We start from the raw sequence: 72,089 nt of genomic DNA, 5'->3' as shown, positions 1-72,089 counted from the left end.
ACTCTATACAGAAAATTGTAGATTAATTTTCCCTCAGAGAAGCCATATAGTATTTCAATCCTGTAAGATAAAATTGCCTTGGAGACAATCATTCAGGTACCTTGTAGAAATTCTTCAATAATAAGAAATAGGTGTATATGCACTACACACATAGCCTGCATCAGTAAGGGAAAGATATTCTTGCCCTGTTTTATTAAAAAATTGTTTTTTCCGCTGTGGGGGTCTCTTTTCCTCATTTTAATTAAAGCAGGCAGAATCCTGAAGAGAACTATTATTTTATCCTCTCAAACAAAATTCTTCTCTTCAGATGGATGTGATGAAACCTCCTATCTCTGGACTGAATATAGAAGAGAGATCCCATGAAAGGCAAAAAGTGAGTAAGTAATCATCAGTGATGCCTCACACACATCATCCCCCACCCCCCATTCCACCCCCCAAACCACACCCATGTCTCAGAGCTCAAGAGAATCCTTAGATCTTCATGAAAAGTCTGAATTGAAATGACAATGGAAGAGAGTTTGGATTTTCAAATAGAAAAGGGGGCAACTTGGAGAGGTGCAGGGCCAGCTCCAGGGGTTTTGCCGCCCCAAGCGGCGCAAAAAATAAAAGCCGCGATCGCGATCTGCGGCGGCAATTCGGCGGGAGGTCCTTCGCTCCGAGCGGGAGTGAGGGACCGTCCGCCGAATTGCTGCCGAAGAGCTGGACGTGCCGCCCCTCTCCGGAGTGGCTGCCCCAAGCACCTGCTTGGCAAGCTGGTGCCTGGAGCCGGCCCTGGAGAGGTGTAATATTTATAAAAATGTGAGTTGCAGAAAGCCTGGATCGCTCTTGGCATACCTACATGCAAGCACCTTCTATGAGTAATGCATCCACTGATTGTGCCAGTGCAGTAGGGGAAAAGAGGAAGATGCCGAGACAGAAAATAAATATCTCACTAAGTGAAGCAAATGCCACATTAGCTTTGCTATGAACCTCCATGAACTATATGGCCCTTCCTGATTTGATTTATCACCAAGTAAGCTTTAGATTGCATTGAGAAATATCATCCTGGGATCATTTACTTGCTAACGGTAATCAGATCAGTTTAGGGGCCAAATTCTGAGATATGCTGTTTCCATGTGCTAAGGCATAAAAAAAACCTTAGAAGAGTAAGCCTTTTATTACCGACCTTTGCAGGTCACATGTCTTGGACACAGTACCAATTTGGCAATGCTGGCAGGCCATAAAACAGAGATTGTTATATCATCAAATATTATGTTTCTGGCCATGTAACACATTAAGGGAGCATGGTAGCCACAGAACTTACCAGATATGTGACATCACACCTGTGTATGCTGACCCCCCAAAATAATGTACCAGCTCTGATACTTTTGAGGGCACAGTACTTTATTCCTGCTAAGTACTGGAGTAAACTAGTGAGCAGCATTTCACAGGGCCCCTTTGTTATAGAGCCTGCCTCTGGCAGAGATGGGAGGCATGAGGTTAGCACCTCCACTGGAACTAGTGGCCGCAGCTTTGGAGGGAAATGGATATTGATCAAGTGTCCAACCTGTTGGAGCTGTGCCTCTTTTTTTGTGGCTTTCAGCCAATCACAGGACAAGCTCAAGACTACTGATCTGTCAGGCACAACTCCAGCAGCTTCTGTTCACTCACAGATTTTGCATGTGGACACAATTTTTGCCAACTTTCTTGCAGAGGTTCTGTTGGTTTCAGTGACAGTCTATGAATTTCTGGTGCATTGACATTGGAATTTGGTTCTACTTTTTATAACCACAGGTCCAATTTTTTTTTAATAAAATAATTTAAAAAAAAAGAATGCTATGTAAAACAATAAATAAACTCTGCCTTTTAATGTGAATCACCAAGCTGTCTATTACCCTTCAAGTCATCTGTAGATCAATGCGCAAAAACCACATGAAGACCCAGCTTTTATATCAGGAGACAGGCCCAATTTCTGTGCTAACGTACCCCCTGCAATCTCATCAAGGTAAATAATGTACAGGGTAAATGGTGCATAGCTATTTAAAAATATATACAATATTTACATTTTAAGCTGACTTATTTTTCTTTTAATCTACAATGGAAAACATCATCTCCTAAACGAGGTAACACACAGTTGCCACCATTTCGGAGTCAGCACTTAGACACTTTGGTAGTTGAGTATTATAGTATTATAGCTGAGTATCCAATTGAAGTATCTCAAATTCTGTCATATGCTGACTGCAAATGTTGACTTTTTAAATAGTGACCAGTGTAGGACAACTACTGAAAGAAACAAAACCATACACACACTTGAACTGTATGTGGTTATAGTCTTGGAAAAGCAACTTATATATGTCACTTCCAGACTTCAATTATACTGTACCTGACTCTCTAATCTCTAATTAACTGGAACACTAATGTGCCAGAGTAGATTAGTACCAACACATTTCTGTCCATATTTGCAAGCTATATTTCCGAATTGTTCACTTGACATAGAAACTGTGATAGAACTAACTTAAGAGAAATTTGGCGGTAATAAAATTATTTCAGATCATGTACTAAAATGCTGGGAACGTCTTCCATGATGTTTTTTTTTTTTTTTTAAGATTCCAGTGAAAACATAGTAAGAACTGTAAGAATTAGAAAAAGCATTAAGGGAAGATCTTGAAAAGCATGTAAGGGATTTAGGAGCATAAATCCCATTCACTTTGGACTTGTACTCCCCCCTTTTTTTTTAATCTTTAACTAGAGTATCAGCATTGTCCAATGTCTTTTCCGCTTTGTTTACATGGAAAGAATTATTTCTAGAATGGATTGAGGAATGATTTTTCTTCTTGCCAAAAAATTTCAACATTTTTCCGGTTTTTAATAACCATTTTAAAATTTCAGATGCTGAAACCAAAACACAAACATTGATTTTCAATTGCAAAAATAAAATAATTGTTTTTGTGTTTTCATCAAAACCACAGAACATGCTGACAAAAATGGATTTTTTCACAAAAAAATCTATTTTTAAAAGACATTTTTCAAAAAATGTTAAAACCAAAATTAACATTTTTCAACTAGCTTTAACCATTAAATAATTCTTCCCAATGAGGGAAAGAGCAATCTGTGATTTCATATAAAGAAGCAATATTGCTGAAAGATATATTGATCTTCAGATTGCATGACATCTTATCTGTCTGTGTAATTAACTAGCTTGGGCAGATGGGAGGAAGGTCAAGGCACTTATATGTATCTTTAGGCATCCAAATACCTTTAAAAATGTACCTCAGTTCCCCATTTGCAAACCAGGATTAATAATACTCTTTTACTGCACTGGGGTGTGTGTGTGTGTGGGGGGGGGGGTTATGAGGATAAATAATTGAGAGGCATTCAGATATGATTGTGATGGTGATGCAATATAAGAGATTGCTTTTCATTTTTCTCAGGATAATACCAAGGTTAGGAGGATAGTTACCGTTTTTATAAGTAAATATTATATGAAAAGCTCACATTTTCTGTGTACAAGTGTGTTTTATTTTATTATAAATATTTGTTCCAGTTTACTACTTATCCTTTTACAATCTTCTCTGCACTGTAAACTACTTCTTCCTCTTCTTTTTCCTAAATGTTGCCTGCGCAGAAATCCTAGTATAAAGATAGGTGACCATCTTTGAATTTAAGGGCTACAGCATTATTTCACTAAGCTACTAATGCATTTAAGCCACATAAATTCCTTTTGGGTAAAATCCTGGCTCCACTGAAGTCAATGGCATTGACTCCCATTGACTTCAATGGGGCCAAGATTTCTCCTTTTCTAATTAACCGAAGACGGCTCAGACTAGGGTAACTAACCTTATTAAAACTAACTGGATACTGATTGTCTAAAGCCGTACTCTAATTGGCTGATTGGGTCTTTTAACAATGTGACAGTCAAGCACCAACTCTCAATTGTTCATGGCTAGTGGTTTATCACCATAACGTAAAACTGATATTTCTGTTATATGAATTGGAGTGTCAGTGGTTATATACGAAGCTGAAGATGAGAGAGAGTGAAAACCCTTTTTCTCTATCATTTAAAAGTAAATCTAACAAGATTTAGGTGCAAAAATATCTATCTAGCCACATCTGTTTTCCTCCTTCAGCTAAACTGCTGAATTTTACAAGCAGCTTGGTTTCCTTAACTTTGCTCTTAAAGCTGAATTTGAATCTGATTGAGGGTTTCCAATTCAGTTTCTTAAGTAAAGGCAAAAGTTTAAAATAGCCCAGTAACCTCTGACACCGTTCCTGGATGTTGTGGAAAAACTTGAGAGGAAACACAATTTTCATCTTCCAGCCTTAGTCTCATCTATATAAGGTTGGCTTTTCGAGTCCTTCTTCCATAGAACACCCTAGTTTTCATATAGGGCGTGTAAAGAACTCATTTCATGGGTTTCTTTGGCAAAGTTTTATAGCCAGCTGCCAGTCTCGTACCAACCCTCCTCCTTTTTCAACTGGGCTTGGATCCAGCTACTGCAGAGTTAAGCGGAAATACAATGATTTCCATTAAAGATAATGGCTAAATTTTGCAGTTACTAGTCAAGCAAAGATCCCAGTGAACTCACCAATAGTTCAATTCTCTATGGGCACAAGCACTTCTCACTCACAATCCACCTAAGCATTACACCAGTATATTACCAATGCAAAACACAATCCATGAGAGTTGTATTTTTATTAGAAATTCCGCACATCATCTTTTTTCTCTCAGTTTCAAATAGATCATCACATTTTTAACACATTGTTAGCTTTGTCATCCAAAAAACCATGATTTTATATGTTAAAAAACATGAAAATTCATTTTTCCTGAAGAATAACATAACAGATACATGTGGGTATAATTTCCATTATATTTTGTGTATATGTACATCTTTGGATGAGAGAAAATTAACTGTATGAATGTAACAGCTTACATTTTTATACCCCTTTTCAAAACACGTATTAAGGTTAACTTTATCCTGAGATAATTTATTAGCCCAAATTGTGTCTTGCTTCACTTATGCACAGAACTGACTATTCCTTTTATAACATAGCTGTTTTTATGGATATTACATCTTTTTATAGCTGAATTATTTGTTTTTAACATGGCTTGTTTTGAAGGTGAAACATTTAGAAAGAGGGGGGTTGTGTGTCGGGGGTTGCTTGGTTTTGGAGAAGTGAGGAGGTTGGTGTTTGTTTGTGGGAGGCTTGCTGTTTTTTGAGTGGAGGTTAAATTATAAAGTTAAAAGAGTTTGTGTATATTCTAACTGACTGGAAAATTGTATTTGATACTTTAATAATAGACCATGATTTCAATCCACTTCCTTTGCTGTATCCTTTCCTCCATTTGGGTGTAGTTTTTGGATATAGTGCTTGGGAATATAGAGGGATACATTTTGTTCACTGCAGAGATCCCATTATCCCTTGAAAAAGAAGCATTGAAAATTACCATGGGAAATTATAGTATAAATATGTAAAGGCTGTGAAGTTCTAGTAGAAACTAAGTAGACTGTCCTACTCATGTATAGGTGCCCAGTGTAGGAAGAATGCAAGCAGCCTTCATCCTCCCCTTTAGACTGTCTAATCCAGCTGTCTCTTGAAGGTTTTTATATAATGCCCATCACCTTGGTATCTGAGCAACTCTTAAGAATGGCACCTACATTTGCAGCTCTTACACTGCTTCAAGTGCAAGGGTTACTGTTCCAAACATGGAAGGAAGGAGGCTTGTGGAACTTCACTTGGAGTGTGGATAGTGCCTTGGTGTCACTCTGGTGAATCTGGTTTGTAGTAATATCTCTGATCCAAAAGCATGTGAAATGTAAACAAAGCCAAACATTGCACTTACTCCTCCTGGCCTCGTGCAGGACAGGAATGAAAACATTGGAATTATCAAGCTATGGCAGATTTCAATTAGCATGGGTAGTAGACATGAGTGTCTTCTTTTAAACAGTTGTACACTGTAGCATAGAGAAGGGATGGGTCCCTTTTAAAGGCTTTTACTCCTGAGGTTATGCTCCTGTTCAGACATGGTTCCAAAGACTTAGCATTTTGAGATCCTTAACAAAGGGATAATATTCTCTGAAGATTTTCCTATATTTCAGAAAGATGTCCCTTCAGGAGTTCATCTCATGAATGCCCCCCATAAATAATTTCTCATCATAGAGGCAGCCTTCCCCGGAAGGCTGTTTCATGGTGAGAGTGTCTTCCAAAAGTTCTGCTCATCAGTGTTTGGGCTTCCATGTTTATGGAAGGAAAAATTCTTTTGAGAGTCTCAAGGCATTGATATCTTGCATCATTGCAGATTGCCATAGGGTAGAGTATTCTTGTGTTATCTGTTAATACCAGAAGGTTCAGTCTTATAGATTTTTATGTTAAGATGCAAAACTGTATCACCTGTGGAGGACTCCAGCTCCTTGAGCAGAAACAGCATTTTTGTATTGAGTTTGTTCCATTCTTATAGACATCAGGCCATTTTGCAGTGCAAGAAAGATCAGTTAATTTTTGGCCCAGCTTTCAGCACAGCCATATTAATTAGAATTTTCCATGAAGGATTTATAGAGCACAGTTAAAATGAAATATACTTGCTAACATCTCTGCAGTGGAGATATTAAAAAAGGGGCTAGGACTAACTAGATTCTCTTTAGAAGACAAATGTATGTGTATACACTGCATATTGCAAGCCAAACAACACATATTGTTTTGGGACTAAATTAGGCTGCAAGGAAGGGGGGGCGGAAAACATGGATCAGGAACCCAAAGCCTATAAAGCTCCCAATAGTTTTATCCCCTTTCCAGTAAAATAATAAAGCAAAATATTTTCTTACTTGTTTTTCCACAAGGTATCCACCTCCCAACCATCATGTGGTAAAGTTTCACTCTAAATAGAGCATTGACTGTATGAAAAAACAGCTGAAAAAAACAAATGACAGCCTGTTCTGACTGTCAATCTACAAATTTAATGAGAAACTCTGCTCAATTTAATGAATCCTGGTGCTTCACTCTGGCATCATTTTAAGCAGAACTTGCATACACAACTATGTAGTGTCAATTTTAGGCCTACATTATGGCAATACAATACACCTCTAATGGGAGAACTTCTTCCTCTGAACTATTAACCATATGAACAATTGTTACTAATTTACTGTGAGAAATGCGTGTGGGAATGTGTGTGCACATGACTGGCTTGGTGAGACAGCTTGAAAATATTTAATTAGGACTAGAATAATTTTGTGTGTACATTAGCAGTTAGACTAAAAACAATAACAAGAGGGGGGAAAATACTGTCACATTACCAGTATGTTGGAGGTGAAAAGAAAATCAAAGGTCAGTTGGGTTATAGCTGAAGATAAATTAACTTTACTGTGGATTCATTAGCCGAGATTTTTTGGGACTCAGTATCCAGTCCAGACTGTACATTTCATTTTTGGGAATAAGGAAAGGTGATTGTTTTTTAAATTTCCATTTAGAAGCAGTGCTAGCTTTCTTATTAAAAGTTCTAGGTCAAGGCTGTTCTCCCCTTATTAGTATCTAGATTTAAACTAAAGTAGCTGGGACAAATCCCGATGTCCATGTGCAGCATGTCATACAAACAGAGTTAAGATTAACATAAACAAAATACTTTGTGTCAGCTGATTTTAGAAAGCCCAGTAAAGTGCTTGATTAAGAGTTCTGCAGAGAATTATAGGTTTAAACAACAGCATTTTAACACTAATTTTCAGTGAGTAAATTTACACCTATACAGGGCACTTTACATAAACAAGTCCAAACTTCCTTCACTACAGTCCACTTCCTCTCAGCTTCGCAGTTTTGGTAATGAACTATAACCAGGTTCTTCTCTGTGTGGGGCTGAGAACCAGCCAGTGTATACAAGCTGAAGAATTTAGGTTGTGTCACGTAGCAAAAACAATGAGTGGAACAAATAATTCAAGCAAGTCAGCTCAGAGAGTTGGAAATCCCTAATTACTAGACCCAGTCACAGACAAACAATGAGGGAGGAACAGGCTACTTGCACCTACTGTCACTCAACAAGGGTGACAATAAATTTATGAAAGGTCGACGAACTCTCCATATATAAAACTTCCAGTGGAAATGATGAGTCTCTGTCACCCAGCTAATGTTGTTAGGGCTTTGACAATGCTGCCACCTGCTGATATATTACAGTCCTCTGAGATTTATTTCAAGACAATATTTTATCTTTCCACAGTTACTGTTCCTAAAGTTAGCCTGAGCTGTGTTTGTTCATCTCAACTGAAAGAATTTCTGGTTATTCATTTAGTAATTGCAACATTTATTTGCAATTGCTCAGTTCTTCTCAGGTCAACTTGGGATTTTTTTCTCTCACAAGAAACCCTTTAAATTATCCTCCTTTACATCAGTGGTACCATTTAAGGAAGAGACCATTACGGATTTTAGACAAACAGTACTTGCTCTTGTTGGGCATATCTTCCTGATTTCAAAAGCACTCTTAACACATAAATGCCTATTGATGGATCCTCTGCCAATGTGGCCCTCTTATGGCAATACTCTTGATGTCCTATTGCTCGCTTACTGAAAATAGCTTTGTGATGGAAGCTTTTCCACCTAGTATAGAAGTTTTGCATCAAACTGTCTCTAAATCAGAACTATTGTAATAATGACCTGCCTTCATTTCTGAACTTCTTATTTATTTAATTTTTTTAGGAGCAGCAGCAGGTAAGTAAAAAGTAAATAAGCCAAAAGAACATCAGCAGATAGCACAGTGTAACTGAACCCAGTAATAGATAGGCCTGAATTATCCCCTCCGTTTATGTGTGCAGAGTGGAGTCAATTCTAGAATAATTCCTCTTTGGGGCCCGGAAGGAGGAGAGGAACCCGATGACATCATGTCCGTATGGATTCTTTTGTATCTCTGTGCATATGGGACTCTGACAAAGTAACCGGGGCACAAGGGGTGAATAATGGGACAATCTGCTTTGTATGGCATCAGCCCCTGCAGTTCAACTGGATTGCAGTGCAAAAATCAATTTTAGAGTTGCATTAACTCCCTCTGGGTCTGTTCTGCAAGGTTTCGTACACAGCTGCAGGGGGCAGGAGGGCCAGTGAAGCTTTAAGAAGAGGCAGCCAACCATGCAGATGGCTCCTGATTCTGTGGATCATAGGGGACCCTTTCCCATGGGATCCCTAGATGTACAGGCTTGGGAGGCCTTGCCTCTTACAAACTCTGTGGCCCACCAAACCCTTCCCCCTTGAGGGAATGCTTTACAAGAAATTCTGCAAAGTCAACCCCTGTAATTTTCATGCCTGTCTGGTCTGATTGTGCATGTTTGTCCGTATCATGTGGTGCTCTGGCTCATCAGCAGGGTAAAATAGATAATGCTTTATACCAGCGGTGGGCAACCTGCAGCCCATGTGTGGCCTGTGGACCACAGGTTGCCCACCACTGCTTTATACAGTATCTTTTGAGTAGAGAAATCTGTTGTGAGACACTCAACATGAATTCAGATATAGAGAAATTGTTTATATTGAATTTGATTGAAGATTTGAGACTGATTCAATGCATTGCAATTTGCCATTTGTAAATCTGGTCACAGTAGACCTTGCCCTAGAGATGTTCTTTGAAAAACATTAATTTCCTTTTGGGCTGCTTGAAAATTTTTAAAATTAAAAAAAATTAAAAATAAGAGAGTATTTTTGAAAAATGTTTTATGAAATTTCATCCCATTTTTCAACTAGCATCTCTCTCTCTCTCTCTCTCTCTCTCTCAGTGCACTCCTTGGAATAAAAATGTGAATGAATTTTAATTTTACACACATTGTTTTTCTGCCTTGCACTTGTGTAATTTGTTGCTATTACTGCATCTCAGTTGTGCCGGTACAAAGAAGCCATTACCTCCCCACTGCTACAGGATTCATACAGGACCAGAGCAGGCTAATAAAGACTGGCTAGGAAGGAGGCTGTTGTATTAATTTTGTTGGAACAAATGAGCCCAAAGAGTTAAAGTTGTTAACATGACCCTATCACTGTCCAACATTAAGCAGTTTTAAACAAGGTATGGAGGTTGTACACAGAGACCTCAGCCTGCTTAGTGCCATGGAAAACACACCATTTAAAATGTTTTTATACCGATACAAAAATAAAGAAGGGGGGAGAGGTTAAAACGTTTGAAATGCAAAGCATTAAGTTAGGCTTTCATTTTAACAACTTCCCTTTCCCTTCAGCCGCAGAGAGATTTTAGATGCAAAACCCCTTCTTTGCCAGTCTTTATGATAGCATTAAAGATTGCAATAACTGATCTTTTTGTGGAAAAGAGACGTTAGTAGAGATGGGGTGGAGCTGTTGTTGTTGCTGCTGTTTGTTAAAGTCCAATCCCTCTACCTAAAAGACAAAACAAGACAAACACACACAAGAGGGAAGAGAAAAAAGCAAAGATGAAAATTCAGCTTCTATCTCTGGGGTTGAGTCTCACTCTCATCTTTACTGCTGGAAAAACACTGGCACAGCATGGTCTCTTAGCAGCCACTCAGAGACCTGGTTACTTGTACCAGCATCAAGCTGTTTAGGGCACTGCTTTTAGCTACATCTTTCTGGTCACACGCTTAGAGCAGTTACTGCAAAATACACAGTCTTGGCTGGCTAAGATAGACTCCTATTAAACAGAAAACAAAACAAGAGAGACAAGAAAGGAAATAACTAAGGGGGTCAGGGTAAAGGATGGTGTTTGTAACCAGGGGTGTTTTTGACAAAGTCTAATGTCCCAGGTGGAGTATGGATGTAGAGGTGGATGCAGCTGAAGCTGGTGCAGATATCAGTGTCATCTGGCTCCCTCTCTCTGGCCCGGTCTGGTCAGGAGATCTCTCAGGACCAGGACAACGAAGACCCAACAGTGTTATGGTAGGTCCCAGAAGATGATGGGCAGCTCTGAGGATGAAGCTTTCTGCAGCAGTTTTTAGCCCACAACTTATTCATCTTCGCCCCAAAGTCTTTTCTTTTAAGACGAAAAGAGGGATTGATGAGCAAAATAGCCCATCCCATCATTACTTTGTTCATGAATTAGACCTAATTTATGACACACCGGTCCATTGATTTCCAGTTCCACACTTCTCTTGTTCATCAGTCATGATCTGAGCACAATCCTTGCATTATATCAGTTGGCCTTTTGGTTTGAACTAATTCTGTTTTTCTGTCTCCCTTTCACAACTTTTTCCCATCAGCATGTATTATTATAGGCTATTTAGGTTAGTTTGACACTTTCTGAACTTTCACTCACTTCTCACAGTTAAACTCAGTTAGGGTAAATTTGTAGGCCCAATTATTACAACAGGTTGTTGTTAAGGGAACCAAGGAATATGCTAATTCAGCACATCTCTTCAGCAGAGTCCAACACGAGGGCATCTAGCAAGTTTTCCAGCTGTTCTCTTCTGAAAGAAACCCCACAAGAGGGCAGGAAGTTCCTTAGGTCAGGGTGAGTACCCTATCTATGTCAAGTAGGCAGGCTGGCACAAGGTATGAATTTTATATCCTGGTGCCAGTTTCAGTGAATCCGTGGCAGAATCTTATTTTTTATTTCAGAAAAGTAAGTGTGTGTGTGTGTGTGTGTGTGTGAGCGCGCGCGTGTGCAAGCGCATGTGAATGAGAGCAAGAGAGAGAGAAAGATCTTTATTTGTGCCCTAGAAGGAATTTGTACAGTAATTATGTGGCCAAAATCCCCAAATTCCTGTCATGCCTTCCAAGAACAAGTGTTTAATCATTACATCCAAAGATGGGCTGGGGGCAAAGATTAGTCGCAGTGGACAAGCCCAGATAGTTAGCTAAATTGTTTTTTGTACCTAAATGTACTGTATTTTGAAAGTATTTGCATAATGATGTGAATGTTTCAAAATGACAAACACAATAAGAGCCATAGGAAGCAATAATTTGGGTTTCCTGAGGAGATCCCATATCTCTTGAATACCTTCATTCTTCTTTGAACAGTTTGCCCACTAGAAATGTATGGACATGTTTTTTTCAACTGAAGTGACTCTCATGAATTTTTCTTGAATATAAGGTCTAGGCCTGGCTGCACACTGCTTTCCCAAAGAAGACTTTTATACCTTGTAGCATACGAGCACCTCTATGTCACTGCCACAACAATTCCAGCTCTTATAGTTTTCCAATTTATACTGAACCCAGCATCATTTTTCCCAGGGGCAAGTGAAGTATAGGCTAAGCATCCTGTTTTAACATGTATACGGCCCTACAGGTTGTATGGATCTGAGATTTGCTCTTTAAAAAGGAAAAAAAAAATTACTCCGTAGATTCTAGCAGTTTAATCAATTTAAAGGCCTGTCCTTTTTAAAAACTGTTACTACAAATGCTGATCTGTGGACTTCAGATTCATGTTCAAAGCCTTCATGTAAATAACATCCAACTTTAACACCCAAGACTGCTGAATAAAGAGTTAATATTTTTTTATGGTGTGGTAAGAAACTTGTCAAAAGGCACTATTGGACCATTAACAGCTGGCACAAAGTTTAACTTGTAACAATTGTTACCTTGATACCACTGATACTACATGGAAAGACACCATTTTCCTGGTCTTGTATTGTCAAGATTAACAATAGACCAGACCCCAATCCCCAGATTTGATTATTCCCTCATTTTGTGTCTTGACCCCTTCGCAAATCAAGATGTGATCCAGTATTATGAGCCTAATCTGGAGCCTAAACTTGATAGCTATTAGTAAACCATAATATATTCTCACTTTATGGAAATGGAATATGTAAGAACAAAATATATTTTAACTCCTGATTGAGTCTGTTGGTTGCCATATTTTTAGGACTCTAATTTCTCAATTTTGAAATTTTGTAGGAGAGGAGTTAATATTACAGAGAATCCAAAGACAATACCCATTGTGCATAAAGGGTAAGAGACTGAGCACCAAGGGGCAGATTTTAGAAGGCATTTCTTTTCCTAAAGATGAGGGTAGGCACCTCATGAGATTTTCAAAAGCACCTAGGCTCTTAACTCCAACTACATGCCTGCCTGTATCTTTAACAACCTAAGTACACTTAAAAATCTGGTCCAAAGTGACCAGTCATAAGTAATATAATGGCAACAATAAATAATAATGAACAAAAATGTTTCAAAAATAACCAATCAGCTGAAATTTTTCATATATGTTTTTGGCCAAAAGTTCCAAGAAACAAATTATTAACACATAAATAAAAATTGTTCTCATGAACAGAAAAAGGCTGAATTTAGTCAAAAAAATCTTTTCCTTATATGAGTTGTCTGCCCAGCTTGAATTCTGATTTATATGAGATGTTCCACCAATAGATGCTCACAACATTACTCTCATGAGAAACTCCTCGTTTCATTTTGAAAACTGATTTTTTTTCTGAGAAGTTGCAACTTTGGTCACAGACACATTTTTGCTCTTCCTACTGGACTGCAACTTTTGTCACATTCATGAAAAAGACCCACAATGGGCATATCACAAATTTGCTCCAAGGAGAAGTTCTTCCAGTTTAGAAGAGAAATTGCTTTTCACCTGTCAAAATAGTATTGTTATTTTAAAGAAGCAATTTGAGAAAAATGGTGCAAACCGCAAAATATGTTATATTTGCACATGCTCTAGAATATAAGGCTTTTTTCTCATCATTGAGAAGACTTTCAGCTGGCTCCATAGCCAAAACATGTATATATATTGGGTCTGATTCTCCTGTAACTTACACTAGGGAAACTCTGCTGACTTTGTTTGCTCGTATACATTAGAGAACAATAAGAACTATTTTCTATCAGCAGTGAAGGGACTAAGGTATACACCTTTCCCGCCAAACAAAACAGACTTTAGCTGTCAACAGTAGATAATTGCCAACAGAGGGGCCAATCCTACCTTATTTTATGTCAATGTTTCATAATGTTTGGCAACTATAGTTGCATTGTTTGCACACAAAAATACATTAAAAAGAGCTATTATCTAGTGGTTTGTGAACTGAGTAGGGATTGTGGATATTTTCAGACATACTGTAAACATTTTGTGGTTTTCTAAATAAATCCAAAGATGGCCAGGGGAATTTCTACTTTTGTCTCATCTCACTCTTTTATTATTGTAATTATGTTACCCTTTCTTTGAGAACCTTCATTGGCTTCATCTCCTTCCTTGTCACACATGAAGTCTGCGAGTCCTGACTCCTATCCCTGTGTCTTAACTGCAAGACAATCCGTTTTCTGTTACCCAGACAGAGATCTATTCTTAAGCAGGACTGTGCAGTACCTGTGACATCATAATAGTGCATTCTGCGGCTGCAGCATCACAGTGGAAAAGACGCAGGCAGCCCCCTAGATTTGGGTGACCGAGCATAGAGGAAAAGGGTGAGCTTAGATTTATTGAATGTGCTGACAGTCCCTCAGCATACGGTCTTACATTTGGCTCACTTTTAAAAAAGCTACATACTTATATATGGAGATATACCTATCTCATAGAACTGGAAGGGACCTTTTTGAAAGGTCATTAAGTCCAGTCTCCTGCCTTCACTAGCAGAACCAAGTACTGTCCCTGACAGTTCCCCCGAATGACCCCCTCAAGGATTGAACTCACAAGCCTGGGTTTAGCAGGCCAATGCTCAAACCACTGAGCTATCCATCCCCCTGATCACTAGTTAACTTTAGCCATCAATAGGCCCAATACAGCTTCTACCATCACACACACACACACATACACACATCTTATGAATCTCTGAGCATATACCTATTTTCCAATGAGAGGTTCCAACCAGAGGGTAATTTTACTCTTTCAGACTTGATGAGCCTATTATGACAACAACACAGCACTCATATGTTCTTTATCATGCACTCTACTATTCGATTCAAACTAATGTCACACCAATGGAATGACTGTCAACTCCTCTCCCCCCCCCCCCCCGCCACCTCCCTTGTGTATTAATGGTGTCAGACAAGGTGTTCCATGAGATTTGATTTAAAAAGAACTCCCCCCCCCCAGGATGGGTTCCTTAAAGGTATAAAGCTTCCATTTCTGTGTAGGAGTTCAAGGACAAACTTCAGTGATGCTAATTTTAAAGGTCTGAAAAAAGTGTTGTATGAGGAAAGGGTGTAGTATTATGTGAGCAGGGATGGATGAGAGTGCCACAGTCAGGCATAACAACCCTTCTACAGAAAGGGATTAAGCTGCAATGATATACTAGAACAGCTATACCTGCAGTAGAAATCAGTGACAGACATACCTTGACTGGTTGATAACATCTACTATACATAAATTGCACACATTTATTGACTGTTTAAGGTTTGTAATTGCTTATACTACTGCATTAGTCAGGGATAGAACGAACCAGAAATATCCTGGTTTTTATACTTGACTAAAATGAGTTTGTGCTTGTGCATTATTTCCCATTCCATTTTATATTTCCTTGGTCTGAAAAGGAAAAAAAATAATAACCCCCTCTCTTTACTAGAAACTAAGCCAAAATGGTAATTTCCTTAATTCCATTCCAACCATTTTGCTGCATCAACCTCTGAGAGACTGGAAGTTGGAGCAGCAGAGCAGTTAAGGAAAACAATAGAATGGAGCAGTCCCTAATGCCTCTAATGAGAGTAGACACCAGAGAAGAAAGGAAAACAGCCTCTAACTGGAAAAAGAATTATTTTATTTTATTTTATTTTATATTATATTATTTTTTTCCTGCAGATGAATGTTGGACCCTATGAATGTGGGGAAAACAGTGCACAGGATTCAACCCCCAACACACACACACACACACACACATACAGACAAATATACCAACATACACACACAAATACACCAACACACACACACATACCAATGCACACAGACACATGCACAATCACACAAACACACACACTCATACAAAAACACCTGAACACACACATGCACTTTGAATGATGGATATGTTTTGAGAACGGTGTTTGTATGGCCCTTATTTCAAAATTTGAATCATGCTCACTCTAATTAATTATTTCCCTGCCATTGCAGGGGCCTTGGCATTATTGCACTTTAGTCCCTTCTATTCTCATCCTGTGGCACTCAGTAGTCTAGTCTTCTTCAGTTGTTGGGTTTAGTAGGTGGGTCCTGGGTGGTGCTGGTGGCCTATGATATACAGGAGGACTAGATCATTTGTTGGCACCTTCTGGCTTGAACTCTATGACTCTTAGAAGATATCCTGTGGCAGTGCCCATTTAAATCTGAAAAAAAAAATGCATTAAACAACTTGAAGTGCAGGGCTTTAGCTGCATACACCTCGAGTTGAAAATATACACACATCCTCTCTTTTATGACTATACCCTACACATGACCTATCGATGCATGTCAAAATAAGCATGTTAGATTGTATATATTTATTTATTGAAAACAGGCTACCAAAAGGATGAAATGAATAGATTAGATATGTTATCATGCAGAAATGAAATTTGTGGAGAATATTTTTTTGTCTAAAAAGATACAAAATACAATAAATTATTTTCCTTTGTTACAATATGCACTATGATCTTTGGCAGTGTTTTAAAAAAAATTGGCCAGATAAGATGTATGTACACATACATGTGACGCTGGCAGATCAGGTTCCAGCTCATGCCAATGCCGCTTGGCATCTCTGAACATTGACAAATGCATAGCTGGAAATCAGTAAGACTCCCCTGTGTGTTAGTATTGTTAAAATACATATTAGACTTATAAGAATGTGTTTAGTTTTTAGACTTTATGAAATGTTTGTAGGATGCTGCATGTATTAATCTTACTTATAATATCTGTATCCCATGTTATAAGGTAATTTCTAAGTATTTGCTCTGTAACTATAGAAATGTTTGCTAAGGCTTTGTCTACACTAGCACTTTTATCAGCAAAACTTTTGTTGGTCAAGGGTGTGAAAAAAACACATAAGTTTCACTAACAAAAGCGTCAGTATAGACAACGCTATGTCGGCAGAAATAGCAAGGAAGACTACATGGGACCAAAGTGGGTGAGCTACTCCTAGGGGTACGACTGCTCCCCCATCAGAGGTACTACCCCTCCCTGACAACCCCATACACCCCATGATATAGTTCCAAAGAGGATGGAGCTAAGCTGTTCTCAGTGGTGGCAGATGACAGAACAAGACTACATGTGATCATTTTTTTCTTGTAATTTAAAGAATTGCTCTTAAAAAAAAAAAAGAAAAAGAAAAAGAAAAAAAAAAAAGATGGTCCTTACTCTTTACAAGACCAACTGTGCAAATACTCACACACAGGAGTAGTCCAATAGACTACTTGCCTGAGTAAGGGCTTGCAGGATCAGACCAAATCGTTTGTGAGGTTTTTTTGTAATGGACAGCAACCTCCAATGTATAACTGTGAATATCATTTTAAAACAATTTTCTTGCACCTGCCACACAGTATCAGTTAAGTTTGAATGAAAGAAGTTTGGTATTCCTGATTTTGTGCTTTTATTGCCAAACCAATAGCAACTTATCAAACCTGTACTTCAGGTCACACTTCTTGTCATTAAGCAATCAGAGGGGTTTTGTTTTGTTTTTGACCTTGACATATACATTATCAAAGCACTCTACTCAGGCCTCTGAACAAAAACTGGATATAGAACATAATTAGTGACATCAAGATGAAGGAGAAAAATAAAGGGTATCTAAATATAAAGAAATTTCCCCAAAACTCTTCCTGAAAATGAGGCACTTTTATTAATGACTAGATAGTTTAAAGTGAAAAGACATCTGACATTTGCATTGATGCTGTAGTAGTGCAGCTCTGCCCTACAGTAGTGTAATTAGAGCACTCACTCTAGAGAGGAAGAAAGACCTGTCATTCTGTGGCAAAGCCCCAAGCAAAGCAGAATAACTAACAATATCTTATCCTTAAATTACACTTCTGTTTTGAAAAAAATATATTTCAAAAAACCTTAAGTTTAAGATAGATTCTGTAATATCAGTAACTGAACTTTTCCCTGCTTCTCTGTTAATGTTATTAAATCAAGTTATTACATATTTTTGAAACCCAGAGGATAGCTCAAGATTCATCTGCTTGAGTAAATGCATTGATAGGATTATTTTGGAAAGTATGATGTAAGCAGGCTCTTTCTAATACAATGTAACTCCTCAAGAAATCTTTGATTTAATTGATTAATTTGGCTTGTGAAGGTGTATTGTATTGTCTGGTTTTTTCATGTACTCAGAATACTAAATGTAGTGGACATAATATCGAGGAGATACTGCATCATTTTCTTCTCCTCCTCCTTTCATCCCTGAAGGATGAAGTGCAATCAGCATTTTCCCCATGTATTTTAACACTAGAAACATTCCAAATAAAAATCCTTTCAAATTCCCAGTTTAGTTGATTGTATAGAGCTGGAAAATGCTCTTCCTCAAGAGCTAAACATCTCAAGTCTTGGACAGGCAGGAATCTTCATTTGTTGGGCATGGCTTAGAATTTTCTTGAGATACAACAGATTCAGTCCAAGTGAGCCCTCAAGACATGTTCTGTGAGTTTTCATTGGACTTTCAAGACATAAACTCATCTAATTAAGGTGCCTGGGTGTAGAGCCCTGCACAGATACAAAATCTGTATCTGCATCTGATCAACGATCTGCAAACATGGTACCCGGATATTCACATCTGCATCCAGTCTCTCAGATAACCAGGTCATAGACATTTTAGGCTGCATAGTTTAGAGTAACACCTTAAACTTTGCTCCAAACTGAACAGGCAACCAGTGCAAATTCTGGAGTATTATGTGCTCTCAGCATGAAATAATCACATTGTGCACCATCTTCAGTTTTCAGATGTTCTTAATACTGAGGAGACAAAAACATGAATAATAGTAGCAAGGTCCATGTCCAATATAAGGGATTATACTCATTTTGCCATGTGCAAATGGAAAAAAATGACTGCTGCTAGCAATAGTAGCACTGGCTGTCACAAGGCTCATTGTCATTTCTATTTATACAACTGCTGAAAATGTTTGTAAATCCTAAACATTCCAAGATTGTTAGCACCAATGATTAATCGCCCAAAAATTCATACGAGGTCACTATTCCTCATTTGTTATTCTAAAAAATTCATGTGCATCCAGTCAGGAATCAGAATCAATACTATATGACGCAGGTGACCAGTCACAACACAGCTGACAAATATTTGAAACAAACTGCTTGCAAATAACCAATATGCAGGCAACTATTAATTGAACTATTAATATTTGCAAATAAGTACCATAATGCTACTAATTTATTTTCAAAAAAATTGTTTGCGAATGATTTGCTACCAAAAATAGGTCAAAAATGCCTTGTTTTTCAAACACTGTTAACATTTTAACCCAATTGGACTACTTGCATGAGGAAAGTTTTTACATAAACATTTGCACCACTGGGCCCTAAATTTGTAATAATTATAATTTGTAACAAGCAAGCTGCCTTTTTGCTTTCTATGTTGTCTACATAAAATTGTTAACTTTTTTCTTCAAAACTGAAGCAGTATATTTTTTTAAATGCTGATTCTCTGTTTTCCTACCATTAAACATACTGAATACTTGTTATGGTTTCTGATATTTAATTTCTTTCATTGAAATACGTGAGGGATTAATAATCAATATAAAGCAATTAGTTGTTTAGGGCCAGATTTTTAAAGGTTTTTAGGCATCCAGTGGGATTTTCAAAAGCATGTAGGCACCTAACTCCCATCAGCACCTAGGCACTTTTAATCCCACTAGGTACCTATCCGAATACTTAGGTGCCTAAATTGCTTGGAAATTCTGTTCCCTAGTCCTTTTTGTAAAGGTGCAGTAATCTATTTTCAAAATGTCCTCTTATCATTTGTAAAAATAAGTAAGTTTTAAAAACTCTTAACATTCTGTTTATAAATGGAATTGATGAGGCCAGCAGATATATTACAGGAGCACTTTTTTAATGTGATGTCAGCTATGAACATATAGGTGAGGGGAAAATATATGTTCCCTGTGAGTTTATACAGAAAGGCTACTTACTTTCACAGGGATCAGACATCACCTCTGGGATATTTACAGCCATGCATTTTACTCACTGCAATAGTGGCAGTGTGATCGGCTGAAGAAAGATCTATGGGATGCATTCACTTGTGGACGAGACTACACTCAACTCTAGCAGGGATTCTTTTTACTGTAAATTGTTTAAATCCTTGTTTGTGAACCCCTCCCGCCCCAAGAGGGTCTCACTTCTTTTAATGTACTTACAACCATATTGAAACATGATATAGCATGATATAGTTCCAAAGAGGATGGAGCTCGGCTGTTCTCAGTGGTGGCAGATGACAGAACAAGAAGCAATGGTCTCAAGTTGCAGTGGGGGAGGTCTAGGTGGGATATTAGGAACAACTATTTCACTAGGCTGGTGAAGCACTGGAATGGGTTACCTATGGAGGTGGTGGAATCTCCATCCTTAGAGTTTTTTAAGGCCCGGCTTGACAAAGCCTTGGCTGGGGTGATTTAGTTGGTGTTGGTCCTGCTTTGAGCAGGGGGTTGGACTAGATGACCTCCTGAGGTCCCTTCCAACCGTAATCTTCTATGATTCTATAGCATATTTAGCAATTTTGCTTTATGGTATAGTACTATGGGTGAATACTTCAGCTCTCATGCAAATGCAGAATAAATGGACAGTACATGGGGCAGCACTGTAGAAACTGGGAGACAGAATCCTCTCTCCCCAACTGAGAAACAGAGCACAGGGCACCTGAGGATCTGCACCATAGTCACTGCTTTCTCTTGCCTCACAAAAAGAACAGTGGACCTGCACATTGCTGCTTCCCTGGCCCACCCATATACCCTTCATACACATTCCTATAGTGACCACTGGTGCTAATTGATCAAGAAGACCTCGGGAGTTTGGATAAACTTTGGATAAAAATATCTGAACTTTTCAAGCTTTCTTTAACAACAAACAATTTTAGAAAACCCTACAGGAAACTTAGCAGACAAATCCACTGTTTGCTGTGAGGGTCATGTGGTTCTGTGTGACATGTCTTTACGGAATGTTGCGGACTTTGTATAGGATCTCAGAAAATCAATAAGTCCATTTCTGAAGACATTGCCAGTTGTCAGAGCTCATCATTTCGTAATCAGGTTCTGAAGCAGCAGCATGCACAAACACTTGAAAAAATAATGATGGTCAAAAACATTCCTTCTGTCTCTGTGGGCAAAGAAGAATGAAAACCTGATGGATCCCTGCCTGGAGGGCTGGAAAAGAATGAGTACCTTAAGGAATGCCACCTCTAGAGAATCATTCCTCCCTCGTCCCATACTTCATAGTATCTTGAGAACTGTTTTATGAGAATGAGTGTGCTGAATGGGGGACGGGCGGCTGGAGGGGTAAGTGCCTCTCCACATGTTGTTTCCTTTTCAAACCACTGTAGTGATTAGGTGGCTAAACTCTCCCCCCTTCACAGATGTAGAGCCCTTCATGTTCTAAGGGAGTGAGGAGAGTAGCCAGCATGAGAGGCTCTGGTAGGCCAGCTCTATTGAAATCATGCTTCCAAGAAACCAGAGGGGACCAGGGTATGACCCAGGGAGCCCCTCATTGCCCACTGGTGGACAGCACACCATACCATAAGTCCCACCAGACCTGACACCTCATTGCCCCAACTCACTGTTGTCATAATCTGTATTAAAAGGTGTTCTGTAAGGTGTCATAGGCAAACTGGTAACATGCTGATCATTAATATTATTGTGTGATGTATGTATGTGCAGCATATAAAGAATTATAGATGTGGACCGCAAATAAGATCCGCAAATGTGTTTGGTAGGCAGTGCTTAAGTCCACCCTTTCCAAAACAAAGAAATGTTGTTTCCCAGGTTTGACTGTGTCTCCAGTGTAAATTAAGCAAGATGTGAACTAAGATAATGAAAAGCAAATTCAAATGCAAGGTAAATAAAGTCATCAGGAGAGCAAATGGCGGTTGATGACCTCTTAATCTTGATGGTGGGTGGAGACTGCACCACCAGGAAGCCTTTCTGCCTCTTGGAACAGGGTCAACAAACTCTGGGAAGATATAAGCAGAGGCAAAAAAGCCATTTTGTCATCCTTCACCGGAGAAGACAAATAAACCAACTGGTTTGGGCTCTGTGTTGGTTCCTCGCTAAACACTGGCCAGCCATGCTGGAAGAATGACTTTGGTGAGAAAACAACTTTGACCAAAAGACTCTAGTTTGTTAAATTAGATTATAGTCTTAGAAGCATATTTTTATTTTTGGTTGTTTGTAACCATTTTTAAGCCTATTCCTTCAACTTGGTTTCACTTAAATCTAGGTTCTGTTGTTAATAAATTTGTTTAACTTTACTATAAACCATCTCAGTGCTGTACATTAAACTAAAGTGTCAAACCCTCTACTAATCAAACAGGCTGGTGAGTGTGCTGTCTCTGGAGGCAGCAAATCTCATAACTTCTGTGAGTGCTACAGTTAGAGGGACTGGGCACTTTAAGGAAGATGGTTCTGGGAAGACTCAGGACTGGAAGGGCTGTTGGTGTCATCCTGCAAGGAGTAACCAGGCTGGTGTAAGCCAGGGTGTGGCCATTGTGCTGTGAACAGGCTGCTGGTGTCAGGGCTCTGAGCCAAAGCAGCACAGCACAGAAGCACCCAGGGTTATAGGTCAGGTGTGACACAACCCCTTACTGGTCTGGGTGAAACCCCAAAGTGTCACAGCTGCCAAAAAACATAGAGGGGCAGGGAGAACTGGGAGGAGTGGAGCAGGGAAGCTCTGTGCAGAGGGTCCTTTCCTCTGGTGGACTCTCTGAGAACTTTGTGTTTTCCTTTTTGTTCGAGATGGTGATGGTAGAAGGAGAAAATCCAGAGCAAATTCTGCAAAAGAATGTCCCTGAGTTTCCAGGCTTCACTACAGGTTATCTGCACATTGTTTTTTCTATATTTAAAAAATAACAAAGAGAAGTATTTAGAGGTGATGTAACTCATTACTAGCAGGGGCCTGGACTGGCACTTTGAAATCTGCCCTGAGTAAGCACCAATGTGTAGTTGAGTTGCCTCAAGAGCAAAGCAGGAACTCAAAAGTGACTCAGAGAGAGTCCTGCTTCCCCCTCCATTGTGCTGGGGGAACAGAGTCAGGCTCTATCCACCATGCTATGCCCCCTTATGCAGGAGAGGAAGTACTGGTCCAGTGATAGTTACTCTCCCTCCTGTGCTGCTACAAGTAGCAAGTACAATAGGTAAGTGGGTTCATTATGCCCTCTTGCTCTCCTATGTGAACACAACAAGGTTATAAACTGGCAGAGAGTGACCAGTCAGTTAATCAAGCCATTGGCTACCAAAGTAAAATCAATGTGTCAGGAGAAGGGATGCAATAATATTATGAGACAGTTATCTACTTACTTGCAGGTAAGGCAAAACCACAGAAAAACATGATGTTTTCCCCCTCCGGGCCTTTCCAAGGTATTGTAAATCCTCTTGAACCAGGACACTCAGTGCTATTTAGACCTGAATTCTGAAGCATTCATAACACATAAGAAGGTCCTCTCAGAAACAACAAGGACAGATTTAGACCTGCTGCTTTCTTCCTCTACCCACTCTCATCAGCTCTTTTGCTAGTGATTAAAATAAAAACTTGGGTCTAAAGTCATCCCTTCCACTGAAGTACAGGTGTTAAAAAACAGATGCACACACTGTACAAATATTCATATACCATAGTGTAAGATATTTTAATCATATTTTCCATATTAACCCAGAGGCCTGCTGCAAGATCCACATTTCCATTCCCTTCCACATCACATCCTCAGTATTGTGGTCTGTGTCCCATATTATTTATTCAGTGTGTTGGAGTAATTTAGGGGCAAATTGTGCATGCCTCATCTACTCAGATAACTCCCCTTCCTGTGTGGAAGGAAGGAGTCAGCCACCCCCCCAGCAGCATTCCCCTTCCCCTTCCTGTGTGGAGGATACTTTCAGGGGTTGGGATGGTAGGACTGGACAAGCTGGGGATCAGCAGTAATGGCCCTAAGTTGGGTGGAAGTGGGGCTGGTGGGTGACTGTGATGCTTCCCGGGGATATCCAGGCCCTTGCTACCACCTGCCCTTAGCATGAGGAAGCTTGTCTGTGCCTGCCAGGGGTCAGTTCCCCAACACCACCAGTCTCTGGCAACACAATCACCGCCTTCCAGACCTCCTCAGGCCCTGCTCCCTCTTTGCAGGTTAATGATAGACACGCTCCAACCCCTGAGTCCTGTGGTGCCCTGCACCTGATCGACTGGATACTTACAGAGTTCCCAGATCCTCTGCTCCCAAAGGAGCAGTGCGCCGTCCCTAGACATTTTCGTGCCCTATGCAGTCCCCCCCACCCGCCCACGGGCCCCAGGCCTCCGTGGGGGGGGCAGGAGCAGGCTTGGGGTGCATGGGGGAAACTGCCCCCCCAGCACAAGCCGGCGGAGCAGAGCGGGTTGGGACCGGGTCACTCCACTTCCCGCCGCCCGGTGAGTGCAGGGCGCGCCTGACCCCTGCTGCAGTCCCCTGGGATGTAGTTCAAGGGAAGGAGTGGAGTGGGGGCGGAGCTGGGGCGGAGCAAGGGTGGGGGCTTTGGAGAAGGGGTGGAGTGGGGGTAGGGCTGGAACGGAGCAGGGGTGGGAAGAGGCGGGGTGGAGCAGGGGCTTTGGGGAAGAGGCGGAGCTGGGGCGGGGGCAGTTTTCCTGGCCGGCTTAGCCAGCCAGGGGATCGGGCTGGCCGCTGGAGCAGCATGCAGCTGCACAGGGCACCAGGAAATTTAGTAATGGGTAAGGACAGCCCTGACCACAGTGTACTAGTTACACCATAGAACACAGCTCTGCTTAACACACAGCACTTATATTTGTTTATAGAGAAAGCAACTATAAGTTTATTTGACAAAGAACAGAGATTCAAATGCCAGCCAGCACAAATATTGGAAACAAAGAGTTACATATAATCATAACACACATAAACTTAACTAATAAGACATTGTCATGTCATACAGGCAAAAACTCACCCAAAATCCTTCCAGCATATTATAGCCAGGCTTGGCTGTGATCTTCCATTCATGAAGAAAGCCCACCATCCCAGGTGAAAGATGCAAATTGAGTCTCTGTACCTATAGTTATAGTCCAAAACTTCATTGTTTTCACTTGCAAACAGGATAACCCCTGCCACTTGTGTTTTTTCTACCTATAATCTCCCCTGGAAACCTTGCAATTATTTGAATAGCTCTTTGCTCAGACTGTAAATAGGCAATCATTCTGAAGTATGTAATACTCACTTTACATGTAGACAAACAGAAAGATGAACATCTCTTACCTGAAAGAAACCTGATCTAACCTTTTGGTGATTAGCCCCAATTCAGAACTTAAAAGCATAATTTTCAGTATATATACATCACTCCTTACATATTATCTTTGCATACATTTCACAATGGTTAAGAAGACCAGTGTGACACAGGTTTTCAGTAGAGACATTCTTTGGCAACCTAGCATATAGATACGAGACCCAGAGGATCCCTGTAGCCCTTATGCATCACTGTGCCTTCTACCAGTTGTTCCTGGTCACATTCCCTGAACCAGCCCTGTTGAGATTACCTAGGGGATGTACTGCAGCCTGAGGTTGTGCTACCTTTCTCCTGGAGCCCACTCTTTGAGTGAAGTCCATGGCAGCATGGAGAGGATGATATAGGCCATGGTTATCACTGAAATAAATTTGTTTTGGCAAATTGTAACTGTTCTCTAAAGTACATGGAAGCGTATTTTACTTCATGGTCCCTCAATACTGCAACTTTAGAGCACAAAGTGTGAACTTGTAGGAACTACATATTATTTTTTGCAAGGAAAAATAGAACTGAACAATTTGAGAAGTAACAAATCTTTTATGCAGGGAGTAATATGCTCAGACATGGAACACCAGGAGAAGACTTGGATTATAGGTTTATCTGTCCCTTTTTATGGGTGACCTTGAAAATGCTTAGGGAAAGCTAGAGAGAAAAGCAATTACATTTTTGAAATTACACATCACTGTTCTCATTCATCTTGATAAGCACTTTTAAGGAATCCAAAAGAAGGTTAGAATATTGCTTTTATAAGGGTTACAGAGACCTTACTTCTGCAGAGTCAGTTTTAAAATAAATTGAGATGTACAAAGATGCATTTTTATTTCCTTTGTGTGCTAAATTGGTCACTTTAAAAAAACTGTAGTTTTATGCTGGGACCACTGGAAAAGTGTATGAGATTTTTTCCCTTGTTTGGTGGAAAAATATAGTAACTCAGTTTATTTTGCAGTCATCCTAAATGAATAACACAATCTAGTCATCTGCATTTGTCCTTTTCCATGTGTTTGGATGTATGGTATTGATGGATTTATGAAAACAGTCCCATGATTAAATATAAGGAATAGAGTTAGTTTTGCAGACGGGCTAGTGCCTAGTGCAATGTACATATCAAGTAGTAAAAACTGTGCATTTCAACAGGAGGGTGGGTTCGTAGCCCATTGCAGGGTTACTAGTGTAAGTACTTTTCTGCTTGATTATGGGTAGAACTGTGTTAGCTTTGAAATGCCAGAACCCACACTGAGCCCAGTGAAAATTCTACAGGCTCATAGCATCAGCCTTAGCTTTAATAGGAAGAGCGAGAGGGGCTATATATGGAAGATCTTGGCAGTTAGATAGAAAAAGAAACTTCAAAAATCATTCTGCTTCCTTATTGAGGACCCCCTTAGGAGTATTATTGGAAAGAATTCTGTCGACCTGCCACGGTTAATAGTCACTCAGCAATTCAGTGTAACCACTGTTCAGAATCAATGCGCTGCTATTCAGTAGTACCACATCTGATTCTTGAAAGGATGGAAAACATGATATGTGACAACTGCTTATGAGTGATAGTGATAGTGAACAAAAAGCCTAATGGGTATTGGAATCTTCCCGCCCAGTGTACAAAAAGGACTAGGAAGCGAATGATGATTTTTCCTAGTACGGCTGCATTTTTCAGCAGGCACCTTCTCGTGTGCCAGACTGGCATCTCCAGCAGTTCAACAATTATTCACATGCCACCTCTGCTTCTGAAGTTGAATACTCTTATATAATCTGCACTATATCCCATATCAGGTTGCTGACTTTACACCAAGAGATTTTTACTGTATGGACAAGGGAATATAAGATAGGGCTGCAATCAAAAATAAATCAGAAATAGTCAATCAGATGCTTTCTAGCATTTGGGAAAATGATTAAGAGCTTTTAAATTCATAGTTTCTGAGGACAGTGTCTTAGATGGATAAAGCTAATTTAGTTTCACTAAGCTTCATAAAAATAGGGATTTTTCAAAAGCAATAAACATTGGCCTAACTCTGTTGCAATGGAATTTTACCACAGACTTCAGGGGGAGCAGAGTTAGGTCAATTCTGAGCACTTTGAAAATTCCCACTCAAATGTTTTAAAATAATTTCTGCAATATTGGGAAAGGTCTAAAAATTCCACATTCTGAACTTTTGATGCACAGGGACAAATTTTGAAAGTGTCTCTGATTTTATGCACCCAATTCTGTGCCTCCCTATACCACAACTTGGCATCTCTAACACTCTGCTCATGATAATGGTTTTGAACAGAGAAGCTGACATATCAGAATCTATATTTTTACTCTGCACAGTGACTTTCACTCTTCACTTATGTGGGCATAATTCTGATTAGTGCTAATAGAAATTATTCACTTGCATTGAAAGCAAAGAACATTTGTAATCATGGCTCAAACTTTTTAAAGTTTGCCTCATGGTAAATGTCACAAACTAATCATTGTGACAAGCTCTAATGGGGAAAAAATTCTTAAGTGTAAAACAATAGCACATTTCTATCATATAGAGTGGCAAAGTACCTGACCAAAGGGAAAAAATCAAAAATAAATTTAATCAAGAGACAACCTTATAATTAAAGACTCGTTGTAAAAGCAGAGTTGACTTTATTTATTGAGTAAAAATGATAAGCTTGATCAAATGACTAGGTCAGTCATCTGCCTATAGAGAAAACGGAACCACACTGAACTTTCAGTAGCTGCCAGTTCAATTTCTCATGCTTCAGACTTTTTTTAAAGGTTCTAAGAGAGTAATCAGAGCCCTTTTGTAGCTCTACATTTTAAAGAACCTATTAATAGTTATATGTAGGGCATTAGTTAATTGTGATAATTTTTAAATCATCCTACTAGATGTATATCTGTTTAAATTAAAAGAGAGCATGTGTCTGTTCCTTTTCCATATATAATACTAAGGAGTGCAATTTTAAATTAAGCAGGACTTTTGTTTAAGACAACCAATTTTTTATATACTACAACGAAATATTTGCTAAATTGTGTGTGGCAAAATAAGGTGCTCTAGAGGTTAAGATTTTTCTCCTGTGTTAGAGATGTGCTGAACAAACAATATTCAGCTTGTAAGACAATGCACGAAACCTAGCCCATCTAACAGATTGCATCTTGCCAAGAAAATAAACTATTGCACATTCATTTACTCATACACATGTCTGAGAATTACAGTTATAACCCACTTATGATGCTTGCATTATCTTGTTTGTAGATATGTGCTGCATTTTGAACACAAAACAAGGTTGGAAGGAATACACAGGCTCAGAAACACTCATCAGAGAATTTTTTTTGTGATAAGCAACAAAGAGTCCTGTGGTACCTTAAAGACTAACAGATGTATTGGAGCATAAGCTTTCGTGGGTGAATGCCCACTTCGTCAGACGCATGTAATGGAAATTTCCAGAGGCAGGTATAAATATTCAGGCAAGAAACAGTCTGTAGATAACGAGGTTAGTTCAATCAGGGAGGGTGAGGCCCTCTTCTAGCAGTTGAGGTGTGAACACCAAGGGAGGAGAAACTGCTTTTGTAGCGGACTAGCCATTCACAGTCTTTGTTTAATCCTGAGCTGATGGTGTCAAATTTGCAAATGAGCTGGAGCTCAGCAGTTTCTCTTTGAAGTCTGGTCTTGAAGTTTTTTTGCTGTAAGATGGCTACCTTTACATCTGCTATTGTGTGGCCAGGGAGGTTGAAGTGTTCTCCTACAGGTTTTTGTATATTGCCATTCCTAATATCTGACTTGTGTCCATTTATCCTTTTACGTAGGGACTGTCCAGTTTGGCTGATGTACATAGCAGAGGGGCATTGCTGGCACATGATAGCGTATATAACATTGGTGGACGTGCAGGTGAATGAACCGGTGATGTTGTAGCTGATCTGGTTAGGTCCTGTGATGGTGTCGCTGGTGTAGATATGTGGGCAGAGTTGGCATTGAGGTTTGTTGCATGGATTGGTTCCTGAGTAAGAATTGTTATGGTGCGGTGTGTGGTTGCTGGTGAGAATATGCTTAAGGTTGGCGGGTTGTCTGTGGGCGAGGACTGGCCTGCCTCCCAAGGTCTGTAAAAGCGAGGGATCATTGTCCAGGATGGGTTGTAGATCACTGATGATGCGTTGGAGAGGTTTAAGCTGAGGACTGTAGGTGATGGCCAGTGGAGTTCTGTTGGTTTCTTTCTTGGGCTTGTCTTGTAGCAGGAAGCTTCTGGGTACACGTCTGGTTCTGTTGATTTGTTTCCTTATTTCCTCATGCCGGTATCATAGTTTTGAGAATGCTTGGTGAAGATCTTGTAGGTGTTGGTCTCTGTCTGAGGGGTTGGAGCAAATGCGGTTGTACCTCAGCGCTTGGCTGTAGACAATGGATCGTGTGGTGTGTCTGGGGTGGAAGCTGGAGGCATGAAGGTAGGCATAGCGGTCGGTGGGTTTTCGGTATAGGGTGGTGCTAACGTGACCATCACTTATTTGTATTGTGGTGTCTAGGAAGTGGACCTCCCATGTAGATTGGTCCAGGCTGAGGTTGATGGTGGGTTGGAAGCTGTTGAAATCGTGGTGGAATTCTTCCAGAGTCTCCTTCCCATGGGTCCAGATGATGAAGATTTTTTTGTGATGTGTCTTTAAAAGTCATCTTCAGTTTCTTCTCATGGGTTCCTTTAACTTCCCCATGTAGAGCTACCCTTTCTGTACATAGCACTTCTGGACTTCAGTTTTCCCTTGAGTTGGGTTTCTGTGACTGCCCAACAGTTTACCCAATAAAGGATCCCCAACTCGTTTACATCTACTTTACATCTCCTACACCCTCACTAGCATCTACCCTTTTTTATCTCCAGGTCCATGTTTCTTATCCGCACTCACTCTCATACTTCCCAGAGTCTGCTAGACAGAAGCCACTATAAACGGTTCTGCTGATGGCCCAGTTTGGAACTACTCCTCCCATTTTAACTGCCTGAGAACAAAACATTAGTTTAATAGACGTTTAAAACCTGATTCCAGGGTATGAATCTAACCATATTCTGCACAAACTCATAGCAATACTAAAAATATGTCTTCATTCTTCCAATGGCCATGTACATGGCATATACAGGTCATTGCAATATTATCTGTAATCAAACAGATATATAGAGGGACAGTATAAATTCACATTTCCTAAACACTATGTCATATATCTACAGTCACTGCAGTGGTTCACAAAAATTGTTGAAATTTGAGTAAACAATGTTCAAAACCTAAATGACTTGCGGATTTGTATTCTTCTGACTAAGCTGCAATGTGTTCCTTTTTTATGGCACTGCCTAATTTTAGATCCAATAAAAATAGCTGCTTGTCCTCCTTTCTTCATTCATGCACATATCACTACACAGTACCTAACCAAGCAGTATTCCTCAGTAACAAGTTTCTTTCTTAAGAAGGTTAGACATATCTACGATTAAATATAGTAACTAGTGTAATGACCTTGGGTTATATCCTACACTGGTTTAGTCTACATCCAATGACCCAAATGATGATAAGCCAATAGGCAACTGCTGAAGATCTGGCCCCCTAGAATTTACTTTTTATCCCAAAAGATCCCAACCAGTTTACAAACAGGCCCTTTCCTATTCCCACTTAACGGAGTGGGCGTTTTCTGAACATCAGTCTATCTATGTAATCATTTTGCCCATTAATTAAGTGTCTGGATTGCAGTGGAACAGCTGTTTAGCAGTAAAAGCACCATTATATAGCAATTTAGGACAGAAAGTAAATCAGGATACCTTATCCAACTGAAACTGCAGTATATTCTGCCTACCTGACTGTCACAGTTTCAGAGCAACTGCACCTGTATTCTCTCTCTGTGGTCCATCAAGGCTACCCACATTAGGCTCTTGGCTCCTCAGCCATCACAGTTTTCATGTAGGGTATGTCTACATAGCAAAGAAAACCCACCAGCTGGCCCATGCCAGCCGACTCGGGCACACAGGGCTCAAGCTGTGGGGCTGTTTCATTGCTGTGTGGACTTGGGCTGGAGCCCGGGCTCTAGAAACCTGCAAGGTGGGAGGTTCCCAGAGCTCAGGCTCATGCCTAAGCCCAGAAGTCTACACAACAATGAAACAAACCGCAGCCTGAACCGCATGAGCCCAAGTCAGCTGTCACAGGCCAGCCAGGGGAATTTCTTTGCTGTGTAGACATATCAGTAGAGACCAGCATCTCTCTCCCTTCTGATTGGAGTTTTTCCAGGCTGCATAGTTTCCTGCCCACACTGTGGAACCCCTAGCAAACCAGGCCACCTAAACAAACAAGTGTCTGCACTTTACTTTCTCTCCAAAGGCTGTGAACAGGTGTACTTGCCAGCAGTTACAAATTACTACACAGCTCTTTCTAAGAAAGAAGATATAGTCTTAAGGTGAAAGCATTACAAGGAAACATATTAAAAATGGTGAAAGACTTACCAGAGGTCACCCCAACTCTAACTTCTGGTAGGTATCAGTCCTTCAAAACCCACAACTGTTTTTTCCTTGTGGTTACAAGTCCATAACTGTCTCAGATTCAGAACCAGAACAACCATGAATAGACAGTCTTTCCTTTATACAGCATGGGACTTTGATCTTGGCCTCATGTAACAGATGATCAGCAGACAATGACCTTCTCCTCAGGTGCTAGCTTCAAAGGCCTTGTTTTTTGCATAACCAGAGGAGAGTAAATCCACTTCATATACATCGTCCCAAAAATCCATTCTTGTCTGGGACACTTTTCAATATAGCCTTTGATCATCCAGGCCTTACATCACATCTCCCTGCTAGAGAGGTTACATACAATCCTGGCCCACAATAATACATAAACTTTGCATTTAGTACAATGGACCCCAATGATAGCTAAACTTAGTTACATAAGGTTTTTCAAGGCTATGACAGGAAATTGCCATATCTGTCACACTGACTGTGACACTGGCAGACCAGGTGCCAGCTCATGCCAAGGCCCCTAGGCCTCACTGAACACTGACAAATGCATAGCTAGAAACCAGTCTGGTTCATCTATGTGTTAGCATTGTTCAAATAGAAGATAAGAATGTGTTTAGATTGATGAACTGCTGGTAGGATGCTACATGCATCGATCTCACTTATAACATCTGTAGCCAATGATATGAAGTTATATTTAGTGTTTGCATTGTAAAACTCTGTAATTGTGTAATTCACCAAACAGGAAAGAAGCATTAATTAATGTAAAATGCTAGTGCTGCACACAAGAAGGCCCATTGAAATCAAATGAGCCATTGTGAAGCATCAAAAGACTTTCTTGACTGCTCCTCTCTACTCCTGCATGGGAACTCATCACATAAGCTTAAACTCTGGGGGAATGGAATAAAAATGTCTGACAAGAAGGAACTGTATCACTATGCTGCTTAGAATTTTGAGAGGTCAGAATTTCTAAGTATAAGCAAGGGATCCACAAGCTGCTTAGTTTGTTAGCCCTAGAGGACATATGCATATATAGCAGTTACTATCAGATTTTGGAACGTAAGACTGTAACTCATTTGTGTGTGTATGTTTACCTTCTTTAACCTTGTAAATGACTCTATTTCTTTTCTAATAAATCTTTAGTTAGTTTATTACAGGATTGGTCACAATCGTTGTCTTTGGTGAAAGATCTGGGGTGCAATTGACCTTGGGTAAGTGACTGGTCCTTTGGGACTGGGTGCAACCTAAATATTGTTGTGATTTTTGGTGTAAGGGAGCATCTACCACAAAGGCAAGCTTGCCTAAGTGGCAAGATAGACCGGAGTACCCAAGGGGACTGTCTGTCACTCCATGGTGAGGCTGTTGTAGTGCTTGAGGAGTCTCCACATGATACTTGGTTGGTGAAATCTAAGTATAGAATACACAAGCAATTTGGGGTTTGTGCCCTGTTCCTTAACAATCTGACCTGAGGTTGGCACTCACGATCATGAGCCACTCTAGACAACTTGACACTGACATCCTCTGGTAATTACCCAAAATGCAATTTGACCAGAACCTCCCATTTATTGAAAATCATAACTGTTAGAAGTTATAGTACCATCATTAGTCCCTTCTAGGACTGAAGAGTCCAGGTCAGAACTCAAGGAGACCCTGTGTGGTGATAATAGGCAGAACAAGCTGAGCTTGGTCAGCTGGGAGATAAAGATCCAAGGAGAGCTACAAAGTCCTCTCTGTGTTTAACAACTGGAATAAAAAATCCCCTGTACATTCATTACAACCACATTCTGTCTCTTTTCTATCAGGGGTCAGCCACACTTCAACTTTCTCATCCCATTTGAAAGATAACACTTCCACTGTACCGACCCTAATACCACCCTGAGGCCTGGGATCATTACTGAGCCTGAGCTAGAGGGAAGAAAGTTCCCTACTCAATAACCAACACAACTGCCTGTGGCACCTGGGTTTTCCCTGGGGAGGGGTCATCAAATCAAGCCTTACTCTGCTTAAATTATATGCTCTGCTAGCATAACACATTCTCAGGGCCATAGAAAAGCCCACAAGAAAAACAAATCACACTATGAAGATGTATGTGATTATTTTACTGTCATTAATGCAAAAGTCGTGCAATTCCTGTTGAGGAGTGACTCTATTCCATACATCAGCAGCAGAGTTTTGAAGGTCAGCCCTGCCTCCAGAGCCCTCACTAAGCCAGGAAGAGGCAGGGAGTAGGAGCTGACCCCCTCCCCACTCTACCAGAGCTGTGGCTGGCTAGAGAACTGGCAAGACATCGCACCCCTATGCCTTGCTGCCAGCCTGCCTCTCAGTGGAGGAAGAGAATGTGACTTGGAGGGAGACTGTGTGGCCTGGGACACGTGCTGCAGCTGCAGGGATATAGCATGCCCAGACAGAGCCTAAGTTCTGGGCTGGGAGTTAGGCTCAGGGACCCGTGTGAGTATAAGCCTATAAACCTATACTACATGCAAGAATTGGCCATTGCCCAAAAGGAAAGAACTACTTTAATCTGGGATTAAGGGACCAAGGCTAGCAGGATAGGAGATATTCTTAATTACTAATGGTGTAAGAGTTTGTTTAAGCATTTGCAATTTATGTTATAAGCTCCTTAGTTGTCCTCTTCAATGACCCTAAGGTTCTGACCATGCTCGTAAAGATATTGAGTTACATCTGTGTTTTGGAGGGTTGGGGATGATTTCCTGCCTCCCTACATATTGTAGAAGCTTGGAACAAGCTATAAAAGAGGACCAGTCTGAACTAGCTTTCATCACTGCTGAGCATATATGAGAGTAAAAAGTAACTTCCCTCAGATGTGAAACATAGATATTATCTACAACTCATGGGTGAAAGGGTCTATTATTTTCAGTAGGCATGTATTTTTATTAACAGGAACACTTTTATCCTAAAGTAGTGGGTGCATGAGAAGTTGATTCAGATCTGCTCTAGCTGCTACTTCCAAGCACATATTGAGAAGATCATGCTGTCATATGTCTCTGTTTATAATGCCTCTTTTTTGTCTGGTTTGATTGTTTCATATCAGAAATATAATTCAAGGGCCTTATATCTATATTTTAAATAGTACTGGCAGCATTGCTGATGAGATCACTGTCAGTTCTGCTTCAGGGGCATACTGAAGGTTATGAAAACCAGCACATACCCTGGCTCAAAATCTAGTGGTAAAATTCACACAGCATGCTGACACTCAGTTAGCCTACATATAGGGAATCCCATGTCCCAGAGTCCTGTATATAGCAGTTACTTTTCTACCTGCCACCTACTTTTCTGAAAACATTATTTTTAGCCATAAGGATTACAAAGATACAGCCCCCTTAGGCTGAGGGCACAGTATTTGAAATACTAGACATTTACCTGCATCTGACTGACAAGAACTAACAATAAAGGGATATTTGACCTCAGGCCAAACACAACAGGAGTGCAAATGGACACTTTCATATCAATGGTGATTTACGAGGTTAAAAAAAATGAACAACTTTTTTTGCCTAATCTCCCATCTGACTTTGTTGCACTGAGAGGGGTGAAAGGGCAAAGGGCACCATTGACTTGGACCTTCTGTGCACTAAGGGGTACATACCCCCTTTCAATTTTATTTGTCAATTTATGCACTAAAATATCAGAGCTTAGAATTTGATATCTGTTTAGCATCTTTTTAATAACCATTATATTGCTCTATACCAGCTAAATTTATGCCAATACTTTTCCAATTAAACAACAGATGCCTTTTACTATCTTTAGGCTAAATCAGCTTCACAGGAGAAATCCCAGTAAAACAGTTATCCTAATATTTTATCTCCCAATCCACTAGTATATCCTGTCATAACATTTTCCATTTCTAAAGCTCCTTTCATCCCCAAGATTTTGGAGATTATGGGCTTGATTCACCACTGTGTCACTCTGTTTTACACTGGTGTAACTCAAGTGACATCGTATACAGCTGGTGATGAAATAAAATCATTACTTAAAGGGAAATTAATGCCTACCCTTTTATTTTTAATTGTATATATGTGTAAGTGAGAGAAAATGAATCCTGGGCTCATGGAAGGTGCAATACTAATTGCTGTGTGAACTAAAGTTTATCCACAGGATATGGGTAGCAGCAATGCAAGCATGGACAATGGCAGTGCAAGACTTTACTGCACTGCCTCGCAAATATGTCTCAACCCTGACCTGGAGAGTCAACTTTGTATTTCTCTCTCATTCCTAAATCTCTTTGCCCATCCAGTCTCTATACCCAGTTTCTTTTGTCTCTCTTTTGAAACTACCAACACCATTTCCATTCAATGCCTATTGTAGAGGTAGTGGTAAGTAGCTTTATGATGTGGCCAGCCTCCCCTCGGAAAATGAATTGAGACTTTCTGATTCATTTCATAATGACCTCTGAACAGTGATCAGATGATGACATGTATCAGTCACTACTGACTCAGACTGGATTTAAACTGCCAGCACAGAGATCAAAAGTTCTATATATTTCTCATGTTTTTCTTGAAGTGAATTTTACTATATGTATTTTTAAATGTTTGAATTTTTAAACAATGATCAAGATAATCTATGGTTACAACAATGAAGGCAACGCTCATTTTTATTGTAATATGCATAATAATATTAAACTATATCTGGACAGGAAATGTGAGAGGGCCAAGTAGATTTCATTATTTATATGTTGGTTACTTTGAGTATTATCTATAACAACATATAAAGGCCAATATTTTCCAATACAGAAACCTAAAATCACTTGCAGGCAATAGGAGTTGGTGGGCACTCAGTGCTTTTGAAAATCAGGCTACTCATTTAGGAGCCTACATCAGGATTTAGAATCTGATTTTGGCAAAAACTGGTGCAGACCATTCGACCTGTTTGTCAGTGTGTGGTTAGAATAGACCAAAAAGAAGCTAAAATGATCTTTAGCATTCTCTATTGGGTGGAATATGGAGGGTTGTTGAAGTCACTGATGTGGGGAAAGTGGGATGGCAGTTTTACAGCTGCAATCTAAATAATAGCAGGGCCTCTGTGGATGTTAAGGATATTGGTTTGTTCTTATCTTTGCTGATTGTCACAGAAACTATTAACGAGCTAATAAAAAGTATTTTTATCAGGAATACTCAACTTATTAGCATCAGGAAGGGCTTATTTTCCTGGCAGAGTCTATCAGTTGAGGCTTGTTAATGGTACCATAAACAAACATTTGTGCCAAGGGTTGAAAGCTATAATTATCTCCAGAGATCCTGTAGGGGAATTAAATGCAGAATGACTGGGGAAAAAAGGATAAGTAGATAAAAGCTATTCACGTGATCTTCAAAACAAAATAGAAAAAGACAGGAGCCAGAAAAATAATTTAACGCCACAAGTATTCTTTGGTAATTCAATCAATTTTCCTTATACACATGGAATTATACAAAGTCCAAGAAAAGAGTCAGGAAATATCATATCCTGTTGTGACTTGAACTGGTGTTTCATTTACGGAAAGTTTTTTAACTTGAAACCTCAGGCCATAACAGCAGCAGAGACTGACATATGAAAAGGGGGGTTCCAGAAATAGCCACATAGTAACATTCATCACACTCTGAATATCCCTGTAGTACCAGAAAACTATTATACAATGCCAGATGAACTAAGCACATTTCATTGTATCAAGCAGGATATCAAATTTATAATTGTTGAATGAGGAATGTTTAATTGTAAACAGAAATCATATAGGAAATGTTGGATGTTTTCCATCTAGGGACTAGAGGTATGCACTTTAATAGGTTACGGTAAAATTATAACGTGAACTGGACTTGTTGTGGGAGAGCTGGTATGGGAGGGGAATGGAAACAACCAAACCCTTCAATAATAAGATCACTCACAGTACAAGAAGAGTGCCGCCACACGTCCTCTGTACAGCCTGTCCACTGAGCTACATTCACAGTAACCTAGAGAGGAGGGATTTATCTCAAAATGCAGGACTAGAGTATGAGTTGGGTAGGAAGTCATAGTTCTCTGGAGAATACCTACCAGCAATCTAGTTAATAAAAGAAAGTGTGGTGGGGTGAGGAAGAAGAGAGAAAATAAATCAACAAATAGGAATAAACAAGATAGAGAAAGGAATTGGGAAAAATTGTGAAATCATTCACTGACAATTTCTGTGTAATTTGATGAGGTCTTCAAGTTTGGACATTTAAATCTGTCAAGGAGTCTCTATTGAGCATGAGAATTTGCTTCCTGTAAAAGAGGTTTTTTCATATAGGGAACAAGGATACATGATTTAAAATCATATCCAAGTGACTGGATGAATATGTGGCTGGAATTTGCTTGCATGTCCCTGCCTGATCCTAAGTCTGGCTTCAACAGCATCCAGCATTCATGATATCTACTGAGTATGTGTAACCACAGGAGCTAACAAAAAAAGGTCAGTTAAAACAGAAAAATGATAACCGCAGATCATTTTGCTGCAAAAATTGGGGCATTCCAGTCAGTTAATTTGCTTTTTTATAAGAAGTTCAGCTACCTGAATTTCCATAAACCATTTGCTCTTCCAATGAGTAGGGATATCAGATAAAAATATCCCTCTGGCATAGTTTATCCAATGATGTTTTCTCCACTGAAACACTCTTTTGCTATACTATGTGTGAAGTAAATATATGGATATAAAATGCTAGAAGCATAATTTATATCACATTTGCTTCATCGTCAACAGTCAAAGTAGTGTACCATGCAAGCAGACCACAAGGAAGTGTTATATTTCTTTTTCAGAGTCTTCATAATTCTGAAAGGCACATCAAAGTCTTCTGTAATAAGACAAAATTAGCAAATAAAGAAATGTAACCTTTTTATATTTCCTCTGCCAGGCACTGTACAAATACTTAAATAAGACCATCCAGATCCAGCAGGCTCACAGTTTAGGATAACAACAAGAAGCAGACCAATCCCAGCCCAACACCTGTAGAGCAACTGTTGGTTGGTATATTTACTCTTCAAACCAAATGGAGCACAAGAAAGAAGGGAGAAAGAGAAAAAAGAAAAGAAATGTTACAAAAGGAACAAAATAAAAAAGATAAAGAACACCTCCTTGCTCCTCTCGCTTCTACTATTCCAGTCCTAGGTCACCCGTGAATGGACTACTTCCAATGCTAATTCTATACTGGTGCTTGCAAAATAAGCAAGATGTCCATTGAGGAGGTGGACTAGCGAGAGGGCAAATCACTCTGAACTTTCAAACATGCTTCACTATGTTTTTTTCCTGGAAATTTGGAATGGTTTGGTTATGGCTGCTTTCTTGCCCTCATCACACAGTTTCCAAATGTGGACGTTCTTCTTGGGAATGAGAGGTGTAGTTCCCTTTCACCACACTCCTAAGGGGAGACACGATGAGTCTACTTGTAAGGTACAATCCAGAAACCTGCTCCCGATCCACCCAGCATCAAATCTTCATGAGTGACCCGCTCCTTTCAGCATGAAGTGGTAAACTAGGCCTGCTCATCTCATTGATTCAAAGGGTAAAAATCACTCTTCAGCTTTCCCACAGCTTCCACCTTTCCTACAGCACAGTATTAGAGCTTTTAGAATACACAATGACCTGCCTTCCCTCCTTGCTAATTTAGCTGTTCCTGAGAGACAGTCTGTACCATTTTATTCCAGTACATAGAGACATATTAGCAAATGCAGTCTGAGTGGACCAGTTAATTTGTAATAACTCCAAAAAGTAATCATGTTTAATCCTTGGCTACCAGGCTAAAACTCTCACAGCATCTCAAAGGAAAAGCACCCACTGTATCTTTCTATCTGTCACTTCTGTTCATTGTTCCCACATACTTTGCCTGATCTCAGCCACTATTATATCTGAATTTGCTTAGAAGCAATTTCTTCATTACTCTTCAGTAGTTTTGCTTTATTTTTCTAATGCATGAGCTTTGCTACTGTTCCTAGTTTCAGTCAAAATGAACAGTGTGTGCAAATATTGTTTTTCTTGAGGCAGGGAAAATCAAAAGAAAATATTGGCAGAAATTGCAATGCTGTGGATTGCAGATTCTCAGCTGGTATAAATGATCACAGGAGCTATGACAATTTATACCAGCTGAGGAGCTGCCAATATCCTGAAAGAATATCTCCATATCAAGATCCTAACCAGTTGGCCATCTCCTGAAAAAGAAAACCTTAAATCCAAAAAATGTATATTGATTTTAAAGGAAAAAAATATTATTTGACCCTGTTCCTCTGATTTTGTCCTTCTTAACTTTTATGCTGTTCTCCTAGATATTGTTATATGAAGATCCCTTGTGATGCTTTATAGCACATTACTCCACACTTTTTTGGTTTCTGGAGTCAAATTCTAAATAAAGACCAACAAAACTTCAAACAACATAATCCTCCCTAGAAAGGGCTGTTAGCATTCAAAGTTGACGTTACATCAACAGCAAAGGTTAAACTCTATAACGCATTCTTTGAATGCAGTAACAAAAGCTCTATTATATCCTTTGATCACTTGAGCTCACCTGTAGGAAATGTTACACCTTTTTATTAAACTAGTGAATTGTCTTTGCTGTACAAACTGGAGACATTCTTGACAGGCTTAAAGTCATTAACACCTCTAAGGAATGCACAGCAGAGCCTATAACATTATCTCATGCCTCTGCATGTTAGTACAATAATTCTGTAGTTTCCCAAAGTATTAGGCATGCTTTCCTCTTGATATTTGTATAGCAGATTTATTGAAATGAGTGAAAGAATAGTAGGTTGGTAAAATTCACCATGACACAGATGTGCACAATAAAACATATTTGATGTCTACAGAGAAAGAGCCCTTGCCTTGAATTAGCAAACCTGTTGGATTAGTATGAAAAATTTGCCAAACAAATCATTCATCAACAATTGTCAAAATAAAAATTTACATTTCTTTTCAATGTCTAGACAGAAGATTTGTAACAACCCCATTACCACCAGTGCCTACACAATCCCTTTCACATATATATACATTTTTTTTCAGATGGCACACACAACCACTATCTATCTATCTATCTACAGTCAACAATGCCTCTTTTGTTGCTTTTCTTTACACATACTGTTAGATACTCACATTTTACTTTAAAACTATAGCCAACCATAAAAATGGCTTCTCTTATAAAAAAATATACAAGTGACCTAAAAGTGTTACAGAGTATGGTGGGAGTGTAATATATGAGCGTACACTGGAAGGCTGCCTGGCTCCTCTATCAAGCCAAGGTCAAGCAACCAGTTAGAAGGGGCAAGGGGGGATGGGGAGGCAAGCATAAGAAACACTAAAAGCCAAAGAAAAGTTTGGCCTTGACCAGAACACAACCTCACTCCTTACACCTCCCATGGAATACAAAAGAGGTGGGACGAAGACCCCAGACTCATGACCCTCCAAAAAGGAACATGACCACAAGTTGTAAGGGTTGGGACTAGGCGTGCGTACTGCAGGTATATTTGGGCCTGCTAAGAAGGAGGAGGTGGGAATAGGGAATGGGGACACAGGCAAGGCTCTGCAGCATCAGAGCTGGGAACGGAACACTGGGGAACAAACTCTGCCGGCGTGTAGAGCTATGGATATGTTTGCTTGGAACTAACCCCAATAAACATCACATTGCCTGCGCTTTGGACTTCTGGTCTCCTGCTTTCTGTCTGTGTGACAAGAACCAGGGGAGGGGGTGAAGGGAAAGACCTCTAAGAACAAGTCAATAGCTGTATGCATGATTGTAATGGGAAATACAATTACACACTTACTCAAGTTTCCTTCCCCTGCACTGGGCTCACCTGTGCTTGACTGCTGACACCAATTGACCCGCAGGGGAGTCTCAAACAGGTTCTGACTCGTGGCATAGCTGGATCCCCTGGTCACACATCCCCCACCCTCCTTCTCTTTCTCTTTCTCCTCCTCCTCCTCCTCCTCAGCAGGAGTCTGTGTCTCAGGATCTTCGGTTGTATTCACGGTGGTCTGTTAGGTGCTGATGTGTTCTTCGCCAAGTATGGCATGCAGGTCTTTGTAAATATGGCAGATCTGTGGATTAACACCAGATTGAAATTTGGACTCCTTGGCCTTGTGGCCTGTTTGATTTCGAAGTTCCTTCATTTTCATGTGGCACTGCTGCTGATCCCTATCTTACCCCTTTTCCTGCATCCCCTGTGCAGTCTGCTTGTAGACATCCACATTTCTACAACTGGTCCATACTTGTGCCTGCACAGCCTCTTCTCCTCTGGAGATCCAATATATCTTGTCTACTCTATGCTGGAGTGTGTCTGGAGCATAGCCAGCATGGTCAACTGGGCAGTTGCACACAACAATGAGAACTTCTAGGGTACTTGCCAAACTGGGCAATTAGAAAAAGGCATTTCAAAAATGAGTGGGCAGTGGAGTTCACAAATGTCACCAGAACAGTCAGTGTTAGGTATTGTGGGACAGCTGCCGGAAGACTGTTAGGGTTGACATAAGTAATGCAATGTCTACACTTGCACTGCATTGACCTTAATACAGTGACCATGATTCTACGCCGTTTAGGGAGGTGGTATTATTGTGTCACTATAATGGGGCACTCATATCACTTGGAGACAAATTTAAGTGTAGACACATGGACAATTAGGTTGACACAAGGTGTGTTATGTCAACCCAACTTTGTAGTGTAGACCAGGCGTTAGCTTTAGCAGATCAATTACTTTTCCTTCTTTCCTTTATTTCTTTGCAAAGCTTACTTTTTTTCATTCTTAAACAACATTGCTATGAAAGACTGGCATTCCTATGTGTATGCACTTTCTTCGACATATAAAGGAATAAAGTTTGATCTCCTCGTCTTCTGACATTACATCCTATATATTATTTCTCATAGGTGATACAGCTCTTGAACATTTCCAAGGCTCCTTTGCCCTCAATTTTAGAGAGATCTGTTCCTGAATAAGGACAAATTTTCCTAAAAGACAGTCTACCAACCCACTTACATGTATACATAGCAGAAATAAGAATTGTAACATATCAGTGAATACTGTGAGGTATTGAGCACTCTCAGTTCCCAGTTTAACAGGAGCTGGAAACTATACCACATAGCACTATCGAGTTCTAACACTGGACTATTTTAAAATGAACATTTGGAAATTAATTCACACTCTACATTCAATTTAGTTGCAACCCTAATACAGTTAACAGTGAGTAATTCTCAAGAGTGGTTTTAATATTCTTTCTCATTTGACAAATGTGTTTCTTATAGACCTTTTACTTCTTTAGGCTGAGAATCTTGGCCCATCCAGAGATAATTTTGTTCACTGAAGTGCTGCATTGAGCTTCTGGATCTTAATCCTGTTGTCTGTGTTAGTCTTTCTAATGATTACACAGGTTGATTGCCTCTGAGGGAGGTGGAGAAGAATGAGGTGGAGGGATGGGAGAAGTCTGTATAGTTCCCTTTAGCTTTGATTACAGGAAAAACAAGATAGTGTCATGTTGGTTGAGTTCAGGAGGGAGGAAGACGTGCTTTTGGAATAATTCTGTACAATCAAGAGATTAGAAGGATTACATGTAACCAAGCCTTTCCTAAAACAGAAGGATGAACAATATGGCTTTCAGAATGGAACAATTGACTCATCTTAATTGTTTCTGAGACAGCAGGTTAGTTCAGTTAGAATCCCAGAAAGCACCAGGAAATATTCCCTGTACCTGTGCTCCCATTAAACATGGGGTAGGTTTAAAGTACCTGTGCCTATCTCAGCAGGTTAGCTGAAGTGTTTTGAAATTAATTTATTTACTTTAAAGACTTGGGTAACAAACTTTGACTCAGTCATTGCCTGAAGTTTTCTGGTACAGAAGAATAACAACAGTGAATAAATAACTGCCTCAAATTTCAGTTTTCATTAAGGGCCATTTTTGTTACCTTTTTGTTGTTTTATTTTGTTGCACAGCATTTTTATTGTGGGTCATTTTGCATTCACAAAATTTTACTTTTTTCTGAAATTTTGTGAAATTGGTTTTCATATCAGTAATCATGAAAAACTGGAAAAACATGCATATGTATTCATTGCAAAGTTACACTTTGTCAAAAAATGGGCTTGGTGTGGTTCACAATATTATCCCTTCTCAAGTTAACAAATCAATTTTTAGAAAGAAATTTCATCAAAATAGTTCATCATTATTTTGCAACGAAATGTGAAAACACCCAAACTCCAAATGTTTTCATTTCTTTGTGTAGAATTCAGTAGTATAAGCAACCTATTGGAGACTGGATTCTGGGCAAAATTCACTGGAGTTGGAATGGGCACCTTTCTGCATTAACAAGGGCTCCAGCACTGGAGAGAGTATTCATCCTGAGGGAAAACAGGCAGTGTTGCCATGAACACCATTCATACAGGAAGTTCTACAGTTTGGGGGCAAATTTAAGTTTATATCAGCAGCTCCATAGGAGCCCTGAAAGAGAAATATTGCCTAAGAAATGTGCTAAATCTATATGTCCACCAACTGCTTTGTCCATGTCCTCTCTGAACTGTGCTGATCCCTTTTGAGTCCCACTGCAGTCCCCCATAAAAGGATAGCCCTATTTTGCACTCCAATCCACACTGTCCAGCAAGTATGGCTATGTGCCTACCACACTATCCTAGGTGTGATCCCCTGCATGCTCAGGAGGACCAGAAGATGTTGTGTCCCACTCCCAACCCACAGCTGTGGGTTATCAGGAAGAACTGGATACTTACTAATAGGACTGGCCAGGAAACAAGAATTCGGTTTTCCAAACAATATCGAGTTTTTCACTGTTTTTTTGACTTTTTGAAAATTTTCATGGAAAAAAAAACAACAACAGTAATTCCCCCCTACAATAGCCCAACAGTTAGGCCATAATGTTAGTCTGTGAAAGACAGATGTTGAAGTCCCTATTCTACCTGATTCAGAGCCAGGTTTTGAACCAGGGTCTCCCATAATCCTGTTGAATGACATAACAGTTAGGCTACAGAGTCAGTCCCTCCCAGGCTCTCCTGTCAGAGCTGTTTCATTTTGCTTGAGTGTCCACACTGCATTATAAACCTGGATTTACAGTAGCTGGATCCCAGTCTCACAGCTGTGCTAACACATCCATACTGCACTATGCAGATTTTCTGACTCAGGTCTGAAGTTTGACCTGTGTCCACACTGCAATACAGGTCTTCCACCAATAACAAAACCAGAGAGCAGTTAGGCGTCATTGTTCTTTTCTTAGTCACCAAGGTTTCTTCAACTCACGATGCAGCATAAAATGACAGAGGGGGATAGAGGTTTGTTCTTAGTAGCAGAACTGAGGTGTCTTAATTTACGTACAGGACTATGGTGATAGGTGCACCACATCTCGGAAAATAGATGATAGATAAGGTAGTGCTCCACAGGGGGATTATATTTTATTATATTTTATTAATAGGTTATTTTTGGCTTCCAAGTTCCCACAAATTTGTGTAGACTTTGATTATTTCAAAGCATTTTCTCAGTGCCCTTAGTATTCAATAACTGGAATTTGGGGATTCCTTTGAAACATTATTCATCACAAGCCTAAACTAGAAAGTCATGGCATTTTTTAAAAAATAGCATGTTGCCCTAGGCTTGTTTTAGCTTACTGTCAGTTCAGTCAGTTTTACTTGTAATAGTTCCCTCATTGAACTTATGACTAAATAATAATAAAATATTAACAAATAGTTTTGTATGTGAGGGCCCCCAGAGACAGAACAACAAAGTAAAATCTGTTGGTGTGATATTTGTTTTGCTGTTAAACATGGATGTGTGGGAGTGGAACCTTTATTTTTGCTCCTGTAATTTTTCATCATTTTGGTTTTGGTATAAAAAAACAATGCTGTAGGCAGCAGCACAGCGCTCCTCTTCAGTCCCGTAGGCGAAATATATGAATATGTTTCTCACACTTCAGAGAGAGTTTGGTTTCTACTGTTGACTGTTACATCTGTACTCTTACTCTGAACCCCAACTGGTTACCCCAAGCCCCTTCTGCTTCCCCTCTGATCTTCCCAGACTTTGCTGCCCCACGTACTGCACACTATCTGATTCCCTCAGCCCTACGCTGCATCCCCACTCCGGTATTCCCTGAGTACCATGCTGAAACCCAGTGACAGCCCCATCCTGCACCTACTCTGACATCCCAGCCCCAGGATGGCTCTCCAGCCCCTATGGCTGCCAAAGTCTTTTTAGCTACTTGAGTGACATCTTCCATAGAAGAGAACAACCCTTTGACTCCCTATACCAAGCAGCACGTGAATAGAGGGGACAGTATACAGGATCTGTCAGTTCCTGCAAGAGACTCCTGGAAAATCACCCCCTAAAATACTGCTGGAGGAGTTCCGCAGAAGATGCAGTTATACTACTGTCTCAAAATGACCCTAAAATGCAAAGATAAACTCAGTCAAAGCTACAAGAATTTACCTGATTACATGTCAAAACAATTTCCCCTCAATTTCAAGGTAGAGCCAGATACTGTCCCAGCTGATAGATCGATGGATCTAATCTATCTAATTTATTTGTATTGCAATAGTATCTAGAAAAACCACCTGAGATCAGGACCTCATTGTGTTAGACTCTGTCCAAACATGTAGTAAGAAACAATCCTTGCCCCCAAGAGTTTACAGCCTAAACAGAAAAGACAAACAAATGTTAAGAGGAAAGAAATATTTAATATCCCCCAAACTGGAGCTACAGTTTGTTCAAAAGATCCGTGAATTTCAGCAGACACTTCAGTAAGCTTAGCTGTACTTTGAGTTTGTAGCAAAACACTTAGCCAGGTGATTTTTGCATAGCTTTCAATTTCATAACAAAAACTTCAGGTCTAGTCCTCGTACAATTTTATTGTACAATGTACGTCTTACAAAGATACAAAAGGATCTGCTCAGAGATCCCTGAATGCTTCATTCAAACTAAACTCTGAGATAAGTTGTTTCATTTTAAAAAATTACAAAAGGTTTGGGTTTTTTTAAATCTCCAGTGTGATGTCACATGAATGTCCAAATTTATGGGTGAACCTTCATGGATTCTGAAAGAAAGAAAGAAAGAAAGAAAGAAAAAGAAATCCTTCAGTTTTAAATTTCCTGTGCAATTTGCAGTCTGTGAAGCAAACCACCTGCAAAAAATCCTTTAAAGTCTGCATTTTAAAATGTATGACAATATTAGATAATGAGTATGATCATCCAGAGATTCCTGCTTGTCCTAGTGCCATGGTCCTCATCCTCACAAGTTATTTACATCTGCATAATTTACTCTCTGATTGCGTATCCTGGTGCCTTTTTAATGCTGACACCAATAGATTCCACACTGTGGCCTTCCTTGGCATTACAGTGGTGATATGAGTCACATTACAAGTGGCATGTTATCTCTTGATAATTGTATAATTAACTTACTATGTAATTATCATTGTTTCCAGTAAAGCTGCTATGTAATTGCACCTTGTTCCCAGAAAATAGCATATGTTGTTTTTAGAACTGAGCAAACCTTATGGTTTTGAAGGCATGTGAATATTACAAACCACTTTTATGATCTGTAGAGTTTGCAAGGTAACTTGCCTTGTGGTGGGATATGGGTAGGAGTTAACTCAGCATGAAGGGGAACATGTGTTGATCCCTGCAAGAGGGTGATGGAGCCCCCTACTTCATTCCACGCTCCACATCCAAATCCAGGGTATTTCCTTGAAGGAATAAGCAATTATTTAAAATAGATTCTAGGTACATGGATGTCTGTAATATATGTTAGGGATAAGATCCTCTACAGAGAGAGCAAGCACTATGCATATGACAATATATTCATTTTTCCATTTGATTTTTTTCTCTCTCTGCTCTGCCTCTTTTTTATACATTGAAGTCTTGGTGTATTTGTTTTTCACACCTCCTGATCTCTGCTTATATTTTTACTCTATTTATGTTAGTGTAGTTGTTTCTTTCAAACCAGTTGGCTCCTTTGTACAGTCTCTACAAAATGAAATGAAAAACCCAGTATCATTTGAGTCTAAGTTGAACTTTCAAACACAGGACTTTCATGTCAGTTTGAATTGAGGCAAAACTGGTTTGACCATCCCAAGTTATTTTATAGTACAGTTATTTTACAGTGACTTGTCTGTCCAATTTTGTGGTGAAAGTTTATCAGTTTAAACTAAAATGGAGTATCTCATTTCCTCAAAACATTTAGGGAAAACAAAACAGAGCGGGAACAAAACAAAACAATCTGCCAGTAGGGAAGAAAAATGAAGGATGCACTAGTTGTTCCCAGTGGGACTACTGGTGCTGGCTTTCCAGTTAGGAAGCTCAGCAGTGGTGGCATATGTCAGTTTACAGCTTCCGTGAAAGAACTTCTTCATGTGTAATTTAAAAAATGGAACACTTAATTTAAACAGAATATACATTAACGTTTTTTTTTCTTTCGCCTTATGCTGCAATTGTCAAACCTAAATCAGATATGAAATCTAAGCTTGTTCTTGAGGGAAAAAATCCATTCATAGTCAATGTTTAATGTTATGTGGCTTTCCATACAATGTTTGCAGTAACACTTTTATCTGATGATGTCCTTGGCAGAAACAGAGACTCACCTACCTGGGATTCTATCTTCACCTCACAGGACACACATAACTTTCAGTAAAGTCTAGAAAAGATACTTTTATTCTAAATCAGCCTCCTGGACTTTGTTATCTTGCTGAATCACTTACTATTGCTGTGTATCATTTTGATACCTTTAGTAGAGAAAATACCCCAGGCAAATATATCCCCAGTAGACTCACCATGTATGGTGCAATCATACATCTAACTAACAAAAACTTTTTTAAAATTATGGCTCCCTTCTGTCTCTCCAGAATTGCTGATCTGTATTATATATTCCTGTGTGATTTATTTTTTAACCTCTTAGTGAAATGTAATACAACGTATTCCAGCCTAGCTCCTAAAAACTGCAGCTCACATGATAACTGTGGGTGCATTAATCTTTTAACCCCTTGAGGCACACCTAACATCAATTACACAGTGCTGTTGCCCAGAGGTGAGATATGTGAGCTGGAACCGAAGACAGGCTACAACAGTGGCATCTCACACAGGGATCATGAACAATCAATCTTCTTCAGGGTATGGGGGCAGAATGACTTCAGAAGGCCATCAGTGGGTAATACAGTATTTGAGTGTATTTGCAGCTAACACTAACTTGTCGCACAAGCAAGAGCTTGCAAATCATCGTGAACCTCCTGACCCCCTGCAATCTGCTGCTGAAGCACACAGGCTATTAAATAGCATTGTAAGCTCCATACAAAGGAAGCTGAAAAAAAGATTCCTATGTCTGTCCTGTTTTTTTCAGCGCATTTAGCTTAGTAGGAGGATGGAAGGTAAATAGTGCCACTGAGATTAAGAGCAAACACTGGCTTTTCTTAAAGAAATGCCTGTCCTCAGTAAAAAGAATATTTCAATTGAAATGTCATCACATGAGATCCCTGGAACTAGAAATTGCCAAATGGTATAAAATAATAATAATAAGTAGGTTTAGCAACTTTTTTTTTTTTGCTACATAATAAAAGATTAGTGGAAACAATGTTGCCTGTGTGCTTCTTATAAAGACTTTTAGAAATGCCAACCTTGTGCATACAATATTTTGGAAGAAATGATAAGACTAGCTTCCCCGATTAAGAAAGGAGAATTTCAAAATAATCTGAAGTGAACTTATAAACACCCATGGGTTTAATTAGAGGACAAGCTGGTAAACACCTAAACTTAAGGTTGCTTGACACTTCCTATTATCAGACCCTGTTTTCAGTCTCTTATATTATTGATGTATGCCATTTGAGCAGAGACTGTAAATTTGGCATGGGGTGGGTACCTATGTGTCAGGGATGTGCCTTTTGCTGGCACTGGGGGAAAATGTGCAAATTTAGCCTATTTTTCAGCCTTTGAAAAGTCTCAGGTTGCACATGTTCATAGAGACTTTTTAAGAATTCACAACTAATTTTTCCGAAGATTCCATCTGCACTGAGCATGCTCCACCCTGGGGATGCAGGACCTGGGCAGGACTTTCCCTGCAAATGCTGCTCCAAGTTGCCAGGGACAATTATAACACCTGGCACCAGAACAGTGAGTGGGAAGTCTGTCTCTGTCTATGATGTCAATGTTCCCCCTGTTGGCACCCAAGAAGCATAAAGGAGGAAACATCCTGACATAAATACTGAAAGGACAAGAGACAGACCTCTGGTGGGGGGAAAGTAGGGGGTAAGAAGGACAGGAGCAGGAAATAGATTGGGGAAAGAATCCTGGGGTGGGAGCCTGAGCTTGGGATATGGAGGGATATGGAACTGACTTCACAAGGAGACAGGGACTAGGATCCAGTAGTGTAGAGAAATGGGGTTGAGGGGAGCCAGTGGTTGAGGGGAGGAAAGACAGATCAGATTTCAATCCATGATGCAAAGCAACTGGGACTCTCTGGGCAAGGAGCTTGGTACAAGGATTTTGGAAGGACGACTGAATTGGGGACAGAAGACTGGGAATGGCTTCGCAAGAAGACTGTGGCAAGGAGTGTGTTGGTTGAGGGGAGTAGGATGCGGAACTAAGAGGGAGGGGAAGGTCTACCAGGGAAACTAAGGCTGGGTCTACACTACAGCGGGGGTCCGACCTAAGATATGCAACTTCAGCTACGTGAATACCGTAGCTGAAGTTGCGTATTTTAGGTCAGCTTACCTGGCGGTGAGGACGCGGGAAAGTCGACCGCTGCCGCGCTGCCGCCGACTCCGCTGCCGCCTCTTGCCGAGGTGGATTTCCGGAGTCGACGGGAGAGCGATCAGGGATCGATTTTACCGCGTCTTCACTAGACGCGGTAAGTCGATCCCCGATAGACCGATTGCTACCCGCCGGATCGGCGGGTAGTGAAGACATGCCCTAAGACTGGTTGGGCAAGGTGACTGGACTGTTATGAGGAGCCAAGGGGCATAAAGATTGTGATGAGAAACTGCAGGGGTGGGGTACAGTGGATGAGGATCTGCTGTATGAATTTTAATGGAATAAATGGGCACAAAAATCAACAGTGTTAAAAAAACCCAGTCAATTGTCCAGCATTAAACTGTTTTTAACAAGGTTTGGTATACAAAGACCTCAACCTGCTTAGTACCCTGGCAAACACCATTAAAAATCTTTAAACACGTTATTAAAAATACAGAAAAAGGTTACAGTATTTTGAAGTATTAAGTAAGACTTTTGTTTTAGCAACATCCTTTGTCCCCTTTTGCTTTAGCTGGAGAGAGTTTTTAAAAGAAAATAAACCCTAGTCTGACAGTCTTTCAGATGGTATCAAAGATGGTAATAACTGTCCTTTTGCGGAGCTGTTGTTATTGCTGTTGTTGTTAAAGTCCAATCCCACATCCTAAGAAGACAAAACAAGACAAAGATGCACAAAAAAGGAGAGAAAAGAATAGCAAAATGCAGTTTCTGTCTCTGGTGTTGACTTTCACTTACAGAATCATAGAAGATTAGGGTTGGAAGAGACCTCAGGAGGTCATATAATCCAAACCCTTACTCAAAGCAGGACCAACCCTAACTAAATCATCCCAGCCAGGGCTTTGTCATGCTGGGCCTTAAAAACCTCTAAGAATGGAGATTCCACCATCTCCCTAGGTAACCCATTCCAGTGCTTCACCACCCTCCTAGTGAAATAGTTGTTCCTAATATCCAACCTAGACCTTCCCCACTGCAACATGAGACCATTGCTCCTTGTTCTGTCATTTGCCACCACTGAGAACAGCCTAGCTCCATCCTCTTTGGAACCCCCTTTCAGGTAGTTGAAGGCTGCTATCAAATCCCTCCCTCACTCTTCTCTTCTGCAGACTAAATAAGCCCACTTCCCTCAGCCTCTCCTCATAAGTCATGTGCTGCAGCCCCCTATCATTTGTGTTACCCTCCTCTGGACTCTCTCCAGTTTATCCACATCTTTTCTGTAGTGGGGGGCCCAAAACTGGACTGAATACTCCAGATGTGGCCTCACCAGTGCTGAATAGAAGGGAAGAATCACTTCCCTCGATCTGCTAGCAATGCTCCTACTAATGCAGCTCAATATGCCATTAGCCTTCTTGGCAACAAGGGCACACTGCTGACTCATATCCAGCTTCTCGTCCACTGTAATCCTCAGATCCTTTTCTGCAGAACTGCTGCTTAGCCAGTCGGTCCCCAGCCTGTAGCAGTGCATGGGATTCTTCCATCCTAAGTGTAGGACTCTGCACTTGTCTTTGTTGAACCTCATCATATTTCTTTTAGCCCAATCCTCCAATTTGTCTAGGTCACTCTGGACCCTATCCCTACCCTCCAGCATATCTACCTCTCCCCCCATTTTAGTGTCATCTGCAAACTTGCTGAGGGTGCAATCCATCCCATCATCCAGATCATTAATGAAGATGTTGAACAAAATCAGACCCAGGACAGACCCCTGGGGCACTCCGCTTGATACCGGCTGCCAACTAGACATTGAGCTGTTGATCTCTACCAATTGAGCCCGACAATCTAGCCAGCTTTCTATCCACCTTATAGTCCATTCATCTAATCCATAACGTTTTAACTTACTGGCAAGAATATTGTGGAAGACCATATCAAAAGCTTTGCTAAAGTCAAGGTATATCACATCTACTATCTACAGAGCCAGTTATCCACAGAGCCAGTTATCCCCATATCCACGGAGCCAGTTATCTCATCATAGAAGGCAATCAGGTTGATCAAGCATGACTTGCCCTTGGTGATTCCATGTTGACTGTTCCTGATCACCTTCCTCTCCTCCAAGTGCTTCAAAATGGTTTTCTTGAGGACCTGCTCCATGATTTTTCCAGGGACTGAGGTGAGGCTGACTGGCCTGTAGTTACCCGGATTCTTCTTCTTCCCTTTTTTAAAGATGGGCACTATATTTGCCTTTTTCCCAATTGTCCGGGACCTCCCCCGACTGCCATGAGTTTTCAAAGATAATGGCCAATGGCTCTGCAATCACATCAGCCAACTCCCTCAGCAGGCTCAGATGCATTAGATCTATCCCCAGGGACTTGTGTATGTGCAGCTTTTCTAAATAGTCCTTAACATGTTTTCACCACTGAGGGCTGCTCACCTCCTCCCCATACTGTGTTGCCCAGTGCAGCAGTGTGGGAGATGACCTTGTCTGTGAAGACCGAGGCAAAAAAAGCATTGAGTACTTCAGCTTTTTCCACATCATCTGTCACTAGGTTGCCTCCCCCATTCAGTAAGGGTCCTACTCTTTCCCTGACTACCTTCTTGTTGCTAACATACCTGTAGAAACCCTTCTTGTTACCCTTCACATCCCTTGAGAGCTGCAACTCCAATTGTGCTTTGGCCTTCCTGATTACACCCCTGCATGCTCAAGCAATAATTTTGTACTCCTCCCTAGTCATCTGTCCAAGTTTCCATTTCTTGTAAGCTTCCTTTTTTGAGTTTAAGCTCAGCGAAGATTTCTCTGTTAAACTAAGCTGGTTGCCTGCCATATTTGCTATTCTTTCTGCACATTGGGATGGTTTGTTCCTGTGCTCTCAATAAGGCTTCTTTAAAATACAATCAGCTCTCCTGGACTCCTTTCCCCTGCATATTAGCCTCCCAGGCATCCCTGCCCATCAGTTCCCTGCGGGAGTCAAAGTCTGCTTTTCTGAAGTCCAGGTCCGTATTCGCCTGCCCTCCTTCCTTCCTTTTGTCAGGATCCTGAACTCAACCATCTCATGGTCACTGCTGCCCAGGTTGCCACCCACTTCTACTTCTCCTACCAATTCTTCCCTGTTTATGAGCAGCAGGTCAAGAGGAGCAGGGCCCCTAGTTGGTTCCTTCAGCAACTGTACAGGAAGTTGTTCCCAACACTCTCCAAAAACTTTCTGGATTGTCTGTACACTGCTGAATTGCTCTCCCAGCAGATTTCAGGGTGATTGAAGTACACCATGAGATCCAGGACCTGTGATCTGGAAACTTCTGTTAATTGTCCGAAGAAAGCCTCATCTACCTCATCTTCCTAGTCTGGTGGTCTATAGCAGACACTCACCACGACATCACTCTTTTTGCTCTCACCTCTAAACGTAACCCAGACTCTCAACAGGCTTTTCTCCAGTTTCATACTGGAGCTCTGAGCAATCATATTGTTCTCTTATCTACAGTGCAACTCCTCCACCTTTTCTCCTCTGCCTGTCTTTCCTGAACAGTTTATATCCATCCATGACAGTGCTCCAGTCATGTGAGTTACCCCACCAAGTCTCTGTTATTCCAATCACATCATAGTTCCTTCACAGTGCCAGGACTTCCAATTCTTCCTGCTTGTTTCCCAGGCTTCTTGCGTTTGTGTACAGCCACCTAAGATAACTAACCGATTGCCCTACTTTCTCAGTACGAATCAGGAGGCCTCCCCTGTTGCACCCTCCTCCTTGTGTTTCCTCCTGGTATCCCACTTCCCCACTTACCTCATGGCTTAGGTCACCATCCCCCGGCAAACCTAGTTTAAAGCCCTCCTCACTAGGTTAGCAAGCCTGCCTGCGAAGATCCTCTTCCATCTCTTCATTAGGTGGATCCCATCTCTTCCTAGCAATCCTTCCTGAAACAACATCCCATGGTTGAAGAATCCAAACCCCTCTATCCGACACCACCTGCACAACCATGCATTTACCTCCACAATTCGATGGTCCCTACCTGGGCCTTTTCCTTCAACAGGGAGGATGGACAAGAACACGACTTGCACCTCAAACTCCTTTATCCTTCTTCCCAGAGCCATGTAGTCCTCAGTGACCCGCTCAAGGTCATTCTTGGCAGTATTATTGGTGCCCACGTGGAGAAGTAGGAAGGGGTAGCGGTCTGAGGGCTTGATCAGTCTCGGCAGACACTCCATTACACCCTGAATTCTATCTCCAAGCAAGCAGCCCACTTCTCAAGTTTCCTGGTCTGGATGGCAGATAGATGACTCCATCCCCCTTAGGAGTGAGTCCCCAACAACCACCACCCATCTCCTCCTCCTGGGAGTGGTGGTCATGGAACTCCTATCCCTAGGACAATGCATCCCATGCCTTCCAGTTGAAAGGGTCTTCCTCTGTTTTCTTCCCTCAGATAACTCTTCCAAACCATTCTTCACCATAGTACCTGTGCAGAGAGCCTGAAAATGGTTTCTTACCTCTATCTGCATTGGGGATACATGGATTCTCCTCTTTCTTCTTCTGGAGGTAACATGCTGCCAATTTTCTTCCCTGTTAGGCACTGCCCTCTCTGATTCTTCAGCATGCTGTGCCTGCAGTACCAAACACTGACTTCTATCCAGAAACTTTATTTTCTCTGATGCAATGCAGGGTTGATACTTGGGTCTTTAGTCCTTTAACCTTCTCTTCCCATATGGAGACCAGCCTGTACTTCATACAGACGAAGTAGCTTCTATCCTCTGGGAGAAAGACTGTCAAGGCTGATTGCCCACTCTGGCACTTTGAGTGAAGAAGGTGGGGGCCCACAAGGATTCTAAAAATTAATACTGGCCACTCCAGGCTTGTATTAAACTCCCAAGGTTACAGCTTTTCTCTGACCTTGGACTGGTAGATGCTGCCACCACCCAAGTGCAAAAACCCCTTTGAGAACCCAGGAAGTTGCACTTGGGAATTCCTTCCTGTGGGGTAGCCTCATGCCCTTTCACCCCCCTCTCTGGGGCAGAGCTGAGAAAGAAAACAAAGGAAATCAAGTGATTGGCCCTGTGTCTTCATTTCTCTCAAGGTGAAATCCCAGGATTCTCCACTCACAGACCAGGTTGCTGGGCTGAGGCTCCCCTGTTTACCAACCATGATTCCTTAATGTTAGCTTCAAGGTCAAAGAAAATGAGAGCTGCCTTGTGGTCTAGCTCAGATATCTGCTTTTAGCTACAGCCTTCTCGTATTAGGTAGAAAGTAAATCCCAGAGGGTATCTATGTTCAGGGAAGCCTTTAGGGGCTATGCTCCGGATTCATTATCTGTAGTCCTGATCTCATTGATAGAGAGATGAGGAGTTAGTAAACTCAATACACAGTTTTTGCTTGATATCTTTCTTGAGACAATACAAAACTGAAGATCTTCCTGTAGCAAACAACTTTGTTAGATCTGTATTTATTACTATATCAATTTCCTTCTGTGCTTTGGCTTAATCTAAACTCTTAACTTTTCCAATTTCAATTTACATAGCTATCTGGGACATTAACTTTTTTTCCACGTCAGACTAATCCTCTGATTTAAGGAGAAAGCCCATTTAACTGAATATATAAACAGACATTGATATTTCTACAGTAACCAAAATTTGGAACTAGTCAAGGCTACTGTTATCTCATTCTTATTTTCTACCCAAACTTGGCTATTGTCCATAACATCACACGTCAGCCACTACTACTATCGCAGTTTGTGTTATCTCTTACTGGTAGGAATCAATATACCACAGATCTATGGCAGAAGTTTCCTCAGGAACCTAAAAGGGGAGGAGTTTCCCTCATTTAGATATCTATCATTTCTATTTTTTTTTTTTAGTTCTGTCCTCAGATACATTCTTAAATAGCTAAACAAAAGCACAAAATATTTAGGCATTTGCTTAAATCACAGATTAGTGAATAATGAAATACAACATCTGCCTTCTAAAACAGTCTTTGTATAACCATATAGTTAAATGGAGTAAATAAACACTCACTATGGCAGAGTGCAAACAGTATGCAGATTATAGCTCTTCCTAGATTCATGTATGTTTTCAGCATGTTGCAGCTGCAGATGCTTGCAAGGCTTATAAAACAACTTCATGCTATCAAAGCCTTCATTTGAGATGAGGAAAACTTGGATGGAAACTGGAGATTTTCTAGGCACAAACATATCTGAACCTATGGGGTAATCCTGGACCTATTGAAGTAAATGGCATAATTTCCATTGACTTCAATAGAGTTGGGATTTTATCATATACTCTTTAGAAAATAGGTTGGTTTATTTGAGGTCTCCTTTTTAATAATGGAGGTTAAACATAGCTGGACAGTAACTGGATAGACAATTAGAATCTATATTTTATAAAGATTTGTGATGTGCCCTGTATAATAAAAATAAATCCAATGTAAAAAAATATAGGAACACATGAAAACGAAGTGACAGGTATCTGACAAAGGTATTAACGCTTCATGAGTATACTAAACATCCTTTAATATCCTAGATCTGACTACAAACTTTCTACGTGATCACTTATTTATAATAATTTTCACTTAAATACTGTCTTCCATGTGAGAATCTCAAACAGCCTTACACACACTAATGAATTTTAGATTCCCTGTTTGATGTCATAGCCAAGGTTACACAGGAAAGGATTAGGAGCAAGCCTGCTTGTGAAGTGAACGGACATACTTTAAAATCGTGCCAAATGTCTTTCTAGGGTTCTTTAGAGGTAAGTTGTCGTAACAGCTTTGGAACAGAATATCTATCTCCTAGTGATTAAAATAATGAAGGTATTTTCAAGCTTTCAAAATAAAGTTCAATGTTATTGGCTTTTCCAGTATGTGTGTGCATAACTTTTACATTATTGATTGGTTAAAGAGCATTTTATAGACTTTATTTTGCATTTACAAACAAACACGAAAAGTGCTTTCTGGTGTTTTAAGAAATTAGACAGAGAGAGCGAACTATCTCATTGTAATGATGAGTATTCTGCAATGCATTTATCTATTGAACCATTACATAAAAATGCTCAGTCAGCTAATTGTTCCATCATTAAAAGGCATTTTCTATCTGTGTAACTAAAAATAACTAATCATTTTTATTGTTAATGCATATTTAATTTATACTACTACTAATAATAGTAATATGTTTTCATTAACTAACACATACATTAAGTCTTTTAATTTCTAGATATGTAAAGTGCAGTCTATGAACTAACTATTCAGGCTATTACAGAATTCCAACTGGATTGTTTTGACTTCATTCTTGTGTTGTGGGCATGCTGTTTGCCCCCTCTGCATCCCAAAGAAAGTTGGAGATTGACCTCGCAAAACCAGAGGATCCTCTGAGATCTGCATAGATCTCAGGAGATCTGCAGAGGTCAAGGTGATCTATATAGCCAGGGCTGGCTCCAGGCACCAGGCAACCAAGCACATGCTTGGGGCGGCACCTGGTAAGGGGCGGCCAATCTTGGGGTGGCGGGGGGCAGCACGGCGCGGCATTCCGTGGGGGGGGGCGCTCCGGCGCTCGGCGGGGGGGCGGCGCGGGGCGCGGTGCTCGGGGGGGTTCCGGCAGCGCGGCGCTCGGCGGGGGGGGCTCGGGGGGTGGCGCTTTTTTTTGCTGCTTGGGGCAGCAAAAAAGTTACAGCCGGCCCTGTATATAGCGGCCTTACTCCTCAACAGTGGCTCCCCAACTCCCTGACAGGGTGGCTCCTACAAGAGCAATGATAGTAGGGAATCTCTCCATATATGCTGTGACCCACCAATCCTGACCTCCAGTTAGGGCAATGGAAGGCAAAAGACTAGATGATGTCATGGGCAGTCTCTGCTCTCCAGACTTAGGGTATGTCTACACTACGAGAGTAGTTCGATTTTAGTTAAATCGAATATGTGCAATCGATATTAGAAAGTCGAACGTGTGTGTCTACACTAAGGACAGTAATTCGACTTTGTCAGTCCACACTACCAGGGAAAGCGTCGACATTGGAAGCAGTGCACTGTGGGCAGCTATCCCACAGTTCCCGCAGTCCCCGCTGCCCAGTGGAATTCTGGGTCGAGCCCCCAATGGCTTCTGGGTAAAAAATTGTGGCGAGGGTGCTTTTGGGTAACTGTCGTCATCCGTCAGTCACTACCGCCCTGCCTCCCTCCCTGAAAGCGCCGGCGGGAAATCAGTTCGCGCACTTTTTGATCAGTGACAGCGCGGACGCCACAGCACTGCGATCATGGATCCCGCTGCGACCATCGCTGCAGTTGTGGCCGTTCTCAACGCCTCGCACCTTATCATACACCTTTCCCAGAGGCAGATGCAGAGAAATCAGGCGAGGAGGCTACGGCAGCGGAGTGAGGGCCTGAAGTCGGAGAGTAGCACAGAGCTGTCAGAAACCACGACACCCAGCGCCGAGGACATCACGTTTGCAATGGGGCATGTGGATTTTGTTGAACGGCGATTCTGGGCCCGGGAAACAAGCACGGACTGGTGGGACCGCATAGTGCTTCAGGTCTGGGATGAATCCCAGTGGCTGCGAAACTTTCGCATGCGGAAGGGGACTTTCCTGGAACTTTGTGAGTTGCTGTCCCCTGCCCTGAAGCGCAAGGACACCCGCATGCGAGCAGCCCTGACTGTCCAGAAGCGAGTGGCCATAGCCCTCTGGAAGCTTGCAACGCCGGACAGCTACCGGTCAGTCGCGAACCACTTTGGCGTGGGCAAATCTACCGTGGGGGTTGTTGTCATGCAAGTAGCCAAGGCAATCGTCAAGGTACTGCTGTCAAAGGTAGTGACCCTGGGAAACGCGCAGGCCATCATAGATGGCTTCGCTGCGATGGGATTCCCAAACTGCGGTGGGGCTATAGATGGGACTCACATCCCTATCCTGGGACCGGGCCACCAGGCCAGCCAGTACATCAATAGAAAGGGGTACTTTTCAATGGTGCTGCAAGCACTGGTGGACCATCGGGGACGGTTTACAAACATCTACGTCGGATGGCCGGGCAAGGTTCATGACGCTCGCGTGTTCAGGAACTCTGGTCTGTTTAGACGGCTGCAGGAAGGTATTTACTTCCCGGACCACAAGATAACTGTTGGGGATGTGGAGATGCCTACAGTGATCCTCGGGGACCCAGCCTACCCGCTAATGCCCTGGCTCATGAAGCCCTATACTGGCGCCCTGGACACAGAAAAAGAACTGTTCAACTACCGGCTGAGCAAGTGCAGAATGGTAGTGGAGTGTGCTTTTGGCCGTCTCAAGGGGAGATGGAGAAGCTTACTCACTCGCTGTGATCTCAGCGAAACCAATATCCCCATCGTTATTGCAGCTTGCTGTGTGCTCCACAATCTGTGTGAGAGCAAGGGGGAGACCTTTATGGCGGGGTGGGAGGTTGAGGCAAATAGCCTGGCTGCTGATTACGCCCAGCCAGACAGCCGGGCGATTAGAAGAGCCCAGCGGGACGCGCTGTGCATCCGGGAGGCTTTGAAAGCCAGTTTCAAGGCTGAGCAGGGTACCCATTGACTTTTAAGTTTGTGGACACAGAAGCTGAACTTGCCCCCGTTTCTTTACCCAGTTGCCGTCGACTATCCTCTCCAATTACATACCCCCTTCACCCCCTTCCCAAAAAATAAAATCTGTTCTGTTTTGTTCATGGACACCGTTGTCTTTATTACTGTTTTCACGGGAATGTTTTAAACCTGGGACGCAGACTGTGGCGGGGAGCGGGTTTAGGGTTGTGATGCAAATGATGCTTCTAAACTCCAGGAATGACAGGCTCCGCGATGGTGGACTGGTTGTTTCAACGGAGCCTGCCAGCCCTCCTGGCCGGGACTGCGTGTATGTGTCGGCTATGTGACTGTCTTGCAGGGGGAGGAGGGTTACAGATCCCCTGCTGCGCGGCTCTGTGATCCAGGGTAAGGACCGCTGCATAAGATCTGTAACTGCCCTCCCCCGCCACCAAGTCACAGAGCAACACCACCGCCCCCACCACACAGAACATGAAAACCACCTCCCAGACTGACCAGGATAACTAGTCACTGCACTGTATATGTGCCCTGCTGCTGCACCTGCCCCCTGCTAAAGGTGACTGTCCTGTCCAATGACCAAGGCCCTTCCCCCCCCTCCAGACAGACTCCCCTCCAAAAGAAGAGGATGGAAACAGAAATGAACAGAAACGTATTCTTTATTAACAACCGCACATGGAACGGGGGGGTGAAACTTGGACGGGGTCTTGTGTGAGGCGGGTAGGAAAGGACTTTTCAAATTTTGGGGAATGAGAGCCTTCTAGTGGTAGAGCAGTCCGCAGGGGTGGAGTGAAATTTTTCCCGGCCCCTTCCACCCCTCCGTGTTTGGACTTTGGGTGAGGGGGGTATGGGACTTGGTGGCGGGGCAGGGCAGTTACAGAGAGACTGCAGCGGGGCTCTCTCCTCCTGCCTCCGGTCCTGCAGAACATCCACAAGGCGGCGGAGCGTGTCCGTTTGCTCCCTCATTAGTCCAAGCAGCGTTTGAGTAGCCTGCCTGTCCTCCTGTCGCCACCTCTCCTCCCGTTCAATGTTTGCCCGGTGCATTTGGGACAAGTTCTCCCTCCACTGTGTCTGCTGGGCTGCCTGTGCTCGGGAGCATTCCATTAGTTCAGCAAACATGTCTTCCCGTGTCCTCTTCTTCCTCCTCCTAATGTGCGCTAGCCTCTGGGCAGATGTGGCTGTGGGAATTGGAAAAAGGGAGTGAATTCCTGAGACAGAGCAATGTATCTGTGAACAGAGAACATAGTCTTTCTCTGTGAACAAGACCATGCAGAGCACCTATCACACGCGCACTGAGGACAAGGTCGAATTTTCGGCCCTCGCCTACAGTGCCTGCGGTCTTGCTGTGGCGAGCTGAGGAGCAGGGCAGGACACCGGACTTTGTCTAGATGGCAAACATGGTAAGCCGTAGACTTGTGGCCGCTTAAAACTTTAAGAGTGGCACTGGCCTCCTTTCACATAGAAAGCAATGCGAGTCTCTGCTGGCAGCAATCCTGCAAGCATGAACTCTGGCCCTGTCCCAGCCCCTCGCGGCTGTAAACCGCGTGGCTGTAAACCGGCGGTTGCAGTTCTGTAAAGGGACGGGCAAGCAGTCCCAATACTAACTTTCCCCTACCTAATTCACAGCAGGGAGTCATGCCTGACATCACCCTCCTGAAGGTCTCCGAGAGCCAGAAGGAGAAGATGCTCCGGGACAGCCTGCAGAAACCGGGGCCATTTGCTGCACTGCTGTGCAAGGCCATGATCCCGGAGTACCTGCTGGCGTTGTGGCAGGGAAACGTGTCCTACCACGGGGGGCCTAATAAGCTGTCCCTGCCCAGGAACCTGCTGATGAGGCTTGAAAAACACCTGCAGGAGGTGTATGAGGAGTTCTCCCCGGAGGATGTCGCCTCGATCCCCGGTTACATTGACCAGTTCTTGGCTTAGGTGCCCTTGGAGGGACAAATGACTGCAGGGTTTTGGGCACTATAATCATGAAGCGGACATTGTGAGATTTTTTTAAAATGGTTCGGACTATATATTGAGGCGCCCAAAGACGGAGTAATCATGATACACTTTGCACTGATTCCCCTTTTGTTTGACTTTCCTGTTTACATGTTTTTAAGCACTTTACCCACTGTTAATATTTTCAATCTTCCTGTTTTGTTGCAAATAAATGTTTACATGTTTTAAAGCACTTTAGCTACTGTTAATATTTTAAATATGCCAGTTATGTTGTAAATAAATGTTTGGATATTTAAAACACTTACTGCTTGATCCTTCCCCTGAATCTGTGTCTGGGGTAACGGCTGGGGAGGGTTGGTAGGGGATCTCTGTCAGGGTGATGAAGAGCTCCTGGCTGTCGGGCAAATCAGCGTTGTAAGCGCTGTCTACTGCCTCGTCCTCCTCATCTCCTTCCTCCTCTTCCCCGTCCGCTGAGGAACCGGCCGCGGACAATATCCCATCCTCAGAGTCCACGGTCAGGGGTGGGGTAGTGGTGGCGGCCGCACCTAGGATGGAATGCAGTGCCTCGTAGAAACGGGATGTGTGAGGCTGGGATCCGGAGCGTCCGTTTGCCTCTTTGGTCTTCTGGTAGCCTTGTCTCAGCTCCTTGATTTTCACGCGGCACTGCGTTGCATCCCGGCTGTAGCCTCTCTCTGCCATGGCTTTAGAGATCTTCTCATAGATCTTTGCATTCCGTCTTTTGGAGCGCAGCTCGGAAAGCACGGACTCATCTCCCCACACAGCGATGAGATCCAAGACTTCCCGATCCGTCCATGCTGGGGCCCTCTTTCTATTGGATTGCACGGCCATCTCTGCTGGAGAGCTCTGCATCGTTGCCACTGCTGCCACTGCTGCTGAGCTCGCCACGGTGTCCAAACAGAAACTGCGCTTCAAACTGCCCAGACAGGAAAAGGAATTCAAATTTTCCCGGGGTGTGGCTGGTCAGAGCATCCGAGCTCGGACTGCTGTCCAGAGCGTCAACAGAGTGGTGCACTGTGGGATAGCTCCCGGAGCTATTACCGTCGATTTCCATCCACACCTAGCCTAATTCGATATGGCCATTTCGAATTTAGCGCTACTCCTCTCGTTGTGGAGGATTACAGAAATCGATTTAAGGAGGGCTCTATGTCGAACTAAATGGCTTCGTGGTGTGGACGGGTGCAGGGTTAATTCGATATAACGGCGCTAAATTCGACATAAAAGCCTAGTGTAGACCAGGCCTTAGGCTCTTCCACATGATATAGCTCAAACCCTTCAGAGCTTTCAAGGAGAGGTTTCCAGATGGCAAGAGGTAATCAATTTGTTGGTGGCTGTTCTTCCCGCTGATGTGACAAGCTCTTACCCCTATGAAAGCAGAATAGATGGCAAGGCCTGTAGAGACTGTTAGTTAACTCAAGATAAAAAGTATTTCTGAAACATGAGCTGAACTACAATACATGGCTTTTCTCCTCCTCCAATTACTAGTCTGTTGAAGCCACAGGGCTTTACTCAAAAGGGTTTACCTGCCTTAGTATTGCTTTTGGATTCAATGCCAAAAATACCTAGAAAAGTATCTACTAATTATCTGGTAAATGTGTTTGTTCATGTCTAAAGTGCAGCTTATCTATTTGCAATTGTCCTTCCTATTTTCCTTCAAGGAGTGGGTTTACTTGAGAATTTCTCCCAAAGAGCTTGCTTTTCATGTCAGTAATTATGTGCTTTGCTTATTTTTAAGGGATGTTAACTCAGCTGCCAATGACAACCCACAAAAAGTTATTCAAAAGATGCATCCAAATATAAAGTAAAAGGCAAGCAATATCTGTTTTACATTCAGTGGTTTTCCTCTATTAAAAATAACATACAACACTGCACACAGCTCCGTGTGAATCATCAGTTTGTCTGTATTAATAGAAGTGTCATCTCAAGGGCACAAACTTGCAGACTCACCTACCCAACATTATGGGACTGAGGGGGAAAAGAACTGGTATAGAACTCCTTAGGAGGGCCTAAATTCCACAGGCTTTTCTTGATCCTAGTGGATCGTGCCGCCTTCATGGCTTTCCTGTGTCATCAGCTGCCTCCTCCCCAGCTTCTTATGATTTGCCAGGTTCCAAGGCTTGATCCCTGCCTCCAGTCCCGATGTGCCTCTCTGTAAAATGTAAAGACCTTAGGGGCTGCTAGGGACTTCAGCAAAATCTTCATCAGGTCCATAGTCCTGCTGAGCTATTAAGGTTCACAACAGTCCTGTGGACTTTAAAAACGAAGAGGAGGAATCAAGCCTAAGGGAGCAGGGGGAAGCTGGAGAATAGAACTGAGTTGACTTGTGAAGGCTCTCAGGGAAGATTGGAAGCCAGGAAGACTGTAGCACTCCTCTAATGTTCTGATAAGCCTTTTGCCCTTAAAGTCACTATATGTACTCAGCCTTAACACCATTTAATGAAGGGTTTTTTTTCCTGTGAGAATATAAACACGTGTGTGTGCAAAACACAGAGTACAAAAAACTATCATGATGTAACATTAAGGGATACAGCTAAAAATCACATAACAGCATAAAAGTCAGGAAATGCAAAAGCTAAGGATTCCATAGCAATGTTAATTCAGCTATATGGCATGTCCTGTATGTCTTATTTTTATATCAATATAAACAGTAGTGTTAATTATCAGGAGGTAGCCGTGTTAGTCTGTATCCACAAAAACAACAAGGAGTCCGGTGGCACCTTAAAGACTAACAGATTTATTTGGGCATAAGCTTTCGTGGGTAAAGAACCTCACTTCTTCAGATGCATGCAACGAAGTGGATTTTTTACCCACGAAAGCTTATGCTCAGATAAATCTGTTAGTCTTTAAGGTGCCACCGGAGTAGTGTTAATGTTACTTATTAAAAAGAAAACTGCCCATTGGTTTCTGGCTTTGAGATGTTGGTGTTGACCTGTGAAGCTCCAAATAGCTTGCTACCATCCTACTTGAGAGACCATCCATCTATCCTTACCACATTGCCATAGTTGTGATCAGCAGAGGCATGTGAGTTGCAACCCCCACCATTTAAAAGAGAAGGAGCTGGCAGCAGAGCAGGCTCCATAAGAGATCTTCTACGTTGGAATCATCTGCTCTTATCTTCCTCTGAAGTAGTTCAGGTCTATTGACTTCCATGATATGCAGCAAAGTGTATTTCATTTGCTTGGGCTGTTACTTGCAGAGGGACCAAACAGGGATTGAGGTTTATGTGGGGATGGGGAATTTTGTGGAAGTTCTGTAGAAGACTGAGTATTCCTGACTTATGGGTTTTGCTGCTAATTTATTTTTGTTTTTAAATTATATATCAAAGGTGCCTAGGTCTTTGGATAGGTACCTCTTTTGATATTTGTGGAAATCAAAATAAAAAAATAAATATATCTGATCAGAAAGCACAATTTCCATTTCATTTTGATAGTGATGAATGCTTTCATTAAAATAAGGTAAAACATTTTGTTTAAATAATGTTGAAGCATACTAATAAAAATATTGAATATAATGCATATAAATATAATACAATATATTAAAATGAGTATCAATGTAAAAGTTGAAATTAAATGAAAAAAAGAAAGTCAAAGTTTTTTGCAGTCTTGAACGAGAACATTTCCATATTATCAAAATGGAACTAATAATTTCAACTTTCTTCCATCAAAAATTTCGTCACAAGTGACATGTTCCTGCAAAACATTTTGATTTTTGTCAAAACTACATTTTCCAATGGAAATCTGTTCCTTCCAAAATTTTTAGTAGATGTACTAAATACATTAAAAATATACACAAAATGGCTCAGTTAATATTGCTGTAGGAACCTTAATTTTTGCATCACTTGACTTTTTTTGCCATTTTAACTGTGTAGTCTAAATTAGTGTTAATATAGGGGACGGTAGGTTGTGGGGGATTCAGTTATTTTCTGAAACTTTAAATGGAAATTAAAGAATAAAAGTGAAAAAGAAAACTGAGGGAAATAGAAAAAAGAAAATGTGATCTAAAAAACCTACATAGAATAGAATCTAAATACACAGATAAATTGGTGAAGAGAGTTCTGGAAGGCTGGCATCCCTAAAAGGGCAGAGTTAAGTTTGTTGTATGTGCTGTATGCTAGATATGGCAGTTGTAAAGAATGTGCCTATGGGTGCAAGAGTAGAGGATGTGTCCCATTAGGTGGCTTACATTTTCATTTTCATGTTTATGTTTTTGTGGTTTTGATGGGTTGAATATTCTGTAAATATGCACATGCTTATGGTTTAATATTATTGATCATCTTTGTGATCCATGTAGGCATTCTGTTTCTGCTAGTTCTCAGTTAGCACATGTGCAACATGTTCTTCTCAAAATACTCTATTGTATTACAATATCATCCCAAGTGTGCGGGGGGAAATCATAAAAGGGATAAAATTCACAAAAGATAAAAGATGAAAGGAGACTCGTGTCAATTTTTTATCATCTCACAAGTACTTCTCACATATTCACAAAGAAAAATGGATTTTGTTTAATCTCATGTGAGACAAAAGTATACAAATGTCCAACATAGCTCCATAATATAGAACTAAATATTGCTTTCTCAGAGTACTAAATTCATACCAGCTTCACCAAATACCCTAATCTGACTATAAATTTACCCTCCCCATACCTCATCATTCTCTATATTATTTTTTCTTTAAATAACTATCACTAACATTGCTGGCTGTGAACACTACTAAAAATATGAAATTCAATTAAATAACTGTATATTGCTGAGAGTATTACAAGGGACTACTATTCCTATAGGAATGTATTTTCAGTGCAATTTGATGTGGCTCCTTATTTAGAAGATGAGTAATTTAGCCGTGGAAGCAAAACATTCCTGGCTGATTGGAAATATCTACATCTATTTTATTGTGTTATGTTATCTGTATTGCAGCAGCTGTGTCACATCAGCTTACAGTGAAATAGTGTCTCATCAGAGGGCAGCCTAACACCAAAGGGCACCTATGTGCCAGTTAACAACTGTGTTTAATTTCAGGTTTCATAACTAAAGGTTTTCAAGATCAGTTTCCTTAAACTGCTATTGGCAAGGTGCACACTGGGGCATTTCATCCACATAGCGAAGAAAATGGCCTTTTCAGAAGTGGGGAGTCTTTAGGCTGCAGAAATTTGGTTGGTCTAAATGTCGCACTTAGATGACGCAGATTTACCAAGGCCCTCCTGCCCAGTCCCAGCCTCATTCCAAACTAGGATAAGGAGGAGGCAAATTGTTTACCCTTTGGAAACACTGGAGAGGAGTGAAAGGTAGCAGACCAACTTCCCCCCTTTCTTGCCCCCCTCCAGAAGACTCCTAAAGGAGGGTGTGAGGAGTCCAGGGATGGTTGATGCAGAGAGCTTGTGGAATTCATTGAGTTTGTTATGAAGCAAGCAAGGTTCTGCCAGGTTCTTGCTGTTTCTGGTATCAAGTCATGAGTAAATTCAAGATTCACCATAATCTAGGGGGATCCTAATGAAACCAGCAGATTTTGCTCGTCACTACAGAGTGGACACAGCAGCAGCATCAGATATTTCAGAATTGGGAGGGGAGCAGGAAACTTGGGTCCCAGCCAGGACCACCACCCCTCAGCACATTCCATGCCCAGAACTGTGTCCCATCCCTAGAACCCATGCAGTATACCCACCCCTGAACCATGTGGGCTGGACAAGAGAAATATTTCATGGAGGAACCCACCCCTCTGCCTAAAGAAACTCTCAAACTGGTTGTAAAGTGTAATTTAAACTTTTTTTGGAATATTGGGCTTTAGAATAAAGGAAAATTTTCACAAAGTTTGTTTCCTTGCAAATTGTTGCTTTTTATCAAAAACCTCAAAAGCTGAAATAAAAATTTCTGTGAAAAATTTCAACATTTTGTTGAAAACCTGAAAACTTTTCAATATTCAGCCCAAACCTGAACATTTTTTGCCAAAAAACTAAATGCTTTAGGATTTGTAACGAGTTTAAATTTTCTGCTTAAAAAAACACCTCACTAGCTCTCCAGAGAATGTTCTTTAGCAGGTACTTGTAGACACCAGTGAATTAGAGATCACTGAAATTTTCATGGGGAAAAAATTTCAACAAAAAACAGTTTTTGTTTAAATTTTCTGTGGATATTTAATTAATATGTTGAAAACCTTATAAAGTGAATAATGAACAGGTACAGATACATATGTAAAGATTTATATAGCTATTTCATCATGCTCATGTTGAACCAAACAGACATTTAGAGAACAGATGACTCAAGTGACTTATACTGCTGTATAACTAACTAAATAAGAATATCAAAGAAAGTGCAGATACTTCATAAGGACTAGAAAACTTCAAAATAACTGCAAAGAAGACCACTGCAAAATCAGAAGGCACACACCTCATGCAAAGTTAGCCATGGAGATTATACCATTGGCCTAGTAGATCCGCACTGAAGCTTTACAAAGATTACAGAGTTCTGACCATCCAGAAGACCTCAGAAAAAGATGCACAGAGCAAGTTTCCCTGGCAGCTTAAACTGCAGAAGTTTCTAAAGTAAAACTAGGCTATCCCAGGAACTTTGACTGTTACGGAACCTGGGCTCTGGGACTGTAGTGAGGCACACACTGGGACCCTCTGGTTTCAGCCTCTGTTGCCCACTCCTAGCAGTCAGGAATGTCTCAGCTTGATGCAACACCAGTGTTCTTTGTTTATAGTTGTTTTCCCGCCACCACTTTCCACCTATGTACAGGTTTTGCATCTAACAGGCCTAGCCAGCAACAAACCAGAAGGCTCCCTCTGTGCCTGGCCTTTCTCTTCCCTTCCTCCCAGCCTTTATAGCTCTGGCTAATGAGGCTGGCAGGTGCTGCCTGTTACCAGGCAGACACAGAACTATCCAAGCAGCCTCAATCCATTCCCCTTGATTGGGACTGAAGTAGCAGGAGCTAATTAAGTGCTTCTCCCTTAGCACCCTGTCACAGGGAACAAAACCCATAGTAACACTGTCCAGTTACAAAAATCACAAAAGAGATGTCTTGCTTTCTGATTCAGCTATGAGAAGGTGACACATGACTTGCAACTCACATTGCAATTGGCCTAGCTCAGCTCTTCATGAGAAGTTTATTTAAGGTTCTGATTGATCAACATCAGCTTTTCAAATGTGAACCAGCAAGAAGCCTGGTGTCTTCAGCAGTAAGGTTTCCACAATCCAAACTACCTCAACAGGATGAGAGATTGAAAACTATTTTATTCTTAACATAAATACACAACAGAAAAAACAATAAAAACAATAAAAGAATTTACACTTGTGTTAATAAGACATCACACCAATTCTAATATGGGAACTAGTAAGAGCAGTCCTTCAAAACCCCACAAAGGGGTCTCTTCTATGGTCACAAGTTTGTAACAGCCTCAGCTCATAACATGTTTAGATCACCCTTTACACAGTTCAGGGGTCTTTGATCTGAAGATTCCAGAAGCAGGTAATTAGTAAACAATTGTAGTACACAGGGTGTAGCTTCAAAAGGGAAGGATTTGAAGTGAGTCATTTGCATTCTCCTTACCTCCACATACTTCCTAGGAAATCCACTTCAGACATATTGTTCCAAAAACCCCTTTGAAGTCCCTAATACCTTCCAGAAATTGTGTTAGTCAGTCTCCTAGAGAAGTTACATAAATACTACCTAGAGGGAGCTACTATAAGGTAGGTTCATAACTGGTTGGAAAACCATTCCCAGAGTGTAATTATCAGGGATTCACAATCTAGCTGGAAAGGCATATCGAGTGGGGTCCCACAGGGATCAGTTCTGGGTCTAGTTCTCTTCAATATCTTCATAAATGATTTTGATAATGACATAGAGAGTACACTTATCAAATTTGCGGACAATACCAAGCTGGGAGGGGTTGCAAGTGCTTTGGAGGATAGGACTAAAATTCAAAATGATCTGGACAAACTGGAGAAATGATCTGAAGTAAATAGGATGAAATTCAATAAGGACAAATGCAAAGTACTCCACTTAGGAAGGAATAATCAGTTGCACACATACAAAATGGGAAATGACTGCCTAGGAAGGAGTACTGCGGAAAGAGATCTGGGAGTTATAGTGGATCACAAGCTAAATATGAGTCAACCGTGTAACACTGTTGCAAAAAAAGTGAACATCATTCTGGAATGTATTAGCAGGAGTGTTCTAAGCAAGACATGAGAAGAAATTCTTCTGCTGTACTCTGCGCTGATAAGGCCTCAGCTTGTGTATTGTGTCCAATTCAGCATACCACATTTCAGGAAAGATGTGGACAAATTGGAGAAAGCTCAGAGGAGAGCAACAAAAATGATTAAAGGTCTAGAAAACATGACCTCTGAAGAAAGATTAAAAAACTGGGTTTGTTTAGACTGGAGAAGAGAAGACTGGGGTGGAAGGGGAGCATGATAACAGTTTTAAAATACATAAAAGGTTGTTACAAGGAGGAGGGTGAAAAATTGTTCTCTATAACCTTTGAGGATAGGACAAAAAGCAATAGGCTTAAATTGCAGCAAGGGAGGTTAGACATTAGGAAAAGCTTCCTCACTGTCAGGGTGGTTAAGCAAAGAAACAAATTGCCTAAGGAGGTTGTGGAATCTCCGTCATTGGCAGTTCTTAAGAACAGGTTAGACAAAAACGTGTCAGGAATGGTCAAGTTATTACTTGGTCCTGCCTTGAGTGCAGGGACTGGAGTATTGAGGATTTGGATTCCAAACTCCCTTAGGTTACTTTGAAAATCCCAGCCTAAGAGTTTTATATATGCATTTCCCTTACTAAGGTGATGACTTGGTTATTTTCAGTTGAATGCTTCCCAGAAAGTATATACCTGCGTTATTAAAAAAACATGGAAATTACTTCAGTATATAATGTGCACTTATGTTTCAGTAACATTTCAACCTATAGACCTAGACATTTTTTGAACCAAGTTGTGTAGGAGAGCTGTATATATAAAGTTTGCTACACTAGTTCAGCACAGCAACACAGAAAAGAAAACTTGAATTACCCATTGTTAGAGGAGTTAGAAGCTAGAATATTCCATAATGAATAATTTGTGATGTCACGTGAAGCTGACAGTTTCTCGGATAAGCTACAAATTTTAATTAGGGAGTTATAACTAAAGAGTTTACTGCTGTCTTAACATTTGTTTAAGAGTACATAACAACTACTGGCAGACTTTATATGTCCTCAGTAACCAAAGAGGGTTTCAAATTACCCATGGTTTACATACTGGTGAATTTCAAGAAAAAATAGAAGTTGCTTTGAATCATTAAGGACCCAATCCTGCATCAGTAAACTGAGTGGATGCTTTGCTATTGACTTCAATAGAAACAGAATCAGGCCCTCAGTAAACATATACAATATGATGTGAAAAGGATTAGCTGTGAATTACCAATGGATGAGAAAGCAATTTTGAATTACATTGTCACATCAGTAGTAAAATCATTGTTTTAATGTCTAACTTCTGAATTAATTTGGGCTGAATTCAAAACTTGATTGGCAAATTGATAAGGACCTATATTAAACAGCCATAGTTCTATTTGGGAATGGAATTTGATTATATTTACCATTTTGTGATAAGTCTTGGATCATCTTTGATTTACTACTTCTTGATCAGTTTTAACATCCTGAATTAAATTTAGTCATTATAACTTTGTAAACATGATCATGTAACCACATTTATTGAAATTTTCATTTTGATTAATAAGTCTTAAATTTGTACTTTAATGTCAACAATCTGAAATTCAATCCATTTGTGAGAAACCTGGTAATTGTTAATTACAGTTTCTTAACCAACCTGTGAATTTTAATATATTTTTCCTAATGTTCTCAACTCTCATAAAGAAGAAGGATGTTAATACATTGTGCCTGTGCTTCAAACTTCTGCTTCAGAGCAGAGTTCAAAGCCTTGTTCCTATTGTACAAAGCATGGTCGGATTTTCAAAATTGCTCAGTACTCAGCGTCTCTGTATGGAAAACAAGGGGAGCAGTTGGGTGCTGAGCGCTTTGAAAAATCTTCCCATTTCATATAGGTGCCTAAATGGGAGCTGAGCTCTTTTGACAATTTGAACTTCAGGGCTTGATTCTGCCTAGTAATGAGCAACTCCTAAGAGGTACCTATGTTTACTTTTCCCCTTCCTTCCTCCCTCATCCAAGTCCCCACCTCTTCTCCTCCTCTATTTTTTCCCACCTCCTTATGCCCCTTTCAGATTTCCCCCTTCCATCTCCTCCACTTTCCTCTGGTCTTCTCTTCAAAGGGAAAGTTCAAAAACTTCAATGGTTTAGTGTAGTTTGGATAAGCGCCCAGAATTTCATTCTTATCCA

Source organism: Terrapene carolina, unplaced genomic scaffold (genome assembly GCF_002925995.2).
Source record: "Terrapene carolina triunguis isolate 2854851 unplaced genomic scaffold, T_m_triunguis-2.0 Scaffold613, whole genome shotgun sequence".
Lineage (NCBI taxonomy): Eukaryota > Metazoa > Chordata > Testudines > Emydidae > Terrapene > Terrapene triunguis.
The sequence above is the reverse complement of the archived record's forward strand: the minus strand, read 5'-3'. Positions refer to the sequence as shown.